Source organism: Triticum aestivum, chromosome 5A (assembly GCF_018294505.1).
Source record: "Triticum aestivum cultivar Chinese Spring chromosome 5A, IWGSC CS RefSeq v2.1, whole genome shotgun sequence".
In the NCBI taxonomy this organism is placed as follows: domain Eukaryota; kingdom Viridiplantae; phylum Streptophyta; class Magnoliopsida; order Poales; family Poaceae; genus Triticum; species Triticum aestivum.
The window spans coordinates 473,036,670-473,108,758 of NC_057806.1; the positions used below are offsets into that span (position 1 = coordinate 473,036,670).

Here is a 72,089-nt window from a genome sequence, read left to right on the forward strand (position 1 = left end):
ATCCACACTTATCTTCAACACTATTGCAACATCCAACGTGCTTATTCTTATTCAGACTTATCCAATACGTGTCGATCGACACCAACTAAGCATCAACATCGGCATCAATCGATCCTTCGCACCTGTCGATCGATCAGGCGATGCGGTGGCATAACATGATCCCGTCGGAGATGGCGAGCTGGCGCACCTGGACGTGGCAGTCGCCGGTGAGCTCCGCATTGAACCCCCTGGCAAACCCCGCGAGCTCCTCAGATGTCCAACAAGATGATATTTTGCCTGGACATCACGACCTCGAACATCTTTCATGCAAATATAATTTAATTTCTTTTTATTTTTGTAGCATTTTTTTAATTTACTGTAGCTCGAAGCAGAAACAAAATTGAGGGGGCATGGGAGCAAATGTGCTCGGGTGCAAAGATTATTTTCGCCTAGGTTCTTTACTTCTTTCTAATATATACGGAGGGAGGCCGGAAAGTATGGCCCAACTGCCCAAATATTTTTTGTTGGAGACTGCAAATCAACAAGGACGACCTGTCTATGTATGTACCATCAAGAACCGAAAGGACATATTGTGCGTGATTTATCATACTTGGCTTGCGGGCAGCTACAACACTGGGAAAAGATTCCATCTAGTTGCCCACGCTATACCCCCTTCCTTCCAAATGTAGGAGGACATGCGGCATTGGTGCAACTTATCAAAAATTACATGGTGGGTCCATCAGCTTGGTGAGGATGTACAATTCCATCTAGTAAACTGGCGAAAGCGACCCACTGAACTTGGTACTAATGATAACATAGTGATGATCAGGTTTGTCCAAAAGAGGCCATGGGAGGGGAAATATGCCTACGTGATGGCTGGTTCAAGCCACAATGCGATTTCCTGAAACCCGTTTAAGTGTACTTCTGTGACAAAGCTGATTCTGTAACTTTGCTGATGAAGTGAATCCACAAGTGATTCGAAGCCAACTAGAACTGAAACTGTTAGGCGATGGATCTCGATCTGATTTCTCACACTCATAGGGTAGCTTACAGAGTTCCACTTTGTCTTGTGGGAAGGAAAGAAGAAAGCAAAAGCAAAAAAGAAAAGCCGTGCCATGCCGATGCCTGATCCTCCTGGATGCTCTCCCAGTCGCGCTGCCTTTCTTAAGTATAGTTCACCCACTCTGGGCCCATGAACAGGCGATTCAGATGCTTGATCCGAGGTGGCTTGGCGATGACGCGCTCCTGCCCCTGATAGGTTGTAGGTCGAGTTTCTGCTGCCATGTTGTCCTGCCTATCTGACCTGGCCACCTCCTGACTGTCGATGGATGCTTCTGTACTTGGGATGCTGACATCCCCTGCTTCTTGAGAGCACGCTTGTCCCCAAGCTGCTACTGACGGGTGGCGCCCTTTGAGAGCAAGAGCATCCTCCCATGACGCGTCTAGCAGCTCAGAATCTGACCAGCGCACCAAGTATTGTTCGCGGCGACCCGAAGGAGTTTGCCGCCAACGCTTGTCCAGGAGCTCTACAGGTAACAGCTCAGAAGAACGAGGGATCGGCAGAGTAGTTGATGCAAGAGTACCTGGTGAGAGCGCTTGCCGCAGTTGAGAGACGTGGAAGACTAGATGTATTCGCGATTGCGGAGGCAGCTCCAATTCATATGCCACAGGATTGATCCGGCGTAACACCTTGAACGGACCAAAATACCTGAATGCGAGCTTGTGGTTGGCTCGGCGATGCACTGAAGATTGCACATACGGCTGCAACTTAACAAACACTGCGTCCCCCACGGTGAACTCCCGTTCAGACCGTTTTGTGTGTGCCTACACCTTCATGATGTGACGTGCACGGTGCAGATGCTGTCTGAGTACTTGCTGCATTGTCTTCCTCTCCTCCAGCCAGTCTTCCAGTGCTGGTATTTTGCACACCGATGCTGCCTCAATTCCCTAGTGCCGTGGTTCATGTCCATACAGTACTTGGAACGGTGACATGTCTAGGGCCGAGTGGTAGCTGGAATTGTACCAAAATTCAGCAAGTGAAAGGAATTGGCTCCAGTGATTGGGACACGCATGAATGAAGCACCTTAGATAGATCTCGAGACACTGATTGACCCGTTCTGATTGCCCATCCGTTTGCGGGTGGTATGGGGTGCTCATCTTGAGTTCCGTTCCAATGCAGGCAAACAGCTCATGCCAGAATTTGCTCGTGAATACTGGGTCTCTGTCTGAGATGATGCCTTTTGGTAGCCCGTGGAGCTTGTAGACGTTATCCAAGTATGCTCTAGCCACTCTGGCTGCAGTGAATGGATGTTGAAGGGGCAGAAAGTGTGCGTAGCGTGTAAATTTATCCACCACCACCAAAATGCAATTTGCCTTGCCTGATTGCGGTAGACCGTCAATGAAATCCATCGTCACCACTTGCCAGGACCCTTCCGGTAGTGGGATTGATTTGAGTAAGCCTGGATATTTAACCTGTTCCAGTTTAGCTTGTTGACAGACTGCACATCCCTGCACATACTGACGAACCTGCTGCTTCATTTTTGGCCAGGCAAACAACCTGCGGAGACGCCTATAAGTCACTGGGAAACCTGAATGCCCTCCCACCGTGCTATCATGAAAAGCACGCAGCACAGATTGTTGGACTGCAGGCGAACCCCCCAGCCACAGCCGTTGTCTGAAGTATAGCAGGCCATCAGAGACAGAAAAACACCCTTTCGGGTCTGGTTGCTGCAAGAACTGCTCCAACAACTTTCGAGCATGCGGGTTATCCGTGTAGCTGGCCCTTATATCATCAATCCAAGTGGGTTGGCAGACGGAAATCGCCATGGCCTGATTTTGCTCATGGCGACGGCGAGACAATGCGTCTGCAGCATTGTTGGTGGATCCCTGCCTGTAACAAATTTTGTAGCGTAACCCCAAGAGCTTGGTAAATGCTTTCTGTTGCCATACCGTTGACAACCGCTGATCATCCAAATGCACCAGACTGCGCTGATCTGTCTGTATCAAAAATTCATCATGATGTAGGTAGGGACGCCATTGCTCTACTGCCATGAGTATAGCTAAACATTCCTTCTCATAGGTGGACAACCCCCTGTGTTTGGGAGCCAAAGGTTTGCTCATGTAAGCGATCGGATGTCCTCCCTACTGTAACACTGCTCCTACTCCATAATCACACGCGTCTGTGTCAATGATGAATTGTTTTGTAAAGTCTGGTAAGTGCAGAATAGGTGCAGAAATCAGACTTTGTTGCAGCAGCTCGAATGCCTTGGCAGTTTCAGCAGTCCAAACAAATGGACGGTTCTTCTTGAGTAGATTAAAAAGAGGTCTTGCAATAATGCTGAAATGCTTGACAAATTTTCGATAGTAGCCGGCCAAGCCGAGGAAGCTGCGCACTTCTTTGCTGTTGTTAGGGACAGGCCACTTTCTGATAGTTTCGATCTTTTCTGGATCTATTGAAACCCCTTGCTCATTGATAACATGTCCAAGATAAGCAATTTGTCGCTGTCCGAAAGCACACTTAGATTGCTTGACTTGCCAGTGATCCCTCCGGAGTAATTGCAATACGTGACGAAGATGATCTACGTGTTGTTTCAGAGTTCTACTGAAAACCAAGATGTCATCAAAGAACAATATAACACATACCCGTAGCAGTGGTCGCGAAGTGCAGGTCACAGTGCCGATGAAAGTAGGAGGTGCAACAGCTAAACCAAACGACATGACCAAATACTCCCAATGGCCTAAGTGCGTTGTAAAGGTTGTCTTATACTCCTCTCCCTCTGCCAATCTTATCTGGTGGTACCCTGCACGTAAGTCCAATTTGGAGAACCATCAAGCACCTACCAGCTCATCTAGTAACTCGTCAATGATTGGCACTGGATACTTGCTGACAATTGTCATTGCGTTCAAACATCTGTAATCTACACACAGGCGCCATGTCCCGTCCTTCTTTTTCACAAGCAAGGATGGAGAAGAAAATGGACTGGTGCTCTCCCTGATAATGCCTGCATCGAGCAGTTCCTTCACTTGATGCTCAATTTCATTTTTGAGCTCTGGTTTGTGCCTGTAGGGACGCTGGTTGACAGGTTGCGCCCCTTCCATGAGTGGGATCCGGTGATCGCAAGCACGCCTCGGTGGAAGTCCTTTTGGCTCTTCAAAAACATCCGTGTATTGCTCCAAAACCCTGAGGATTTCTACTGGTATGGCTTCCTCTTGCACACCTGCTTCGTTCACATCATTCAGGTGGACCACATATGCAACTGAGCCCTGTTTACAAGCAGCTAAAAGCTCCTGAGACGAAATCGCTGAACATTGATGCTGGTTTTTAGTTACTGCCTGCAGATCCACAGCCCCTTGGTCAGTGGTCACTGTCATATGTTGCGCCTCCCAATCGATATGCATCGGGCTGTGTTTCTTGAGCCAATCCATTCCTAGGATAGCATCATAAGCCCCAAGTGAGAGGAGCTTAAAATCTATGACAAAATCATGTCCATGAGATGTCCACAGGCACCGAGGTATGAAACTGTCATAGTGTAACACTGCACCATCCGCAACCTTAACTTTGCAAGCTTTGGACAGTTTACGCACCCCGGATAACTTAGCAGCCATGCGATGGTCGACGAAAGATGCTGAACTGCCTGAATCGACTAGCAACGACATCTCTTTACCTTGTATCCATGCGTGTAGCTGCATCACACCTGGCCCATCTGACCCTTCAATAGCCTGCTTGGAAATGGTGCATAAATTGTCTCCCTCAAGCTCCGTGTGATCTTGATTGTGCTCGCCCAACACCTCCTCTGTTGCAAATAACTCCAGCAGCTCTTCCACTACATGCATCTGGACGGTCGAGGGGCATGTGTGATCTTTGCCTCACCGTTCGCCACACTTAAAACAGAGACCTCTAGCTCTTCTGAAAGTACGCAGCGCTGCCATCTTACTGTTATCTGTCCCTGCTCTTGCTGCTTCTGTTCCTCGGTGATCTTCCGCACTAGTTGCAGGTGCTGATGGTCGTGCAGTGCTCACAGACAGGCTCGGAGCACTTGTCGTCATGAAACGTGGTGCTGGGAAGCGACTGGGCACCGTATGCCTGGCAACCTCGCCCTCCGCCACTTCCTCCTGAAGCAGCGCCAGAGAACATGCCGTGCCGAGGTCGGGGGGGGCGTTGGATGAGCACCACCGCCCGTATGTCCGCCCGCAGACCCTCGATGAATCGTGTAAGGAAAAAATACGGATGCGTCAGTTCAGAGTATGATATCATGTGATTCATTAAAGTTTCAAAACGTTCAATGAAATCCGCAACAGAATCCGTCTGCCGTATAGCATAAAACTGATGGATAAGCAATTGGTGCTTATCATGACCGAATCAACTGCATAACAGAGCCGTGAATGACTCCCAGTCAAGACCAGCGATCTTGTGTTGTACTGATTGCAACCAAATGGCAGTCGAACCAGAGAAATTCAAAATCGCCATGGGTACCCAATAGGACTCCTGAACCGCAAACATCTGAAAATATTGCCCCGCCAGCGTTTTCCAAAGCTGAGGATTCTCGCCCGCGAAATTGGGAAACGAGATCGGCGGGGGTGCTTGCCCCATCGCCGTCAGTACTTGTGAGGACAACGGGGAAGAATTCGAGGATGGGATCATGGCCATACCTGTGACCGGGGAAACCGCCAGTGACTCTAAAGTCACCATCGGAGATCCACCGGGGTGTAGTGACGCGTCGTGGCCTGGTTGCCCTTGAATCTCGCGCACAACGACTGGAGAAGTCGGCGGCGACGGCGAACTGGTGGGTGGTGCCGATGACGCTGATGCGGCCTGGAGCGCGGCAACCGAGATCTCCAATTGCACGAACCGCGCCTCCAACTCTGGCTTCCACGAGACGAGGGCTTCGATCCGTGCGGTCTGCGTCGCCACGGCCTTGAGGATGGCCTTGTTGTCCTCCTCTTGCCGGTTGGCGCGGGCGGCGGCCTCGTCGCTCATCTTGTCGAGGTACGCTTTCAGGGCCGGATCCATGTTGGCGATGAGGTTGTCGCGCGCTTGCTTCTGACGACGGGTTTCCAGGGCAGCGACCTAGTGGCGGTGGCAGTGGCGGACTGGTGGCGGAAGGGTGGTGGGTGGCTAGCTGATACCACGATGTTAGGCGATGGATCTCGATCTGATTTCTCACACTCACAGGGTAGCTTAGAGAGTTCCACTTTGTCTTGTGGGAAGGGAAAGAAGAAAGCAAAAGCAAAAAAGAAAAGCCGTGCCGTGCCGTGCCGTGCCGATGCCTGATCCTCCTGGATGCTCTCCCAGTCGCGCTGCCTCTCTTAAGTATAGTTCACCCACTCTGGGCCCACGAACAGGCGATTCGGATGCTTGATCCGAGGTGGCTTGGCGATGACGCGCTCCTGCCCCTGGTTGGTTGTAGGTCGAGTTTCTGCTGCCATGCTGTCCTGCCTGTCTGACCTGGCCACCTCCTGACTGTCGATGGATGCTTCTGTATTTGGGACGCTGACAAAAACAAACAGTCCTTAGTAGTTACTCCACGGGATGACGGAATGTTGATCAACATTGACCAACCACCACGACCCACCCACGGAGTAATTTATTCGGTCAATAATAGTCAGTTTGGGTTTTATACATGAAAAAAACTGAGCAGGTAGTGGAACGAACAAATTAACACTGCAGGCAGACAAAAACGCATCGTACCAAGCGAATAAATTGCAAAAAATCACCACAATTGAGGACCCTAACTCAAAAAACCATCATCTTGCGTTTTTGTTTTTTCAAAACCACCATCATTATACTGACAGTTTTTAGAAAATGCCGATTGATCGATTAGAGAAGTTTGATGCAAATTTAACAAATGGGTCCCATTGTCAGGTGCCACATGGCTGGGTTTAGACGATGCCCGTCACGCATGTACTCACGACGCTAAGGTTTGACTAGCTCGCGTTGCAGCAAAAGCAAATCATCAGTCCAACTCCAAATCACAGCCATCATGCCGGAGCGCACCCGCCGCTGCCCCGCGCCCGCTAGCGAGCCTGCCTTGCAGCGCCGCCGCACACCCGCCCGCAAGTATGCCTTGCAGCGCCACTGCCTCCAGCCACCGAGAGCCTTGCTTGCCTCCACGGGGAGCACCGGGGCCGCAAAGGCGGCCAACTTATGAAAGGGGACGAGGGGGCCACGGGAACCGCCGTGGCTGCCGGGCCTCGGCCAGTAGGGAGAGGCGACGGGAGTTTGGCCGCTCGTGCGCACCATCGTGCGGGACGGCGGCCATTGAGCGTCGACGGGGACGCCATGGTGGAAGGCGGCGGGCAGCACCTCTCCACAAGATGAGCACTGGTACGACTCCTAATCCGAGCTCGAACCAGGACCTCTCCGCCATCGACTCTGGTGAGGAGCTACTCCACAACGTCGCCGGTCTACATCTTCCATCACAGTAGCGGCCATGGATGAGCGAAGGTGCCGGTAGCGAGCTCTCCGGCGAGCTCATGAGCTGCTCGACGGAATGCTAGAGAGGGATCGAGAGAGACGGGAGATGCTGACAAGTGGGCCTATATCAACTTAACGAGCTATGCAAACATTGTTGACTTTTCTTGACACGCCATCACTTACACGCGGGTTGCAGGCGTCTGGTTTTCACTGAAGCCGCTCTAATAGGTCAATCAGTGTTTTCTAAAAATTGTCAACACAATTGCAGCAGGTTTTTGAAAAAAAGAAAACGAAAAGTTGTGATTTTCTAAATTAGAATCCTCAATTGTGGTGGTTTTTTACAATTCACTTCGTCCAAACCTATTATCCACAGTTCTGCTCAACACTATTGCAATATCCAGGGTGCTTATTTCTTATTCAGACCAATTCAGTATATGCTGATCAACACCAACCCAATTCAGTGTGTGCCGATCGACACCAACCGAGCAACAGCGACATCGACATCAATTGATCCGCCGCACCTGCCGTTCGATCAGGCGACGCGTCGGCATAACATGATCATGTCGGAAATGATGAGCTGGCACACCTGGATGCGACGGTCGCCGGTGAGCGCCGCATTAAACGAGTTATTTACCCCAAACCACCACACTTGAGGTTAGAGTAACATCACGCACTCGAGCATCTTTCATAAAAAAATTGTCTTTTGAATTTTTCTAGCTTTTTTTTGAATTTACTATAGCTTAGGAGCAGATTTTTTTTTTCTTTTGAGGGAGCTCAGAAGTAGATGCGCTCGGGTGCATAGATGGATTTTTGCATAGGTTCTTTACTTCTTTCTAATACTAGTTGATCCGTTGAGCCAAATGACGCAGAGGCACGCTAAAGCCATTTACGCGATGAAAAGAATTTCCATGTGTTTAATCCCCTAATGACAGGAAACATGATGGAATGTTGTGTATAGTGATCTAGATATACACGGCTTATTTTAGTAGTATAGAGTCTAATCTAAAACGAAAATGCATGCCTTGGTATGAAAATTAAGATAGAATTGTCTTTCAAAACCTGAGTGTTTTGAAAAGGTTTGTCTTTCTCAGTAAAAAAAAGGTTTTAGCAACCACTTAGGCATAAGCATGTATTATCTTTACTCCTTTATTAATTAGCCAAAAAATATGTGCATGTCTAACAGTATCTACAAAGTATTTAAGGTTTTACTGTCCTGGACTGCTCGGTGTCCGGCCCACGAAAGGTTTTCCTGGGCCTGCTCTGCTCGCTGTAGAATATGAAGCGGCAGGGTATGTATCCTGTTAATCCCACCTTCACACGATACATTGCGGACTGGGCGGAGACACGGCGGTGACCTGCAAGCCAAGATGATGGGAGGTGGGCGGTTACAGAGAGAGACGACACAACGACTTGCAAGCATGTGATTTATAGTCCAGTAAATATCACATGGCACTGGTAGGAACCCAATGGCCAGATATTGAATAAGGTGTGACGTTAAAGTTAGTCCAATCATCTCCCTGTCAGAACATACACAAAATTTCACCTCTAAAGTTCACCTCTACATAATTTTTTACTAAACAATGTTTTGCCAGAATGTCATACACCATTTCAGCACAGCGATCCTTTTTTATATACGGAGCAATGAGAACAGGAGCTAATCTTAGTGAACTAAAAGTTATTCTCCATCTTAATAAAAAGAGTCAGACAGCATACGAGCATATTGCCACCGTAAGCAATTTCCCCTTGTGGTGATAGCAAGAGGAATCTGGAAAAAATGTTCAATGATGGCTATGATCTGCATATGATTCATGATTGGAAGTTAGTGTACACAAATGGTTGATCAGACAAAACACCAGATGTTCAATCACGCTAACAGTTAGTAGTTGGCATTACTTTCTCTTCCGAAGCGCGCACATTCGAGTTCAGTATGGATGCACTGAGCGCTTAAGACAGCGGCAAGCATGAGCCAAAACAGAACACAACTCTGCCAAATCCTGACTGTTAACACAATCTAAACTAATGACCATGACAACACATACGAAAGAAAAGAATGCAGCAGCTAGATAGAAAAGGAAGTGAGCAAACCTCCACTGGCAGAACAAACAAGCAGCAACCTGCAGAGATCATACAGCCTGCGAGATAAAAGGGAAGGAAATCGTCAGGGCAGAAGCATTAATCCAAAAGAACTTCATCTCCACTGACCATGCAGATGTAAACTGGAACAGCAAGGCTGTTCCAACATTCTAGAGAATTCAGAAAAAGCCCTAAGATTATGGCCTTAAACAAACAACGACCTATAAATTCTCACCACCCTTCCAACTCGCCGGTGAGAATTTATAGGTCGTACGACCTAGTATTAACAAAGATCATGCAGTAGCTAGCAAGAAAGGGAGGGAACAAACCTCGACCGACATAACAAAGAAGCAGCAGCCTCGAAGATCATACAACCTGTGAAACAAAAAAGGAATCTGGTCAGAAGGAAAAACAAGCATAGCCTATTCTTACATGACTGTATATAAAGATTCCCAGCCAAAAATTGCAGCCTATACTAATACACGACTGAATATCAAGATCATCAGGATAAATAGTTTCCTTACAGAATCATGTACGCTTGTGCATTTAATTAAACATCTAAATAAAGATAAAGGATATACCATCTTTCCATCTGATAATCTCCGGTAGTCAACCACTCATAATATCTTGAAAAGGAGATTGTGCCTATAATTGGGAGGATCTTGTGAAATGTTTAATCTAGTTATCCTTGCCTTCCCTGCAGATTACCGCTGGTGCAGTACTAATTGTTCAAAAATTCTGCAATATAGAGTTAATATGGAGTATATTGAGAGTACGATCAAACAAAAAAAATTCAGAAGAAATGGCAAGAGTTTCCAACATTGCAAATAAACAATAGACCGGACAAAAAAGTCAAAAGCTTGTAGACACAAACACAAACTCTCTCCGTCCGGAATTACTTGTCATCGAAATGGATGAAAATTGATGTATCTAGAACTAAAACACATCTAGATACATCCATTTCGATGACAAGTAATTCCGGACGGAGGGAGTAGTTGATACCCAGACCTTTGACCAGAAATGACTTGAATATTTATTTTTCTTAGATTGCAAGGAGCAGATTATTAGATTACCTAGTACTGCTTACAAAAAGCATACGTAACCTTCTCTTCAACTTGTGAGTAGGTTGAATCCGATGTTCCAGCGCATGGTCCCCTGCTGTGCACACACAATTGGGCGATCCAAGTGCAAGTACTCGCACGCCAATGGAAGGCAGACTGCGTGCACGATGACACACAACCCGCTCTATTTCCTTCCTGCTGTTTTTCCTTCACAAGGAAAGATAACTATGGAATCAACATTAAACTTCAGAGAATAAGATAAAGCTGAATTACATATCCATACGGAAAACACCCAGAACTGAGAAATGACATAGGAATTGAGAGCTGAATTAGAGAGAGCACATAGCCATGTGAGAGATGACATAGGAATTGGGAAAATATAATCGGACCAAAATCTAGCAAATTCTTCCGAACATATCCTAAAGTAATTTAGAAAATGTGTCTTCATATTTTCACTACGAAAACGCTAATAAATCAAAAGAAACTGAAGGTAAACGAAAAGTGGCTTGATCAGGAGCTGCACTACTGACCATTAAATAAGCAGCAGTGCAACACTCTCCATCAGCCAACCACCTACTGGGCATCCACAATTTTGATTTAAAATGAGATCCTTTGTTAATAGGTGAGAACCTGTCATTGCAATTGACATGTTCAGGCACAATTTAATTTAATTATTATTGTCGGTGTCTTCCCTGGACCCTGCGTACTATAGACCCAAAGTGGTCGGACCCTTCCCTGGACCCTGCGCAAGCGGGAGCTACATGCACCAGGTTGCCCTTTTTTATTGTCGGTGTCTTCAAAGCATTATCAATGAATAAGATGGAAGGTATTAAGTTACCAAACTGACATGGCAACACAAATAGTTCTACTGGCAATCAGATAAATCACGCGTGTAAGCAATATAAAAAGGATCATACATAATAAATCATGCATGTAAGAAATATGAAGTGCAGGTTTCTGTGCACCTAGCACTTCTCATTTTCACATAGAAAGGTACAATCAGATGTCAAAACAACAGTATATGTTCAAGGCAGATAGATGGACGTGGTACAAAGAAGCATCAGTGGTACAAAGAAGGATCAGAGTATTGCTGGGTTGGCACAGTATCCCAGTGTTAATGTACATATGTGGAAGTTTAGGAATGAGTTCACTTCTTTAACAAAATAGGAAAAGTGTGGCCTGTAGCATGAAGAATAAATTCAAGAAAGTAAACTGATGGGCAGGGAACCATTATTTAAATTCCCATGGTGAATTTCCCTACAAAAGTCCTGCAGTAGGAAAAGCACATGACATAGAAAAAAAAATAGGAAGTGGGTCCTTGTGTTTATCTTCTGCAAAACATGGCTATTTTCAACATAACCATGTAACTATTTTATGCTGCACAATCAAAATCATTAAGAAATTAGTCTCTTAATCTTCTCTTTGTATGTGCCACACTGCAAACAGAAGGCCCAGGAAAATGTCAAATTGCACAGAATAAATGAGTCATGGCGGGTAGAGCAAACCAGCTTACTTTCCACACAAACCTGAATCGCAACTATCCTAACTTCATCGGCTGTAGCATGGCTATTTTGGGGACGGGACTGTTGCTTTGACTGTAACCCAGTCACCAACCTGCAAGCACAAATAGAAGATGGGATCAAATGATTTGCCCTACAAATTTAGGACAAAGAATAGCTCTAACGCAAAACAACAACAACTATAAAGTAGCTAAAGAAGGGGAAAGTAAGAGACCTCATACCTTAAAATCATGGAACTTCTCCATGCTGATGGATCCGCCTGCCAAGGTGCAGATTGATTAGGAATATCAATTATGAGCAGACCATCGCTCTCGATATCGATTATTTCCTATTATGTGTAGAGTTTCTAAAAATGAGAGTACTTGTTGCTAGCAAGTAAAAGGATCTATGATGAGTACTTGTATCCACTATACAGAGAACATTTCTCTTTGTCAAATGACTTCAATGAATCATAATAAAAGAGCATGTCTTCAAGAACAAACATAAACTCAATGTTGAATCGAGGAACAGTACCAATGGAAAAAGACAGGAAGAAAGGAAACTACAATGACAGGCAACTTCTTTGCCCTGACAATATAGGAAACCAAAGCCTGCAAATTGGAAGAGGACATCACATTTAAATTACCTCTGATACACTGTTCAAGAAATCGGCTTATCGGTCGATTTATCGCTCATTGTGTGGTGACCGCTAAGATTAGGCCTTATCTTTGATATTTATCATTCGGACTGATTTATCGCTCTGAAAGGCGATAAATCGTTAGATTCCTGATTAATCGGGCTGGGCCCCTAACGTCAGAAATACCAAAAGGCTAAATTTTGGCTCCCCTAAGGCGCCTTCGGTGGCCTTCCCGCATAGCCACAACACATAATTGGGATTTCCCCCACTCAGTTAGGGTTTCAGCCTCCCCACCGGGCCGCAATGCAAGATTCACCACGCCGCTGCACCCTGCTCACCTCCGGCGGCCCTAGCTAGCACCACCCGAGCTAGGCGCCCTCTAGATCCCCCTCTCCTCTTCCACGGGACCTCAACCAGCAGCGCGGCAGAACCATCTCCAACTCCTGCATCGCCATCGCGACTCCTCTGCAACTCCCATCGCCGACGGCTGGATCTGCTCCCCGTCGCCATGCCTTGCTACAGCAGCACCGGAGCTGCGCCCCTCTTCCTCTCGCAGCACCGGGGCCATCTCCATCACCGGCGGCTGGTGTTGCTCGCCGCTGCCACCCTTCCCCCAGCAGCAGTAGAGCGGCTCCATCCTCTGCTTCCTACTCCGATGAACAGCAGTAGCTAGACACGCCATACCTTCTCCAGCAGCAAGACGAACGGCCCCATCCTCTCCTGGTATTGTTTCTTTGTCACGCGGCTCTCCTCTTTTAAGCTTTCAAACTACAGCTACTGTCATTTCTTCTGTCGATAAAAATGAGTGCCAGCTGCTGTTATTTCTTCAGTCAATAACTGTGGTTGTAAGCAAGTCTTATTGTCAATAACTGTAGTTGCAAGCAAATTGTCATTTCTTCAGTTAAAACTACCTACTAGTAGTGATAAAAATCAGTCGTTTTTTTAGTTTAACTGCAGCTACTGACTACTAGTTGTTGTTGCCCTTCAGTCATTCAGTCACTAGTGATAAAATTCAGTCAGTTTTGGGTGTAACAAAATCAACTACAGAATCACAATAGTGCAGAATCATGCGATAAATCACGAGTGGACATGGTGCCAAGCGAGGTCGGTATCCCGCCCGCCCATTCCCAAGTGATTCGTGCATATATTATACGGTGAGCATGTATATTCATTTCTCTGCACCATATCCAACCTGTATAGCTTTCGTATTTTGTCTGACAGGTCAGGTCTGCTGCATGCAAAGAAACCAGACGCATTGAATCACTCATTTGTTGCAACAGCTACCTGCACCACGCTCCCCTCCGTCTCTTTAATCCATTTGGCCCTGTTGCTTCGGTTGTCCAACCATTCTGCTCAGCGCTCGTTCTCGCTCTCTCTTGCAACCATCCTCCCGTTGCAGGTCAGAACCATGTGTTCATCCATGTCCCAGGGAAGCTCTCCACCACATTCATCTCATGTCATCTCCAACCAGGTCGCCTCGCTCCCTCTCATCCGTTGCCCTGAGTGCAAAGCCGGGCATGTGGTCTGGTTCATTTCAGGCAGTAGTAAACCCGGGGAGGCATTTCTACAGCTGTGATTGCCATGGTGTAGTAAGTTCATCATCTACTGTTCCATACATCGTTTGCACTCTGTCCGACTAACGCAAATGAGGATGCAGACTTTGGAAGCGGAAGAACAAGCATATACAGTACTTGAGTGCTAGATGGAGCCACCTAACATAGCAAACATCCAGCTTGCTTGGAAATGCTCATGCTGCCCAACCCTTCTTCATCAGTTCTCCTTGTTCATTTCTCACAGCGTGCCGCAGGCCACCACAATGTGTTCATCAAAGTCCCAGCCTATCTCCACACCTCCTGAAGAACCTTTTCATCTTGGGCGTTGCGAACATGCTGCTGATGGCCATGATCTGCATGCACAAATTCTGAAGCGACCCCTCGTGCGATGGATTTGATCTTGTTCCCATATGTACCCGGCGAGATGGATTTGTTGTAGTTCCTCTATGTACCCAACGGGCGATGGATTCGCTCTAGTCCCCTTATGTATTCTTCTTCCCTTCTTCTCCATGTATTGCATGTATCTGCCAGTCCCAGCTGCGTCATACGTACGCAGCAGGCTGCCCTATCAATAATACATGTCCATCGTTTGTGAGCATGAAGCATTAACTTCGGCTAATCGCGTGAGACAGTGCAAAATTAATTACTAAACTACGTAACGACCAGAGGCAGGGAGGGCATTGATCCCACCTGCAATAATGCTCGGCCAGCCGACATGCGATGGGAATCAATACACCCAGCTGCCATGCAAAACATTAAAGCACCCAGCAAGCCATTAATGTGTCATCAACGCAACGGCCTTTTCCATCGCCGGGGACGCGCACGTGGCTCGTGTATTCATACGAATGTAAATGACGCCCTGGGCCACACGGCATGGCGTATAACGCGATGTATTCATAAAGCTGGTAATTAACCTGTCAAGTATTTGTGAATGGCCTATAATAAGTAGGCATCGCGACGCGCGGGTGGATGGACTGGATTACGGCAGCGCGTGGCTGCATGTCCCAAAAATTCACGTCCAGAATCATGTACAGAATAAGTTGCCCATCTATGCTATTGCCCTTTTCTTTTATGTACAGAATAAGAATCATCAATCATATACAGAATAAGTTGCCCTTTTATTAGTCTGATTCTCATACATGTTGTTGCCCTTTTTTCAGATGGCTGCTTCCGATGCTTCTGGGGTTACAAGTTCCAGACTTAAGAGAAACTCGGATGACATGGCATGGGAGTTTGCTATGCTGATTGATCCAGATGATCTGCAAAGAGTCAAGTGCAAGCTTTGTGGAAAAGTGATGTCGGGAGGGGTGACTAGGATGAAGCAACACATTGCTCAGATCAAAGGGTCAGTGACAAGTTGCATGCAAGCCACACTAGAACAGCAAGCTCGGTGTAAGGATGCATATGAGGCGCCAAAGAAGAAGAAGCAAAAGCTACAGGAAGAAAATGAAGTAAGAGCCTTGGTGATGCGGAGCATCTTACGGACATCACCATGTCAAGAGTCCATTTGGCAAGTGACACGTGCGACCTCTACTTCACATACATAAAGGTGAATCATCTCCTTTACACGTGTTCACTTGACCCCTTAGAGAATGGTATACTACTTGACATTCCTCTCGTGTGCATGCATAGGTATTGCCGGAGCTTCACTGACGACGACGAGGAGCGCAAGCGCCAAGGAACACCTACACCATCCGCGAGGGAAGCTTGGAAGCGAAGACGGAAGAAGACGGAGCTGCAATAAAGCTACAGCCACCGGATGTCCGATGATCCACGGACGTCCGACGCGACCACGCCCAGGCCAGCCAGAAGAACCGCAACCAATGCACACTACAGCGGCCGAACGACCGACGAGACACCGGATGTCCGACACACTACAGCCACCAGACGACCGGACGCTACCGGAAATCTGGCGACGCCTGTCCAGAGAAGAAACATCGAAAGTCCGACGCCCTCCGGACGACCGGACGACTCCAACACTGCCTGTGCGCAGCCGGGCCTTTGGCCTTGTACCCCTCTCCCACTTACCCTTTCGTGGCTTAGACTATAAATAGACCACCTCCACCTCCTTTCTAAGGTTAGCAAATATGATAGCTCATCTTAGTTGAGCTTTGCTCCTACCTACTCTTCTCTTGAGAGAGAGAGACCACTCCCATGGAGTTACAAGACCTCCATGTGAGCATGTGAGAAGATCCCGAGGGATTCAAGACCCCACTTGTGGGAAGGATCTACCTAGATCATACCAAGACCCCATCTCCTTTGGATTTGGGATGAACTCTACCTTGTATCTTTCCCTTTGTTGTTCATGTACCTTGTGGAACTATGTGTTTGTTAGTCTAGTGGATGTGTGATTAGACTTGTTCTTGAGTGTTTCCCCTCCTCCATTCTTCCTCGTGTTCATCGTGTTCTTCGCGGGAATCCGCTCCAATCATGAAAGATCGGCTGAAACCGGGTCTAGCCCATATCATATGGTATCATAAGCCATGTTGATGACGAATTTGGAGTCCTCCCCCTCCGTTTCTAGCCTAATTTTGTGTGTTTTCGTCCCAATTCGAAAATCCCACCCCAAATTTTTTTGACGTTGTTCTGGTGCCGCTCTTCTCGAGACGACTTCTTATCGTGACATTGTTGCTCATCCTGAGTGGCAACATGCGATGGCATAGATTGCGACCCTTGAGCGCACCGACTCGTGGTAACACAATTCCCTTCCTCATCGTACTCATCCCATCACTTGTAAGTGGGTTTGCAAGGTTAGGACCTTGATGGTTCTCTTGAACATTACAAAGCTCGTAGTGTGGTCCGTGGCTTTAGGCAGGAAAATGGTGATGACACATTTGCTCCTATGCCCCAGATGACCACTCTTCGTACACTTCTCGTTGTGGCTTCTATTCACCACTAGTTTGTCTCTCAACTGCTCTCAAAAATGCCTTTCTTAAGGGTGAGTTGCATGACACGCTCTACATGTAGCCTCCACCTAGGTATCCCCTTCTTGATGGCATGACTGCGATCGGTTTTGGCGAGTGCTCATGGTCTGCAATTTATATCCACGTTTTCGCTCATTGTCAGAATTTTCTCCTATAAGTTGATGACATGATCATCACTTGTGACGACTCTGAGTACATTGCCTTTGTGGAGGCTCGTATTACCCAGTAGTTTCTTATGCCTGATCTTGGTCCACTTTGCTACTTCCATGAGATTGAGGTTTCTTCCACCTCTGAGGCTCTTTATTTCCCAAGAGAGGTATATCCAAGATCTTCTTGCTTATGCTGCTCTTGCTGATGAGTGCACTATTGACTCCTATGGACCTCAATGTTCACCTTTGTACTTCTAACGGTTTGGCCTTGCACTATTGACTCCTATGGACCTCAGTGTCCACCTCTGTACTTCTAACGGTTTGGCCTTGTCTCATCTAACGCACTAATGTCATCTTGTTGAGGGTCTTGTCTATTAGTAGATGTCACTTGTCCAGACATTTCATAACCCATCAAATTCTAAGTCAGTTTTTCTACGCTCCCGCTTCGACCCATAGTCACCTCCTTTGTGTTCTACGATATCTTCGCCTAGACATTTATCACTTGTTTCGTTGCATTTGCTACGTTCTTCTTGAACCACGTGAGCGCACCAAACTGAGTACTCAGCCTGTTGAATGTGTCTTATCGGTTACAGTGATGAGCACAAGGGCTATCGATAGTCGGATATGCATTTCTTGATATGTGACTTTTGATGAGCCTCGTCCTTCTATCCTCGTCCATCCTCTCCTTTGCCTCCCCATTGAAGATATTTCTTTACTCAATTTCCCCGATACACCTACCACTCATGTATTGCCCTCGTCCACCATCCCATTGTTTCTTCCCATACTACTGTTGTGGACCCATGCTATCATCACTTGTGGCTTCACCACCTTGTTCATTGCCTGAGGCTACCTCACCTCGCTCGTCCTATGAGGATTCCCCAATGATTCCTCCTCGTCCTCTTTTACTACAATGATCGTGTGTATGTTGTGGATGCTGCTGGTGTGCCATTTTCATCTAATTAGCTCAACCTGCTTATGGCTTCACACTCACCCCCTTCCGCCCATTGACCAATATGGTTATTCTGGCGCCCCTCTTCTCAAGAAGACTTCTTATCATGGCGATATTGTTCATTTTGAACGGCAACATGTGATGGCAAAAGAGATTACCACTCTTGAGCGCACCATCACATGGGATGTAATTTCCCTTCCATCTTGTGCTCGTCCCATCACTTGTAAGTGGGTCTACAAGGTTAAGACTGATGGTTCTCTTGAGCATTACAAAGCTCGTATTGTGTCCTATGGCTTGGCCCACATGACCACTCTTCCCACACTAGTCTATCGTTGTGGCTTCTGTTCGTCGCTAGTCTATCTCTCAACTTTATGTCAAGAATGTCTTTCTCCTCCTAATGCCCTCTTCCTCCACACCTCCCATGCACTCTCCGCTAGCATCCTTTGCCTGGTTGCGGGTTGCTCTATGCCATGCCTCGGTACCACGTTTGTGTTCCCTTGATGGGTTCCCTGATGGGCGCCGCAATAGCCAAATGCTCGAGCGCCGCCATGGAAGAGAGGTGAAAAATGTTCACAAATTGGAATAAAAATCACATATTTGAAAAATAAGTTCAGGAACTCGAAAAAAGTTCACGCACAAATTCGGGAAGAGGTTCGTGAATGTGGAAAAAGTATACAAAATTTTAAAATATTCACAAATTTGGAAAAAGTTTAATAATTTAAAAAATGTTCACAAATTTGAAAAAGAACTCAAAACACGAATTTGGGAAGAAGAATTTGGAGAATGTTCATGGACTCGAAACACAAATATGGGAAGAAGTTTGAGAAACTGAAAAATGGACTTGAAAAAAGTTCATTAGCTTGAAATATCATGAATACGAAGGTCACAAACTCAAAAAAAAAGTTCACAAGTTTGAAGAAGGAAAAATGAAAATTAAGAGGAAAAACAAAAATAAAAGATAAAAAGAAAACCAAAAAGGACCAAATAGAAAACCAGGCAAAAAACAGATGTAAAAAAAGCACAAAAACCAGACAAGAAAGACAGAAGAAAAATACGAGTGTGCGGTGCGAAAAAGTAAACTGGCAAAGGCCCAAGGTCAAATGGGATGTGCGCTTTGTCTACCAAAACAATAGAAAGTGGCGCCTTAAGCGTTGAATAGGGTTTGGAGTGGGAAAGAAGTGAAAACGTTGTCACGGGGGCTCGAAGCCAAGCGTGTTAGGATTAGGGTCATCACACAAGTACTTTACTTGTTGGCCCTCAGAATTGTGACTCCCAAGGCCTTGAGGAGCTTCACTGGCTTCACCTTCCCTCTGCTGCCATCGCCGCCAATCTCTCCACTTCACCTCATCTACCGGCTCTCGGAGGCGTCATCGTTTTGTTCACTTGTGTGGCTCTCGTCACCCATCCTTAGTTCGACGTGGTCTTCTTGGATCTATCTTTGGCAGTGTGTCTTTAGATTGGCGGTGTCTCTTTAGACCATCAGGTTTGTCAACTTGGTAAATAGGTTTGGTTAGTTTATCCTCATAGCGATATTGTGTCTCGACGTCCTTTCAATCTCGTTCGCTCTGATATTTGAGATACAACTCCCTTTGCTTCGAAAGGAGGCCATCTCCACTATACCTTTATAGACGATTTCTCTCAATGCGCATGGACATATTTTCTGCCTTATAGTGAGGACTTATCAATCTATAAGAAGTTTCCCGCTGGGGTTCATACCCAATTTTCTCCACTCCTATCTGTAGCTTCCATGCAAATTCAGCTCGTGAGTATATCTCTAATTTGCTACGCGGATTCCTTGCTAAGCAAGGCCCACTCGCGCAGTCTCTTGTCCAGGTACTCATGCTCATGTTCCTGCATTTTCAGTCTACCAAAAAACTTGTGGTCGAACACTTCTATATGTCGATCATCACTAGCGACGACTCTTAATTTCATTGCCTTTGTGAAGGCTTGTCATAGTGAGTTTCTTATGACCGATCTTGGTCCGCTTCACTACTTCCTAGAGATTGAGGTTTCTTTCTACATCTAATGGTTTCTTTATTTCCTGGGAGAAGTATATCCATCTATCTCATAAACCTTCAGCCATCCACTGCTCCGCAAGGTGGTGTTCCATTCAAGCGTCTCTTTGATCGTTTCTTGATTATTCGGTGCTTCAATTGTTTGGTTGTGTTTCCTATGTCCTTCTTGCCCCTTGTTAAGGCACCAAACTGACTGCCAGTCTGTTGAGTATGTCCTCATAGGATACAGTGATGAGCATACGGGATATCGTTGTTGGGATCATATTTGTTGTTGGATCTACACGTGCCCATTTTCATCAACTTCTTTATGGAGGATATCTCTTTCCTTACTTTCCCGACACTCTTATCACTCCTGTTGAGCCGTTATCCATTCATCGTACTCCTCCTGCTTCTTTGACTGTTGCAGATCCAACATAATCTCATATGATTTCCTCACATCGCTTATCACAAACCTTCATCACTGCTAGCTTCCTTGTCACCATGACTTAAGATTGTCTCGATGATTCCTGCTCGTACTCTGCTATATTTTCCTCACTTTTATACAGGTCATCCGCGTGTTGTGGGTGTGTCTACTAATGTGACATCTTCCCTGTCTCAGCCTACTTATGGCTTGCGTCCTCGTCTGCTTCCTACTTGTGGTCTTCCAAGCGTTGAAGCTGCTATTCTTGAGACGACTTCTTATCCTAACGTTGTTCATCGTGAATAGCAGCATGTGATGGCGTCGAAGCTTGATTGATGCTCTTGACCACATCGGCGTGTGGGATCTCATTTCTCTTCATCGTGCTTGTCTCATCACTTCTAAGTGGATCTAAAAGGTTAAGACTAATGGTTCTCTTGAGTGTTACAAAGCTCATCTAGTGGTGACAACATGGTCATGACAATGATGAGACATTTGCTCCTATAATGGCCAACATGACCACTCTTCGCAGACTTTTCATCGTGGCTTCTGTTCGCCGCCGATATGTCTCAACTGGCGACGACTCACAAGTACATTGCCTTTGTGAAGGCTCGTCATAATGAGTTTCTTATCTCTGATCTTGGTCCTCGTCACTACTTGCAATTGAGGTTTCTTCTACACTAATGGCTTCTTTATTTCCTAAGAGAAGCATATTCAGGATCTTATTGCTCGTGCTGCTCTTACTGATGAGCACACTCATCCACCTTGTGTCCACCTCTGCTCCCTGTAAGTCCGGATGGGCATCCTTTGCCCGGTGGCGGATTGCCATGTGTGGTGTCTCGATCCCACATCCCGTGTTCCCTTTATGGGCGACACCATAACCGCACGCTCGAGCACCACCAATGGCGAGCAAGAGCTCCGACAATCGGCGCATACCTGGATTTTATGCATGGGACACGCCCGAGAACACGGCGCTACCTATCGCCAAGGCCAAGGGCACACTGTAGGAGAACGTGGGATGCTTAATCAAGTGCGTGACACAAAATCCACAAACAGGACAAGGACACCAACCCGAATCAGCGGGGAACGAAGAGTGCACAGGCACGTGGGATGCTGGATCAAGTCCATCCGCTGCCACTACAGCCAGTCTCTCCGCCTCTATTGCCTTGTTTACAAGTTATTTTCAAATGTTGCTTCATCTCCTTGACTCACTTGTGTGGCCCTCGTCTCTCACCCTTAGTTCGACGTGGTCCTCTTGGATCCGTCTCCGATGATGTCTTTAGACTGTCAGGGTTGTCGGCTTGGTAAACAGGTCCAATTACCTTATACTCATAGCGAGACTATGTCTCAGCGTCGTTTCGACCTTGTTCTCTCTGATGTCTGGGTCCATCTCCTTTGCCTCAAAACTAGTTCATCGCCAGTATATTACCTTTATAGATGATTTCTCTCCACACACCTGGATATATTTTATTTCTTCTCATGGTGAGGTCTTATCTATATATAAGCGTTTTGCTGCCACGGTTCACATTCAGTTCTCTACGCTTATTGTGTTATGCGATGACTCTACTAAAGAGTATATCTCCAAGCTCTTGCGTGGAGTCCTTGTTGAGCAGGGTGTTGTTGCTCAAATCTCTTCTCTTGGTGCTCAACTGCTCATGCTCAAAATGGCGTCGCAAACATCGTCACCTTGAGAAGGCTCATGTGTTGATGGTCGTCACCTCTCTTCCGCCGCACTTTCGGGCCGAGTCTGTCAGCACTTCCATCTATCTCATCAACCTTTAGCCATCCGCCGCTCGATAGGGTGGTGTTCCTTTCAAGCGTCTGTCTAACTGTTTCTTGATTATTTGGCGCTTCAATTGTTTGGCTATGTTATGTCCTTCTTGCCCCTCGTGAAGGCACCAAACTGACTGCCAATCTATTGAGTGTGTCTTCATAGGATACAACGATGAGCATACAAGATATCGTTAGGGAACATGTTGGTTGTTGGATGCCTATTTCTAGGGATGTGACTTTTGTTGAGTCTCACCCCTTCTACCCGTGCTCATTTTCATCAACTTCTTTATTGGAGGATATCTCTCTCCTCACTTTCCCGACACTCCTATCATTCCTATTGAGCCGTTATTCATTCATCGTAGTCCTCCTGCTCCTTCGAGTATTGTAGATCTAACATCATCTCCTATGATTTCCTCACCTCGATTATCACAGACCTTCATCACTGCTAGCTTCCTTGTCACCATGACTTAAGATTGTCCCGATGATTCCTGCTCGTACTCTGCTATCTTTTCCTCACTTTTATACATGTCATCCCCGTGTTGTGGGTGTGTCTACTAATGTGACTTCTTCCCTGTCTCAGCCTACTTATGGCTTGCGGCCTCATCCGCTTCCTACTTGTGGTCTTCCAACCGTTGGCGCTGCTATTCTTGAGACGACTTCTTATCCTGACGTTGTTCATCATGAATAGCTGCATGTGATGGCGTCGAAGCTTGATTGATGCTCTTGACCACATTGGCACGTGGGATCTCATTTCTCTTCCTCGTGCACATCTCATCACTTCTAAGTGGATCTAAAAGGTTAAGACTGATGGTTCTCTTGAGTGTTACAAAGCTCATCTAGTGGTGAGAACATGGTCATGACTATGATGAGACATTGGCTCCTATAATGGCCAACATGGCCACTCTTCGCAGACTTCTCGTCGTGGCTTCTGTTTGCCACCGGTATGTCTCAACTTGATGTAAGAATGCCTACATGTAGCCACTACATGAGTATTCTCTTCCGGATGGCACTGTTTGTCCTCTTGATCGCTCTTTATATGGTCTTGAGTAAACCCCTCCTGCCTGGTTTGAGCACTTCATCTTAGTGCTAACTGCGGCTGGTTTTTTCGGTGAGTTCTCATGATCCTGCACTTCCTGTCCACCATTCAACTCATGGTCGAACACTTCTTTTATATGTGAATCATCACTGGCGACGAATCACAAGTACATTGCCTTTGTGAAGGCTCGTCATAATGAGTTTCATATCTCTGATCTTAGTCCTCATCACTACTTGCGATTAAGGTTTCTTCTACCTCTAATGGCTTCTTTATTTCCTAAGAGAAGCATATCCAGGATCTTATTGCTCGTGCTGCTCTTACTGATGAGCACACTCATCCACCTTGTGTCCACCTCCGCTCCCTGTAAGTCCGGATGGGCTCCTTTGCCTGGTGGCGGATTGCTATGTGTGTTGTCTCGATCCCACATCCCGTGTTCCCTTTATGGGCGACACCATAACCGCACGCTCGAGCACCACCAATGGCGAGCAAGAGCCCGGACAATCAGCGCACACCTGGATTTTATGCACGAGACACACCCGAGAACACGGCGCTACCTATCGTCAAGGCCACGGGCACACTGTAGGAGAACGTGGGATGCTTAATCAAATGCGTGACACAAAATCCGCAAACAGGACAAGGACACCAACCCGAATCAGCGGGGAACGAAGAGTGCACAGGCACGTGGGATGCTGGATCAAGTCCATCTGCTGCCACTACCGCCAGTCTCTCTGCCTTTATTGCCTTGTTTACAAGTTATTTTCAGATGTGGCATCATCTCCTTGACTCACTTGTGTGGCCCTCGTCTCTCATCCTTAGTTCGACGTGGTCCTCTTGGATCCGTCTCCGATGATGTCTTTGGATTGTCAGGGTTGTCGGCTTGGTAAACAGGTCCAATTACCTTATGCTCATAGCGAGACTATGTCTCAGCGTCGTTTCGACCTTGTTCTCTCTGATGTCTGGGTCCATCTCCTTTGCCTCAAAAGTAGGTCATCACAATTATATTAACTTTTTAGAGATTGAGGTTTCTTTCTACATCTAATGGTTTCTTTATTTCCTGGGAGAAGTATATCCATCTATCTCATTAACCTTCAACCATCCACTGCTCTACAAGGTGGTGTTCCATTCAAGCGTCTCTTTGATTGTTTCTTGATTATTCGGTGCTTCAATTGTTTGGTTGTGTTTGCTATGTCCTTCTTGCCGCTTGTTAAGGCACCAAACTGACTGCCTGTCTGTTGAGTGTGTCCTCATAGGATACAGTGATGAGCATACGGGATATCGTTGTTGGGATCATATTGGTTGTTGGATGCCTATTTCTTGGGATGTGACTTTTGATGAGTCACATCCCTTCTACACGTGCTCATTTTCATCAACTTCTTTATTGGAGGATATCTCTTTCCTCACTTTGCCGACACTCCTATCACTCTTGTTGAGCCGTTATCCATTCATCGTACTCCTCCTGCTTCTTTGACTATTGCAGATCCAGCATAATCTCCTATGATTTCCTCACATCGCTTATCATACACCTTCATCACTGGTAGCTTCCTTGTCACCATGACTTGAGATTTGTCTCGATAATTCCTGCTCGTACTCTGCTATCTTTTCCTCACTTTTATACACGTCGTCCGCATGTTGTGGGTGTGTCTACTAATGTGCCATCTTCCCTATCTCAGCCTACTTATGGCTTGCGTCCTCGTACGCTTCCTACTTGTGGTCTTCCAAGCGTTGGCATTGCTATTCTTGAGACGACTTCATATCCTAACGTTGTTCATCTTGAATAGCAGCATGTGGTGGCGTCGAAGCTTGATTGATGCTCTTGACCACATCGGCGCGTGGGATCTCATTTCTCTTCCTCGTGCTCGTCTCATCACTTCTAAGTGGATCTAAAAGGTTAAGACTGATGGTTCTCTTGAGTGTTACAAAGCTCATCTAGTGGTGACAACATGGTCATGACTATGCTGAGACATTTGCTCCTATAATTGCCAACATGACCACTCTTCGCAGACTTTTCGTCGTGGCTTCTGTTCACCGCCGGTATGTCTCAACTGGCGACGACTCACAAGTACATTGCCTTTGTGAAGGCTCGTCATAATGAGTTTGTTATCTCTGATCTTAGTCCTTGTCATTACTTGCGATTGAGGTTTCTTCTACCTCTAATGGCTTCTTTATTTCCTCAGAGAAGCATATCCAGGACTTATTGCTCGTGTTGCTCTTACTGATGAGCACACTCATCCACCTTGTGTCCACCTCCACTCCCTATAAGTCCGGATGGGCATCCTTTGCCTGGTGGCGGATTGCTATGTGTGTTGTCTCGATCCCACATCCCGTGTTCCCTTTATGGGCGACACCATAACCGCACGCTCGAGCACCACCAATGGCGAGCAAGAGCTAGGACAATCGGCGCATACCTGGATTTTATGCACGAGACACGCCCGAGAACACGGCGCTACCTATCGCCAAGGCCAAGGGCACACTGTAGGAGAACGTGGAATGCTTAATCAAGTGCGTGACACAAAATCCGCAAACAGGACAAGGACACCAACCCAAATCAGCGGGGAACGAAGAGTGCACAGGCACGTGGGATGCTGGATCAAGTCCATCCGCTGCCACTACAGCCAGTCTCTCCGCCTCTATTGCCTTGTTTACAAGTTATTTTCAGAAGTGGCATCATCTCCTTGAGTCACTTGTGTGGCCCTCGTCTCTCATCCTTAGTTCGACGTGGTCCTCTTGGTTCCGTCTCCGGTGATGTCTTTAGACTGTCAGGGTTGTCGGCTTGGTAAACAGGTCCAATTACCTTATACTCATAGCGAGACTATGTCTCATCGTCGTTTCGACCTTGTTCTCTCTAATGTCTGGGTCCATCTCCTTTGCCTCAAAAGTAGGTCATCGCTAGTATATTATCTTTAAAGATGATTTCTCTCTAGACACCTGGATATATTTTATTTCTTCTCGTAGTGAGGTCTTAATATATAAGCGTTTTGCTGCCACAGTTCACATTTAGTTCTCTACCCTTATTGTGTTATGCGATGACTCTATTAAAGAGTATATCTCCAAGCTCTTGCATGGAGTCCTTGCTGAGCAGGGAGTTGTTGCTCAGATCTCTTTTCTTGGTGCTCATGCTCAAAATGACGTGATGGCTAAGAATGGCTAAGAATGGCAAAGGAGATGGACCTTGTTCTCTCTGATGTCTGGGTCCATCTCCTTTGCCTCTCTGATTATGTTGGATTTGCAATAATTGGATAAGTATGAGAATTATGTAGTCTCTCAGCTTGATGCTAAGAATGGCTTTCTTAACAATGAGCTATGTGAGAAGGTTTATATGCAACCACCACTTGGGTATTCTGTTCCTGGCGACATGGTATGTCTTCTTCGTCGCTCTCTATGGCGTTAAGCAAGCCCTAGCGCCTGGTTTTGAGTGTTTTACCACTGTGATGGCTACCGTTGGTTTTGTGAAGGCACATCTTTGTGAGCAGTTTCTTATGTCTAATCTTGGCCCACTTCGCTACTTTCTTGGGATTGAGGTCTTTTTGCTCAAGAAAAGTAATCCAAGATCTTGCTCGTGCCGCTCTTAATGATGAGCGCACTGCTACGACTCCTGTTGATGGTGACACTTTGTCTGATCTAACACCGTTTATCTTATCAGGAGTCTTGTCTATCTAGCTGCCACTCGCCCGAAAGAAGAAACAAACTACAATGCCCCGTGTCCAAGTGCACCTCTACCCTCCACTATATGCTCCGCGGCTGCCGTCGTGGCAAACTCACTAGCGTTGATGCCTCTCCCACGATGTCGCCAGAGCCTTCATGCCTCTCACACGATGTTGCTAGAGCCTTCAATCTCATGGAGGGGACAATGCCGCCATGGCAGCTAGCATTCCCTCACTCAAATCATGAAGTGTTTGTGAGTGAGATTAACAAAAATACGGGAAAGGAGACAATGACTAGCGTATTAGGGGAATGAGGCCTAAACAGTATTGTTGAGAAGAGTTAGGCCCACTACCAAAATGGTTGGTGTATTCTTCTCCAAAGTGGGACACGCTTTTGATGCAAACAGGACCAAGTGAGATATATTCATACTCTATCAAGCCCAAATGATAATCCCCTTTTTTGGCAAACTTTAACACCGGCCTTCAAATACTAATTTGACCCATTGTCTCCTTTCTATTCAGGTCCATCGTCTCCTTTGGCCTCCAACATTAACGATATTTCTTTCCTCAATACACCTATCACTCATGTATTTGCCCTCATCCACCCATCCCACCGTGTCTTCCCGTACTATTGTTGTATACCCAATGCCATCATCACATGTCGCTTCACCACCTTGTTTGTTACCTCGGGCTACCTCGCCCCACTCGTCCCCTAAGGCTTCCCCGATGATTCCCCCTCATCCTCTTCACTACACTGGTAGTCCACGTTTTGTGGATTCTTTTGATGTCGGTTGACATGTAACAGTAATTATATCATTTTAGAAATCCTATGTAGGTTTGACTAGATGCCTGGCCCGGACGCGGATCCTCTACCGTGCCTCTTAGCACGGCAGGGGTGTCGTGCCTCCTGCGTACGCCTGCAGACGTACTCACATGGGCCAACATAATTACCAAAAGCTAATCTGCCCAGCCCATCCATGAGATGAGATGTATCACACGTAACTATATCCCGCTCGAAAAAAACTGATCAACTATAAACCCCTAAAAAACTAATTAACTATAAAAAGGTAATTAACTAGTACAATTAATACATGACCAACACTGTAAAATGAACCAACTCCGACCGATCCCAAGCCCGCTTCTGATCAGCAGCCGCCGCTTCAATGCGGAGGCAGGTTCCCAAGGAACCAACTCCGACTGCTGCACCGCATTGAAGCGGGTGACCGACCCTTCGCATGGCCTGGTCACGGTTATTTAAGCCGTGCTCCAACGACTGGTCAGGCGGCCGCCGAGAAGCCCTGCCGCGACGCCACCACCTTCCGGCGCCCCAAACCCGACTCCGACAACTCCGATAGCGGGTCAGGCAACGATGACGACGAACGGAGGGATCTAGGGCGGCGGTGCTCGACGGCGACATTGGTGAAGCGGTCGCCGACCAAAGGGATCCAGGGTGGCCATCCTCAGCGACGGCTTGGTGCATGCTTTGATTCAGTGTAGCAATCTTTAACGGTAGTTAAGTACACCTTCCGTAAAGAAATATAAGAAAATTTAGTGATTTAAACACTCTTATATTTCTTTACGGAGGGACTAGGACCTATGCATGTGCACTAGCGATGGAAGCAGACGTCATCCGAATGTCCACAAAGCAAAAACTGCACCAATGTTCATTACTTTAATAATTATGTTAGTTTAATTATATTTTTGTTCGTGGACCGTCACAAACTTTTGAAATTGTTTGGATTGCTTATCACATGTGTCACGTGGTGGACCATCACGAACTTACGGACATCATCCGCTTACATCCTTGCACGGACGTACCACTGCAGTTGCGCACGATCGATTGGCATATAACTATAGTTGTGTGTAGTCGACGAATGTGCTAGTTACATGTACTATGGAATAAAGACAAAAAAAGTACCAATCAAATTGATTTAAATCCGGTCAGCGTAAAATATGACCAATACTATTTAGCAAAAAAAAATTCTTATATAAGTTCATTTTCATTTGACAGTGTTGGTCATGTATTAATTATACTAGTTAATGCTTTTTCTATAGCTAATTAATTTTTTAGGGGTTCATAGTTGATCAGTTCTTTTTTGAGCGGGGTATAGTTAATCAGTTTTTTAGACAAATATAGTTAATCAGTTCCTGCAAAAAAGAAAGTTAATCAGTTGAGACATATGATACATCTAATGAATGGGCTGGGCAGATTAGCTTTTGGGAATTCTCATATTCTGGCCCATGTGAGTGCGTCTGCACGCGTACGCAGAAGGCACGGCACCTGTGCCGTGCTAAGAGGCACGGTAGAGGAGCCGCGTCCGCCTGGCCCATGTCTATACTCTATAACATCATACGTAAACACGAGGGTGTACCTTAAACTTATCACCATCCTCCAGAAAGCAATATCTATCCCAACCAGTGCATCACATGATGGAAAATACAAAAATCTTCCGAACTTTGACAAAAACTTAATAAATAGCTAGTTTGCGATTTCAAAAGGAATATATTAATGATAAGGTGTCAAACAAATATGCATGCATGTTGTATCGTGCTTATAGAGTGAACTCACATGAGCTACAGAACGATCCTCATCTCCGAGGAATTGAGTAGTTGGTGAATGAAAACTTAAATCCATCAGCGGATCTATCTGTAGGAAATGAGGGGAAAAGGGAGTTAGACTTCCTGTTTTACTAATGACCTTCAGAGAATTGTAACTAGACACTGTGCAACCACCATGATGGTGCTTGACAATGCATTTACCATGCAACACATAGAAGATTTGAATATCTATTGGGTATATGGCCTAACCACATGAGCAAGTTATACTTGAACTACCTGCGGATCTGAAAATGTCACAAAGCAAAAGCAGCACTTGCGGTTTGTGCGACTCTACAGCATGGTCTGCAATAAAACCTACATACATCTGCCAACCTTTGAACTGAGCGATGGAGGAAAGGGCAAAAAAATCAATAAATAATCACAAGGATTCATTACCACAACATTTGTCATAGTTTGTTCGAAATTGTAGCATACAACAGCTTATAAATGGATTGGCACACACAAAAACTGGAAATTTGCACTTTGACAAGGTAGCAAAGGGAAACGTTACAAACATATGCAAGTCTATAGAAGCTAGCCTCCCTCCTTAAAAAAACATGATTCTCTTTGGAATAAACTAGCACATATGCCTATGCTTTGCAACGAGGACATAAATATTCTAGTAGTTCAACACCCATCGTCTATGATTTGAAATTCTGGTTGAGAAAAGAGATGTTAAGTTCTTGTAAAAATCCTGATGCTATATACAACAATGGAATTTTGACACTATCTACCATTGTTGTTAAACTGAATTAATATAACTACAATCAGGATACCTTGTGTCAGCTTATCGAAGTGCTAAGACATATCACAGCGAGCATACCTTGTACATTTAACAAAGAGCCCCCCCCCCTGCGGTGACCGTTCAAAAAAAACATATGGCAAGCAAGGTAAGTACCACAAGAACACTAACTGTTAAGCTCATGCTGAGTAGGGTCATTCACATTAAACGCAACTCAGGAGAATTTCTCATTTATCCTTGTTACCAGCACACAATTATAATGAGCGCCAGACCCACAAATACATCATCTATCAAAATCATCCAGCCACACACCTATCAGCAATACAACTGCAGAACCCATAGAGGGATCTTGTTATGGCGCTGCTAGAAGGAGGGCGCAAGAAGGCCGGCCGGGGGCCTTTTGCCCACGGCCGGGCAAGATGGAAGGATTTCCTTCTTAATTCTTGCTTGATTAGATTGATACATCTCCTCTCTTTATATAGAGAGGTTTACTTGACTTCCAAGCAAGGCTTACTTGACCCCTAAGCAAGCGACTCTTATCTCTAACTAACCCTAAGACTAACGGGCCCATTAGGCCCATTACGTATAACACTACACCCCACCTGGACATGCAGCTTGTCCTCAAGCTGCAGCCTAACCAACTTATAACCATGACTCGACGCAACCCAAACCTAACACCTAAAAACAAGCCTTTTACATCTCGGCTTGTTTTATTACTCTCAGCCTGAAATGGACTGGGACGCTTTATTTTGGACTCCTTAACAAAAAAGTGAACACCCTCCACACATCGAACGTGCACGTGTACAGCCACCTGGATCCCATGGACACCATCTGGACGAAAGCAGTGCATGTGTATGGCCACCTGGAAGTGGTTGCAAGAGCGACCAGTGGAGGCGCCCTCGCGGCGGCCGGCGGCGGAATGCAGCGGTGTTACGCGGTCCGCTCCTGTCGAGGAGGGGTGCGCTCCCCCAACCGCCGATGTCGCAGACTTTGAGGTCACTGCCCGCGAGGAAAACAGCATGCCCGTTTATGGGGGAAACCGCATGCCCAAGATCCCCGACGCAGCGGCCGAGATCGAGGTCTGTCGCACAGCGAAGGGCAACTTGGAGGAGCGGCAGCTGCAAACCATGCAGTGTTGAGGAGGGCTGCGCAAGGAGGCCGCGCGCAGCAGCCGGCAGCCTCACCGTCGCCTCGGACATGTCGCTGGACGGTTGCTTCGTAAGGGACTTCTGTTGACGAATGGCGGCCGCCGCTTCTGGCATGGCAACACCTGGAGGCTGAGGGGGCACCCACTGGTGCTGAGGCGGCGGCGGCCTTTCCACAACGCCGCTGTTGTATGCCAGCGGCCTCGGCTCCTCGGCGTGGAAATCAGGGGCCTTTGGTACGAGGGAGCATAGTTGTCCTGAGCCTGAGAGTATGACCCATCCTCGCTCAAGTAGGCGTTGGATCCATAACCATGCTTTTGCTGTGCATGTTGCAGCATCTCCAATGCCTGCTTGCTCCCAGAAGGTCTATTATCCCCTCGCTGTACTATTTGCTCAACATAAGATCTTGAATATGATCCAGATGTAAGTTCAGTAGGTGCTGGCGGCTGCAACGGGCCGAAGGGTGTGGCGGAGGCCGCCAAGAGCGGCGGCTGCCTCGACAGCCAGGGCTGCTGCTGCAGCTGGCCGGCGACCACGGCGGAGTCCGGCAAAAGTGGCGGCTGCCATGGCAGCAAGGGCGGCCCGGTGGTGGCGGGTGGCGGCGGAAACTGCAGCTGGGGCTGCAGCGACCCGGCAAACGCGGCGGAGGCCGCCAGGGCCGGCAGCTGCCACGGCAGCCATGACGGCGGCCGGCGGCGGCCCGTAGGATCCGATCAAGTAGAGCTGGATGTCCTGGACCGCCAGGGTTAGGGCTCGCAGCACCCCGGTCATCTCCTCCGGTGTGAGGACAGGGGGCGACGTGGCGATCGGCGGCGGAAGTGTTGAGGAGGGCGGCGGCGAAGACATGATCGAACGAAGCTAGCTGATACCAAATTGTTATGGCGCTGCTAGAAGGAGGGCGCAAGAAGGCCGGCCGGGGGCCTTTTGCCCACGGCCGGGCAAGATGGAAGGATTTCCTTCTTAATTCTTGCTTGATTAGATTGATACATCTCCTCTCTTTATATAGAGAGGTTTACTTGACTTCCAAGCAAGGCTTACTTGACCCCTAAGCAAGCGACTCTTATCTCTAATTAACCCTAAGACTAACGGGCCCATTAGGCCCATTACGTACTCTAACAGATCTGCTAATACAGAACTACTCCCTCTGTTCCTAAATATAAGTCTTTTTAGAGATTTCAATAAGGACTACGTACGGATGTATATAGACATATTTTAGAGTGTAGATTCAGTACTGGCCATGTTCTGAATTAGTTAAAACCTGCCACACTCACCAACATTTTGTTAGTAGTATGCTTAAAATCCATGATCGGACTAGGAAGGCAACACAGCTGCTTACATGTTAGCAATAAGGTCGAGCTCTTCTTCGATGCATGACAATAACACTGATTTGTCTCCAGTTGAAAACAACCTAGCCGAAAAGCATAGTATAAGGCCATGTAAATATACTTGGTTGATTTATGTTCATTTCAATCCATTAGAACAACACAGAAACATAGTGTATACTGATTAGATATAATCGACAACATGTTAGGGTGGCAATCTAGCACACCAACCCACAAGGTGAACAGAATGAAATTATATACTCCCAGCAAAGCACAAGAAAGGCAGGTGTGCATCTTTGCTCCCTAAATAATACTACTCAATTAAAGAGCCTGATCATGTGTTGTTTGTCAAACATGTCCTGTTTGAGTTCATAGTAAACTTGATATGTCCCTCTCTATACTACATGCCTATCTAATTCTGATAATTAGATGGATATAATACCATAGTCATCACTCATCATTATAGGTTTCACTTTTTTCTTTGCAAACTCTGAAGATTGTCCGTACATGGCAAGGTATTAACGATGGAAGCTAAAAATCATGTCTTATTTAAAACAACAGAGCCGCATTTAGCTTGGCATGTGATCCAGCGTACCTCAGGTGGAGCACCGGTGGTCGGTGTTCCGGCGAAGTTGGTAGAACAGCGAGATTGGATGCTTCCGTAGAGCACTCGATGCCTATTATGTGGCAAAGGAGGGATTTCATGTGGAGTCCGTGTCCGGCACAAGTTGATGGCATGCTCGAGCATGACACAACACTGGCAAAGGAGGGTGGAAGAGTCCATGTCCGACACCCGTTGATGGTGTAATCGTCCTGCTTTGCACATGAACGGATAACACCTACAATGGACAATAATATAAACCTGAGACTATAACATGCATCATCTAAATAACAAAGAATTGGAAATATTACCAGGGAGAAAAGCCACTCTGGTAAACAAGCAATAGTACTTGGACTAAATATGGTATTCAGACATAGCCGGCCATTAACATGACGTTATTATTTTGGATATTATCAGTTATGTGCTTAGAGAACTTTTGTGTGCTTCTATTGATAGCCAGAAGCCATGGCTAATGTATCCGATCTATCTATGACAAGAACATGTATCACAAGTTATCAGCTAATTAATTAGCTGACAGACAATCTAGCAAGGATTGAAGAGTTAGCAGCTTATAAGAATTTTTCTCTGAAGTTTTGATGGTCCATTGATATCTAAAATACTGTAATTACTAATTGCGCAGAATACTAATAGTACTACTTGGTGAAGGAATCAGAATCAATAGAGATCGGAAGCCGGTCTGCGGGACTACTTGTGTCCCTCAATGAATTGCATTGCATAAGGACCAAACTTCTTTTAGGGAGATCAGCTGCAATAGCATCGGGGGTGCATACCTACACCAACGACAGAAGGGCCAAGAACAGAGACTACTGCTACCAAGGGCAAAATCATACATGTGCACAGAGGTAAGAGGACGGTGCAAAGCCCTCGGACGAGAGCGGCGCGAAATCCTGAAGGTGTAGCCGGAGGAAGGACGCGACGGGGACGGGCCGAGCAGCGCAACCTCCGAGGTGTGGCGCCGGGAAGGAGCCGCCGCCGATTCCGCCGGTGGAGGTGGCAGTAGCACCAGAGCTAGGGTTCCGCCGGCAATTTGGGATTTTTTGGGGGTCCGTGGAAGAGACGGGGAAGTGGGGATTGGGGAATCGAAGAGGCGGCGGGGGCTCTCCTGGTATTTTGGGACGCGCGAGGAGGTCCGTGGGGAAGAAGGACTCCGACCGACGCTTTCCTTCTCGTGTGGGATTGGGCTTCATTGGGCCATATGTCAAGGCCCAGGCGGGCGACGAGGGCTTTGGAATCCGCTTCGTCGGAGGACGCACATATGCCCCAACTATGCCTCAAAAAAAAAAAACATAAGCCCCAGCTTAAGAAAATGGTACCATTCGACGAAATCACAAATTAAGAAGAACTCTTTGCAAAAGAGATTCTCGCCTCCTCAGGTCTCGATGAGTGACGCACCATATGCACATTACTACAAGTGACGCACTACATGTACGTTACTTGTGGGAGTTTTTCCTTTTTTTCGTAGATCAGTTTATTTAAAACATTATATCTCTTAAACTATGCTCCAAATCTTAAAGCGTTTTCACCGTTGAATTTCTCACTTCCAAATCTTCAAAACTAGGTTCCATATTAATAGATTTTAACGAACTTTTTTCACAAAAAACCCTAACTAGGAGCACTTTTTTTTTCTATCCGAAAGAGGCATAGCCGTGCCTCTCGCGAAAAGACAAAAAAAACATGTTTTTTTTCATTTCTGATAGACACGTGCGGAAGCAATTTCGTGTATCTTACGAAAGCAAATCCGTGCCTCTTATAGAAGGAAAAAAAATCACGTTTTTCTGTTTTCAAGAGGCACACTCGTGTCTCTCGTGAAAGGAAAAAAGCATGCCTCTCGCAGAAGCAAATACGTGCCTATCACGGAAGTAAAAAAAGTATTTTTATGTTCAAAATATAGAAATTTTTGTGTCCAAAAGCTAAAAAGACCAGTGGAAAACCAAAGAGATGGAAAACATATATATACATACATACATACATGCATACATATATATATATATATGTATATATATATATATATATAAAGCCCAAAACGCATGCGGAAAAAACGGAGGGAATGCCCCAAAGGGTGACCCTGGCGTGGCTCCCGAAGGAGCACTCCTTCGTTAGTTGCTCCTACCATCCGACCTGTTGCAAGGCATGGGACCTCCTATTCCGCGCTTTAAACGTCGCAGAAGTGAACTGGCGCTCACACGCAGCATCTAGTGAGACGTCTCATGAACGCTCAGTGCATATGTATGCGAAAACCCACCAAAAAAGAAGTTGTCGCGGGGAATCCAACTCACACCACAACAATTGTGAAATAGGTTGGCTACCAATGTACCTCAGTGCTAGTGACTACTTGTAGTGTGCATGCTTGGATTTGTAGCGGCGCTATTTGAATCAAACTAGCATATTTAAAAAGGTTTATTAACATTTTAAAAAGTTTCACTAATTTGAGAAAAAAAAGTACAAGAATTTAAAAAATTATAGTCAATTTGAAAAAAAAATCGATTTCAAAAAACTATAGTGAGTTTGAAAAGGGTTCATCAGTATTGAGAAGAAAAGTTCATCAATTTTAAAAAGGTTAACAACTTTGAAAAAAAAAGTTCATCCATTTTGAAAAAAAAATCGTCCAATTGAAAAATGTTAATCGATATAGAAAACAGTTCATGGTTTTGAAAAAAGTTCATCAATTTTCAAAATATGTTCAGTAAAATTGAAAAAAGTTTACCCAATTTGAAAATAACTTTTTAAAAAAAGTTCATCGATTTTGGAAAAAAACTCATTCAATTTTGAAATAAAACTCATAAATTTTGAAAAAAAATGTTCATCACTTTTGCAAAAAGTTCATTTATTTTGGAAAATAAGTTCACATAACTAAAAAAATCATGGAATTTTAAAAAGTTCATTGATTTTGAAAAAGTCTCATCAAATTTTAAAAAAGTTAACAAATTTGAATCGAAGTTCATCGGTTTTGAAAAGAGAGAGTTGACAAATTTAAAAACAAGGCCCCCTTATTTAAGAAAACAAAAAAGGAAAGAAAATAATAAAGAATAACTAAATAAAAACATATGTCAATTTTGGGACGCGCGAGGAGGTCCGTGGGGAAGGACTCCGACCGACGCTTTTCCCTCTCGTGTGGGATTGGGCTTCATTGGGCCATATGTCGAGGCCCAGGCGGGCGACGACGGGGCTGTGGAATCCCTTCGTCGGAGGACGTACATACGCCCCTACTCAAAAGATCGTACCCCTCAAAGGAAAAAATCCGACGAAATCGCAAATTAAGGAACACTCATTGCAAAGGTCACTCCCAGTCTCCCACCTTCTCAGGTTACGATAAATGATGCACTACATGTGTACTATTTGAGTTTTTCTTTTTTTAGATTCATTTATTCAAAACATTCTTTCTTAAATTATGCGTGCAAATCTTGAATCGTTTCACCGATGGATTTCTCACGTCCAAATCTTCAAAACTAGATCTTGTGTTGATAGATTTTCACGAATATTTTTTCACAAAAATACAAACCAGGAGTACACTTTTTTCTTTTTCGCAAGACGAACAGTTGGAATCCGCTTCGTCGGAGGACGCACATACGCCCCAACTATGCCTAAAAAAGCATAAGCCCCAGCTTAAAAAATGGTACCATTCGACGAAATCACAAATTAAGAAGGACTCTTTGCAAAAGAGATTCTCGCCTCCTCAGGTTTCAACGAGTGACGCACTATATGCGCGTTACTACAAGTGACGCACTACATGTATGTTACTTGTGGGAGTTTTTCCTTTTTTTCCTTAGATCAATTTATTCAAAACATTATATCTCTTAAACTATGCTCCAAATCTTAAAGCGTTTTCACCGTTAAATTTCTCAGTCCAAATATTCAAAACTAGGTTTCATGTTAATAGGTTTTAACGAAATTTTTTCACAAAAAAACTAACTAGGAGCACTCTTTTTTCTTTCCGAAAGAGGCACAGCCGTGCCTCTCGCGAAAAGACAAAAAAAAACATGTTTTTTTTCATTTCTGAGAGACGCGATTGTGTCTCTCGCGGAAGCAAATTCGTTCATCTTACGAAAGCAAATCCATGCCTCTTATATAAGGAAAAAAATCATGTTTTTCTGTTTTCAAGAGGCATAACCGTGCCTCTCATGGAAGAAAAAAAGTGTGTTTTTTCGTTTATGAGAGGCACGAGACACGGTCATGCCTCTCGTAAAAGCAAAAAAAGTATTTTTATGTCCAAAAGCTAAAAAGACCAGTGAAAAACCGAAAAGATGAAAAACAAAAAAATGCCAAAAACGCATGCGAAAAAAAACCGAAGGGAGCGCCCCAAAGGGTGACCCCGGCATGGCTCCCGAAGGAGCACTCCTTCGTTAGTTGCTCCTACCATCCGACCTGTTGCAAGGTATGGGACCTCATATTTCGCGCTTTAAACGTCACGAAAGCGAACTGGCGCTCACACGCAGCATCTAGTGGGACGTCTCATGAACGCTAGTGCATATGTATGCGAAAACCCACCAAAAAGGAAGTTGTTGCGGGGAATCCAACTCAAACCACAACAATTGTGAAATTGGTTGGCTACCAATGTATCACCTCGGTGCTAGTGACTACTTGTAGTGCGCATGCTTGGATTTGTAACGGCGCTATTTGAATCAAACTAGCATATTCAAAAAGATTTATTAAAATTTTAAAAAAGTTCACTAATTTGAGAAAAAAGGTACAAGAATTTTAAAATTATAGTCAATTTGAAAATATCATCGATTTTGAAAAACTATAGTGAGTTTGAAAAGGGTTCATCAGTTTTGAAAAAAAAGTTCATCAATTTTAAAAAGGTTAACAACTTTGAAATAAATGTTCATCTATTTTTAGAAAATGTTCATCTAATTGAAAAATGTTAATCAATATAGAAAAAAGGTCATTGTTTTGAAAAAAGTTCATCAATTTTGAAAATAAGTTCAGTAAAATTTTAAAAAGTTTATCCAATTTTAAAATAACTTTTTAAAAAAAAGTTCATTGATTTTGAAAAAAAAACTCATTCAGTTTTGAAAAAAAATCATCAATTTTGAAAAAAAAAAAGTTCATCGCTTTTGCAAAAAGTTCACCAATTTTGGAAAGCATTCATTTATTTTGGAAAATAAGTTCACATAACTAAAAAGTCATGGAATTTGAAAAGGTTCATTGATTTAAAAAAAGGTCTCATCAAATTTGAAAAAAAGTTAACAAATTTGAGTAGAAGTTCATCGGTTTTGAAAAGAGAGAGTTGACAAATTTGAAAACAAGACCCGCTTATTTAAGAAAACAAAAAAGGAAAAAACAAAGAATAAAGAATAACTAAATAAAAACATACAGAAAAATGACCAGCGAACCCAAAAAAAAACCCCGCGAACTGAAGAAAGAAATAAAAGGGAAAGGAAAAAAGATAATGTGCACGACCGGGTGAGTATCCTAGTGGTTGTTGTTGTATCCTTAGAATGTTGAGGTTGTGAGTTTGAACCAGCACGGCCACACTGTGTAACAGAGAAAATAGAGAAGTTATAGCCTAGAACGGGGCGACGGGTGTGCTCTGGTTTACAGTATGTTCAGGCGTCGCTGAAGCGTGTCGCTGCCGCGCGAGCATATGGGCCAGCCCAGTGTGCGGGGGGCCAATGCCTCATTTTTGTCTGTTAAACTTTTACTTGGATAATTTTAATCAACTTTGAAAAAAAAAATGTTTATGGAAACAATGTTAACAAAGCATTTGAAAAAATGTTAAATGTGTATAAGAAAAATGTTGACCATGTATTAAAAAAAGTTAAACTTGTATTTGATAAATATTAATCATGGATTTGAAAAAAATGTAAAATGTTCATAGAAGAAATGTAGACCATGTATCCAAAAATATTAATCCGGTATTTGAAACATGTAAATCTTTGTAGAAAAAATGTTGATTGTGTATTCAATAAATATTAAACTTGTATTCTTTTTCAGATAATGTTAAACTTGTAATTGGAAAATTTTAAAAGTATATTAGGAAAATGTACTATATATACGAAAAATGTATATAAAAATGGAAACCCGAGAGAAAACATAAAAAAAACTAACAACAGACAAGAAAAAATAAACAAAACCGAAGAAAAACATGAAAAGAAGGGAAATAAAGAAAAGCTAGTGAAAACGAGAAAGGAAACAAAGAAAACCAAAAAAACAAAGAAAAGAAAAAAAAATGGAGAAAGAAACATGAAAAACAATGTAAAAAAACTGAAGAAAAAAACAATGAAAAATCGGCTCTTTTTCTTTAACAAAGAAAAACGGAGGTAGATTTCCATTTGTCAGAGGCTCAAATGAATAAGACATCTCAATTAGTATCTTATTTTTATATTGTGGTGCAGTATATATAGATATCTTGAAGATGACAACAATAAAAATATTCTGTTTGTGTTGTTGAGGATCAGCTTGATTTTTTGACAGGCGCAATGTTGGACTTAATCTGCGGAATCATTTGTATTGACCTGCTACTGCATTACTTAATCAACTAGTTTCAGACAGGTGAATTTCTTTTTTACCATCCTACCACATTTATGCGAGAGTAAGAAGGACAATTGGTGTGTTTTATGTACGTGCCAAGCTGGGATTGTTATCTATCAATTGTGTTGTCCAACATACTGCCCATTTCTTCAACCTTGCTTTGTGAGAGGTATCATTTACTTGTTGATATGCAAGAAAAGATTTTTTTTCCTGTAGTTGTTGTCTCCGGCATAATATTCTACTTCCTCCGTTCTAAATTACTTGTCTTTGATTTGTCTAGATACGGATGTATCTAGACTCATTTTAGTGCTAGATACATTCGTATCTAGACAAATCTAAGACAAGTAATTCGGAACGAAGGGAGTAAAAGTGATACCATATTGTTCTGTTAATTAATATTTTCATTTGATTATGAGGATTGAGGGATGATTTTCATGATCCAGGACTCCAATTTGATGTTTGTGTTTATCCATCCTCTTATTTCTAACTAGGTAAGCTAGATGCTAGCCCTAAATTTACATTAGATCATTTTTTTTTCTTATGTCGACATATATAGCTAATCTCAGTCGCCTTATTTTTTTTGTTGCCATCAACAACAACAATAGCAACAACAAAGCCTTTAGTCCCAAACAAGTTAGGGTAGGCTATGTTTTTTTGCTGTCATGGTAGGCCAAATTTTAATTTTAGGATGCATTGTGCTATGGTTTTCATCATCATCTCAGCTAATGGGGTGGTTTGCAATAGTGGGATGTTCAGTTTCCACCATGTATATTGGATGCATTTACCGCCATTTCATTACTAGCTCTTTCTTTATGTATTAACTCCATTGGATCATGCGAATCAACTTGTAGTTCAATGGTTAGAGGGACTGTGACATCCCCGATCCATCAGGGTTCAAATCCTGGTGCTCGCATTTAATCCTGGATTTATTTCAGGATTTTCGGTGTGTGTGTGCACGTGTATATGAGCGCTTGCGTCTGTATTGTGTTAAAAAAAACTCCATTGGATCCCTTCAAATCTTTATAAATCAGGCAATCAAAGATGAAAAAAATAAATTTCATTATTTACTGAGGGAAGAGAGTATGCCCAAAATTTACTGCCACGATAGACCAAATTGTATTGTATTATGGATTTTCATCTTCCTGTTCAATATCCACTATATAACTAAAGTATATTCATGTACAACCATAGATTATACAACTGTTAGTTACTACTCCCTCCGTTCGAAATTACTTGTCTCGGATATGGATGTATCTAGAACTAAAATATATCTAGATACATTCATTTCCGCGACAAGTAATTCCGAACGGAGGGAGTAGATCCTTATATGTTCACTCTACTGGATTCCTCAAGATCTATGTAAATCAAGTAATCCAGTATGAAATGGTAAAATTCAAGATTCACCAAGGGAAAAGAGTGCGGTGCACGATAGCGAGGCATGTGCAGAAACAACAAAAAACCAAGGTAGCACACACTTGCACTTTGGAATTGAATTTCCAGGGGTTCGACATGTACTAATTTATAGGGGTAAGTATGGTGCATTTAATTATGCAACACAACCCCAAGTTTTACAATATTAATGTAAGGGTCTGTTTGGTTTCAATAAGTCACCTGACTTATAAATCAGCTAACTTAAAACCAATGACTTATAAGTCACGTCTGTTTTGTTGTCACTTGATTTATAAGTCACCTGAGCACATCTTTTCATCTTGTTTTTTTTTATATAAAGGTGGTGAGACCCATGCAAAAGGGGGGTCAAGCAACTTATGACTTATAAGTTGGGGTGACTTGAGAACTAGGCTGTAGCCTAGTGGCAAAGGAGCGCAGTGGCGTCTCCAGCAACCAGGGTTCGAGCCACGTCGGGGACGAATTTCTGGTTTCTCACAAGGGATGCTTCTCCTATATCAATAAACCATGGGTGCTAGTGCCCATGAGTTTCATCTTTTATAAGTTGGGGTGACTTATAAGTTAAGTCTGTTTGGCAAAATAAGTCATTTTTTTCACTTTTCGACTTATAAATTGGTGACTTATTTGAAACCAAATAAGGCCTAAGTTAGCAAGCTTCATGTTTAGCAACATAGATCCATGTTGTATTGTTTAGTTTAGGTAACAATGATTGTGCTTCTGATTAGCAAGTCTACCGGTTCCTTTCTTATTTGGCCGGTGTGCAGCATATATGCCTATGTTCTGACTAGACAATTATTTCTCGAACTTTTCTTTCCGCTGAGAATAAAGCTTATGCTGCCATCATATTTTCCCGATGTTGTTGCAAGCTCACCACATGTATGAACTGTGCCCGTCACACACGTATTTCCTCCGTTTCAAAATATATGACCTAATTTTATATTAAAATTAATACAAAGTTAAGTTATCTATTTTAAAACAGAGGGAATACTCACGATGCTAAGGTTTGACCGGCTCAAGTTTCATAAAAAACAAATCATTAGTCCAAATCACGGCCGCCACGCCGTAGTGCACTCTTGCGCCGCCCCGCGCCCTCCAACGAGCCTACCTTATAGTGCCGCCGCGCACTCGCTAGTGAACCTGCCTTGTACCCGTCACCGCCTTGCGCCCGCCAGCGAGTCTGCTTTGCAGTGCCCCTGCCTCCAGCCGCCGAGTCTTTCCTGCCTCCATCTGGGAGTACTATGACTGCAGAGGAAGCCAGCTTGTGAAGGGGGATGAGGGGGGCACGGGAACCGTTGTGGCTATCAAGCCTCGGCCGGCAGGGAGAGGCGATAGTAGTTTGGCCGTGTGTGCGGACCGCCGTGCGAGACAACGACCATTGAGCGTCGACGGAGGTGATAGGGTGGAAGGCGGCGAGGAGCACCTCGCGACGGGATGGGCACCGATGCTACTTCTCGTCTGAGCTGGAACCAGGACCTCGCCGCTGCCGACTCAGGTGTAGAGCTCCTCCACAACGTCGCCGGTCTACATCATCCATCAAAGTAGTGGCCATGGGTGAGCGAAGGTGCCGGCAACGAGCTCTTTGGTGAGCTCGTCGGTTGTTCAACAAAATGCGAGGGAAGGGATGAAGAGAGACGGGAGATGCTGACAAGTGGGCCTATATCAACTTAACGGTCTATGCAAACATTGTTGACTTTTCTTGCCACGTTATCACTTACACGCGGGCTTAAGGCATCAGGGTTTCACTAAACCACTCTAATTGGTCAATCAGTGTTTTCTGAAAACTGTCAGCACAATTGCGACGGGTTTTTGAAGAAAAAGAAAATCAAAGATGGTGGTTTTTTAAATTAGAATCCCCAATTATGGTGGTTTTTTAAATTAGAATCCCCAATTATGGTGGTTTTTTTACAGTTTATTCCACCCTAACCCATTATCCACAGCTCATGCTCAGCACTATTGCAACATCTGAGGTGCTTATTCTTATTCAGACCAATCCAGTACGTGCCGATCGACACCAACCGAGCACCAACATCAACATCGACCACACACACGTGCCGATCGATCACGCGACGCGGCGGCACAGCATGATCCCGTCGGAGATGGCGAGCTGGCACACCTGGACACGGCGGTCGGCGGTGAGCGCCGCGTTGAACCCCCTGGCGATCCCCGCGAGCTCCCGGTCGCGCTCCGACAGCGCCTCGTCGTCCGGCGCGGCCACGGAGCCGCCCCATAGCGTGTTGTCGTAGGCGATGAGCCCCCCGACCCTGACCAGCCGCAGCAGCCGCTCGTGGTAGTGGTGGAAGTTGGCCTTGTCCGCGTCCACGAAGGCGAAGTCGAACTTGCCCAGGTTGCCATCCTGCAATGGCAATGTCATTAGGCTGCAACAGTGCGAAGCGAGCACGGACAGAGGCAGGGGGGATGCGCCGCGCACGCACCTCGGCGACGAGCTGATCCAGCACCGGCAGCGCGAGCCCGACGCGGAAGTCGATCTTGTGCGCCATCCCGGCCTTCTCCACCACCGGCGCCCCTATCTCGTCGTAGCTCTCGCGCGTAACGTCGATGGCCACGACCTGCCATCAACCACATGTAACACAGGTCAAAGAAAATGGACTGGCCGTGCGCGCACACACCAGGAAGCCAGCGAACGGTGGAAATCTGACCTTGCCGTCGTCGGGGAGGGCGAGGGCGGTGGCCAGCAGCGAGTACCCGGTGAACACGCCGACCTCGACGGCGTTCCTGGCGCCGAGCATCTCGATCAGCAGGCCGAACAGCTGCACCTGGTCCGGCGACGCCGCCATGCGAGCCCTGCACGTAGCGGGTCCCACGCCCGTACGGGCAAAAAGTCAAACACCATTCGAGCAAGGGCGGCACAAAAAACGCACCGCCGGAATCCCAGGAATCGGACCGGACCCGTACATGGGGTGGGCCGCGGTGGCGACGCGCAGCTCCCGGAGGCAGTCGGGCTCGCGCGGGAACACCGTGGACTCCAGTATGTACTGCGGCAGCAGAGAAGGCGTCGGATAAATTGGTGGTCATGTGACGGCTTTGAGGAAATGGATCGAGGAAGTCTCGGGCGCGTGGTGATTTGATCTGGTTGGGATCAAGAGGGAGGGTTTGATTTACCTGGTAGAGCTGCTCGCTCTTGAGGAGGGTCTTGCTGTGGAGGTTGCTCCCGGCGGCGGGGGCGGGGGCGGCCATTCTCGGACGGTTGGTTTTGCCGGCCGGCCGGCAGCGTTCCTGAAAATAGGCTTCTTGCTTCTCGCAGAAAGTCTTTCGACTTCCCAAGGCCAGGAGGCAAGCGATGCTGTCACGGGTCCTCCGTAAACAGGCAGGTGATAAAGCCGCCGCCCGCTGGCACAACATCAAAGTCGGCCCGCCAAATCTTCCAATCTTCATTGCTGGCAGATGTTTTCTTTTCGGATTTGCTATTTTTCAGTTGACTATTTTTCAATTCGCCTTTATTCAATTTTGTGTCCGTTCGATCTCGCGCTAAGATTCGCGCCCGGTCCTGTCTTGCTTTGTGTTGGTTTTCGGATTGGTTTTCTTACCGGGCGTGGTTTTCTGCTTTTAACCTGTTTTCCTTGGCCCCGCCCTCCCCGGCCGGTTTACTGTTGGTTTTTGTCGTTTTTGAATGTGAGCGGGGTGTCGTCCCCCTTTCTCATTTCAATAAGGCGGAGGGAGAGAGCTCCAGCGACGGAGGAGGCGGAGTCTGTCGTGGTTCTAAGTCTGATAGTAGAATGGGGGTAGGAATGTAATGGCAAGATCCTAGCTATGGAGGAATTGTGCACGCGAGTTTTACGAGTTCAGGCCCTTCTCGGAGGAAGTAACAACCCTACGTCTCGGAGCCCAGAGGCGGTCGACTGGATGATATGCGTGTGAGTTACAGGGGGTGCGAACCCTTGTGCCTGTGGAGAGGGGGGTGGCTTATATAGAGTGCGCTAGGACCCCAGCCAGCCCACGTCACAGAGGGTTTAAGGTACATTGAAGAGAGAACGTTACTGGTAACGCCCGCACTAAAGTGTTATAAATGACAATTAAGCCTATAAGTAAATGCCCGACCGCTGTTCATGCAGAGTGGCTTTAGCTCTTCTGTCCGTCGAGTGACTTTTGCGACGGTCGAGTGACATTGATTCTTCCGAGTGGAACGTCTCTGGTCGAGTGAATGATGGTACCCTTTGAATGATCCTGGCTTTACGGTGATGTCCTAGGGGAGGATGTCTAAGTCAGGTCTATGATCCTACCCTAGGTACATAGCTTCATCATTAGGCCCCGAATGGTTCAGGGTTCGAGTGGAGAAGGAGTTGATAATCTCTCCGATTCAGCTTTTGTGCTTTGAGAATGTCTCGCACAGAGGTCGAATGAACATTCATGATGGCTTCAACTGCTTGTTCAGTCGCCTTGATCCATTCTTGGTTTTGTCGAGTGAACTTTCGTTGTTCTGCCGTCTGCGGATTTCACGGGATTCGGATTTTGGGAAGCGTGCCGGGCGGGGGAGGCCGCAGTAATCGGGACGGATTAGGCAGGCCGCCTCGATCTTCGCACCACCTTTTTTGCCACGTATCGCGCGCGCGACTGTTTGCGGGATTTGATAAGATCGTCCGGGCCTACAAGTCAGTCACTCGGAAGTGACCTTATATAAGGCGCCGGACCGGGGCTTTTGAACAGTGCGCCCCATTCTTCTTCCTCATCCTCAGATTTCTCCGCTGCGCCTGCTTCTGCTCTCGGCGTCGTCGCCCCGCTCGAACTTGATTCGCTGCCATGGGGAAGGAGAAGACGGTGGCGTTAGAGCGTGCGAAGAAGGCGACGACGAAGGCGAAAGGGAAGAAGACCAGCCGGGGCGGATCTTCGTCGAGGTTCGGCCTGCCGCCTGGCTAGATCCAGGGCGACTGGATCCGCTCGACAATCAGTCAAGATGACATCGACAACCTGGTTGAGGGGGGACTGATCCCCCACAAATCGGCGCGGCTCCTGGGGAACGAAACTGAGCCGCAGCCGCAGGAGGGTGAGTGCGTTCTCCTTGCCACCCATGTCGACCGCGGTTTTTTTGCCTCCCCACCCTTTCTTTCGCGGTTTCTTGAACTTCTTTGGGGCTCAACTCCACCATTTTTCTCCAAACACTATCGTGTACCTTGCCGCTTTCGTGTCCATGTGCGAGAACTTCTTGGGTTGTCGACCATACTGGGGTCTCTTTAAGCACATATTCACATGTCGTTCTCAGACGCTCAAGAAGGCCAACCCGAGTGACGAGAGGACGCACGTGATACAGATGTGCGGGGGTCTTGGAATTCAAATGAGGAACAAAAGCACTTTCCCAACTATGATCCTTCCCGACTTGGTCCGGGGTTGGCAGTCGACCTGGTTCTATTGCAAGGACCAGCCGACCACGGGCCAGTCGACTGGGCTTCCCCCCTTTTCCATGGCTCAAGTGGAGAAGCCCTCCACCTTGAGAGTGATCCCTGAGGAGAAGGCACAGGTGAAGGTGTTGGTCGAGCGGGTTGTCCAACTTGTCCGCGACGGGGTGACCGGTCTGGACCTGTTGGAGGTCTTCCTTAGTCGACGCATCCAACCACTCCAAGCTCGTGACCATCCGATGTGGATGTACTCGGGACTCGAGGATTCCACTCGAATCCACCTGGAGGATGTCAATGAGGACACAGTGGAGCAGTGGCTGAGAGGTATTACCGGCAACAAGGATAACCCCCGAGGGTTCAGGAGGGTGGTTCCATTCGACCATTCGCGCCAGCCGGAACAGGTACGATTCTGCATTGTCGAGTGTCTTCTTGTTTTACTATGTAGCATCTTGTTGACGGTCGACTGTCTTTCTTTTATTCCTTGTCTTTCAGGATCTTGTTGATATGTACTCAATGCCCAATGGAGTGCAGGAGCAAAATGTCGAGGGAGAGGCGAGCGGGGACGAGAGTGGCGAGTGGCACTCGGATGCAGAGGAGGACGAGGAGAGCGACGACCCGAGTGACGAAGAAGAGGTCGACTCGCCTCCTCACAGAGAAAGGAGGTCCAAGCACGCTCACGACCCGACAAGCACCCCTGACCTGGTGGCCGCACCAACTGGGCAGTCTTCAAAGCGCCCTCGGACGTCTTCTCTGGTGCCGACCGAGAAGGTATCGAAACAGCTCAAGACTGTGCCGCCTCCAGCGCCGAAACCATTGAAGGTCGCATCCTCCAAACCCCCGAAGGCTTTGCCCAGAATCAAAGTGACCATTCCCACCATCTCTGGGTAACCATCTGACCTGATCCTTTGGTCGACTCGAGCAACAGAACATAACCGACTGAATGCTGACATTTGCAGTGCTGCTACCTCTGGAACTTCCTCCCGCCAATACCGAGACGAGGAAATGGAAGACGCGGTTACCTCCAACCCAGGTACAATTCTCGTGATCTTGTTCTTGATTATTTGGTCAATTAAATTCTGGCGATTCACTTGAGGTCGACTGATTTATTTGCAGCCCCACCCAACGTTATCGAGCTTCCAGATGATGATGAAGATGTGGCCCCGAGGCCCAGAAAGAACAAAAAAGTAGCGGCTGGCAAGACATCTCAGCCGGAACTGACGACAGAACCAACTGTCCAACAACCTGAAGATGTAGGTGGGGCCTCTGTAACTTTTGCTGTCCCATTGTTGAGTGAGCGCCCCGCACCGTCGATTGTACCAGTGTTTCATTCAGCCGTCCAACCTTATGCCTCGGAGCTCCAAGCTGCCGCATCTGGGCCGTCTGCTCCCTTCTTCACCAACTATCATGTTCCGGAAAGCCAGTCGGACGCCGCTGCGGAGGCCATCCGTCAGGCTAGCGTGATGATGGAGAGGATGAAGACGGTTCACGACAACAACCAGGCTGCTTACGATGCCAGCGCGGCTCTTCGGGCCAATGTCTAGGTAAGTTGGCTTTCGATTGACCTTGTTCTATTAGGATATGCTACCTGAAATATTTTCTTTCATACAATCTCTTATTGTCTGCGTCGAATCTGTACACCCACTGGGTGTTTTGTTGTCTTTAGTATTTGCGCTCTTCCACTCGGCCTGGTCGAGTGGGATCTGAACCGGTGGGGGCACGCTAAGTGCACCCACTGGGTGTAGTCCCCGAGACAGCAGTCGACTGCGGGCAGTCGGTTGGGGTCTGAGTACTTCTTTTCACTTTCCTTTCTTCCACTCGACACGGGCAGACTGGCCGAGTGGGATCTGAACCAGTGGGGGCACGTCAAGTGCACCCACTGGGTGTAGTCCCCGAGACCACGGTCGACTGTTGGCAGTCGGCCAGGGTCTGAGTAGTTCTTCTCTCTTTCTTCTTTTTTTTACTCGACCCGAGCGGACCGGTCGAGTGGGGTTTGAATCAGTGGGGGCATGCCAAGTGCACCCGCTGGGTGTAGTCCCCGATACCGCGGTCGACTGCGGGCAGTCGGCTGGGGTCTGAGTAAACTTTTAAGTTTTATTCACTCGGAAGTAAATAATCTTTGATCTTGTCGATTGATATGTCTTTTACCCTCTGCAGAAATCTTGTACTCTCATTTCCAAGTTCGCCGAATTTGAGGAGAAGTAGAGGCAACTCAACCTTGACTTGGAGCTGGTCCAACAAAAATTGAAGAAAGCTCAAGATGAAGCTGCTAGTATGGAAGGTAACTGCCTGTCGACTGCTCACGTCGATCGTCCTTTAATATTTCTTCGATCTCTTCTTTGATCCGATTGCTTATCTTGCAGAGAAAATGAGGTTGGCTCTCGAGAAGAAGGACTTGGACCTTGTAGCTGCGCAGAAGGAGGCTCAAGATAAGACTGCCCTTGCTGGCCAGAAGCTGGCTTCGGTCGGAGCGCTGGAAGAAGAAGTAAGCAAGTTGAAGTCCTCTCTCACTGAGTCCAACCGAGAGGTAACTCGTCTGAAGAAGGATAAGATGGCTCTGAATGAGAAGTTGGAACCCACGGCTCGTAAGAGAAATGACGTGGAAGCTTATCTGAGAACTATCGCCAAGAAGCTCTTTCTTATGCTGGAAGATACTCCTTTTAATCCGACTGCTTTACTGCTTGCAAGTTAGTCCAGTCCAGTCGACTCACTAACTCCTTATTGCAGAATTCTGCCAAAACTTTGATGAGGAGACTGGACGAATCGAGACGGGTTTGGATCCTATTGTTTCTCCAGTCGTCGACGAGGCTGCCATGAATGTGCTTCGACTGGAATCCCGTGTCGCTAGTGTTACAAGTTACCTTGCTTGTCTGAAGGTGGCAGTTTCACGGATCGACTCATCACTCTGGCCAAGGGCGACGCTTCAAAATGACCTCGAGTCTCTGATGGCTCGCCTCAACGAGGTCCCTGGTCGAGTGTAAGAATGGAAGAAGTCCTCTGCTCGGTGTGGTGCTGACGTGGCATTGTCCTTGGTAAGAGTCCACTGCAAGGAAGCCCGCGAAGATAAGCTGGCGGCGATCAAGGTCGCCAACACCAAAAGACATGATTTCCAGTCCTTTATGGAGACTTTCATCGCCGCTGCCACTCGGATTGCAGATGGAATTGACTTGGACGAATTCGTCGAACCTGCCAGCCCTCCTCTTGCCGAATGAGCCAACTTTGAGATTTAAACCTGCCTTAAATTTGCCTCGGAATGCCGAGTGGTTGCTGTAACCGTTAAACTCCTTCGGGCTTGATGCTCGAATACTTTTGATCCGTCGTCTGGAATTTCTAGGATCTGTCTGAACTTGGTTTACTTCTGAATATGCTTGTATTTGCCTTCGAGTGGGATTTGCTCTTTACTCTGAATAATCTTTCGACCTGCATCTCGTTGTCCTTGCGGACAGGGGTGGAGTGCACATTATATTTGTGGCGCAGCTCCGAAGGAGAAGGTTGCAGTCGACCTGCACCTCGTCGTCCTTGCGGATGGAGATGGAGCGCACATTGTATTTGTGGCGCAGCCCCGAAGGATAAGGTTGCAGTTGACCTATACCGCGTCGTCCTTGCGGATAGGGATGGAGCGTACGTTGTACTTGTGGTGCATCTCCCAAGGAGAAGGTTGTAGTCGACCTACACCTCGTCGTCCTTGCAGATGGGGATGGAGCGCATGTTGTATTTGTGGCGCGGCTCCAAAGGAGAAGGTTGCAGTCGACCTGCACCTCGTCGTCCTAGAGGATGGGGATGGAGCATACGTTGTATTTGTGGCGCAGCTCTAAAGGAGAAGGTTCTAGTCGACCTGCACCTCATCGTCCTTGCGGATAAGGATGGACTTTAAACCTTAGGTGAATACTGGACTGCAGCTAAGCCCCCGAGTGAGAGGGTCGCCCACCACTCGGTAGGATTTTTTAAACTTAGGCGAGTACTGGACTGCAGCTAAGCCTCCAAGTGGGAGGGTTGCTCACCACTCGGTAGGATTTTACAAACTTAGGCGAGTACTGGACTGCAGCTAAGCCCTCGAGTCGGAGGGTCGCCCACCACTCGGTAGGATTTTATAAACTTAGGCGAGTACTGGACTACAACTAAGCCTCCGAGTGGGAGGGTTGCTCACCACTCGGTAGGATTTTACAAACTTAGGCGAGTACTGGACTGCAGCTAAGCCTCCGAGTGGGAGGGTTGCTCATCACTTGGTAGGATTTTACAAACTTAGGTGAGTACTGGACTGCAGCTAAGCCCCCGAGTGGGAAGCTTGCTCACCACTCGGTAGGATTTTACAAACTTAGGCGAGTACTGGACTACAACTAAGCCCCCGAGTGGGAGGCTTGCTTACCACTCGGTAGGATTTTTTTAAACTTAGGCGAGTACTGGAGTGCAGCTAAGCCCCCGAGTGGGAGGCTTGCTCACCACTCGGTAGGATTTTTTAAACTTAGGCAAGTACTGGACTGCAGCTAAGCCCCCGAGTGGGAGGCTTGCTCACCACTCGGTAGGATTTTTTAAACTTAGGCGAGTACTGGACTGCAGCTAAGCCCCCGAGTGGGAGGGTTGCTCACCACTCGGTAGGATTTTTTCAACTTAGGCGAGTACTGGACTGCAGCTAAGCCTCCGAGTGGGAGGCTTGCTCACCACTCGGTAGGATTTTTTAAACTTAGGCGAGTACTGGACTGCAGCTAAGCCCCCGAGTGGGAGGCTTGCTCACCACTCGGTAGGAATTTTTAAAATTAGGCGAGTACTGGACTGCAGCTAAGCCCCCGAGTGGGAGGCTTGCTCACCACTCGGTAGGATTTTTTAAACTTAGGTGAGTACTAGACTGCAGCTAAACCCCCGAGTGGGAGGCTTGCTCACCACTCGGTAGGATTTTCTTTTAAACTTAGGCGAAACGGATTCGTAGCTAAGCCCCCGAGTGGGAGGCTTGCTCACCACTCGGTAGGATTTTCTTTTAAACTTAGGCGAAATGGATTCGCAGCTAAGTCACCCACTGGGGGATTTCAGACGCAAATAAAAGAAACAACAATCGTCTAAGAGGACCGTAAAGCTCTTGTCTTTGATAAGAAAATTACAAAGGTACTTCTTATTACATTTTATTCGAATGGGTACTTAAGTGTAAAAGGGGCGGAGCAACTCCGCATTCCAAGCCCGTGGCTCGTCTTTCTTATGCTCGACATTATAAAGGTAGTATGCCCCGCTGTGGAGCACTCTAGTGACAATGAAGGGGCCTTCCCAAGCAGGAGCGAGCTTGTGTGGTTTTTGCTGATCCACTCGAAGAACCAAGTCTCCCTCTTGAAAGGCTCGACCTTTCACATTTCTGGCGTGGAATCGATGCAAGTCTTGCGATAAATGTTCGACCGGATCAAGGTCATCTCTCTTTCCTCCTCTAGGAGGTCGACTGCGTCCTGCCGAGCTTGCTCTGCTTCGTCTTCAGAGAAGAGTTCGACTCGTGGTGCATTATGAAGCAAGTCACTCGGTAGAATAGCTTCAGCTCCATAGACCAAGAAGAATGGAGTTCGACCAGTCGACCGATTCGGAGTTGTCCTCAATCCCTGAAGAACTGATGGAAGTTCATCAACCCAGGCGCCTGCTGCATGCTTGAGGTCTCGTATCAGTCGGAGTTTCAATCCTTTGAGAATCAGGCCATTTACTCTCTCTGCTTGTCCATTCGACTGGGGATGGGCGACTGAAGCATAGTCGACTCGCGTGCCTTGGGAGGCGCAGAAGGCTCTGAACTCATCTGAATCAAAGTTCGATCCATTGTCAGTGATGATGTTGTGTGGAACTCCGTATCTGAATGTCAATTCTCTGATGAAGCTGACGGCAGTACTAGCTTCCAGATTCTTGATAGGCTTGGTAAACTTGTCGACTGCTACAAGCACGTGAGTGAAGCCACTCTTACCAGTCCTCAGCGGTCCAACCATATCTAATCCCCAAACAGCAAAGGGCCAGACAAGTGGAATGGTCTTTAGGGCTGATGCAGGTTTGTGGGACATATTGGAGTAAAACTGGCAGCCTTCACATCTGTCGACTATATCTTTCGCCATTTCATTTGCTCGTGGCCAATAAAATCCAGCTCGGCATGCTTTAGCCACGATGGTCCTAGAGGACGCATGGTGGCCACAGGTCCCTGAGTGGATGTCGTTGAGGATCGCTAGACCTTCTTCCGGGGTTATGCATTTTTGGCTGACTCCGGTTATACTTTCCCTAAACAGTTGTCCTCTTATCACAGTAAAGGCTTTGCATCGACGGACGATCTGTGGAGCCTCTTCTTCATCCTCTGGGAGTTCCTTCCTAAGGATATACGCAATGTACGGCACTGTCCAGTCGGGAGTAATAACCAAAATATCCATGATTAGGTCGACCATGGCTGGAATCTCGACTTCAGTCGAATCGGTGGCACTCTTTGGCTGTGGGGGCTCTTCAATGAAGGGATCTTCTTGAACTGAAGGTGCATGAATATGCTCCAGGAACACATTACTAGGAATGGCTTCTCTATTGGAGCCTATCTTTGCTAAATCATTGGTTGCTTGATTTTTCAGTCGGGGTATATGATGGAGCTCTAACCCCTCAAACTTCTTTTCCAACTTCCTTACCGCGTTACAGTAGCCAGTCATGGCTGGGCTTCTAACATCCCACTCCTTCATCACTTGATTGACTACCAAATCCGAGTCGCCATAGACCATGAGGCGACGGACGCCGAGTGAGATGGCCATACGTAACCCATACAAGAGTGCTTCATATTCTGCTTCGTTATTGGAGGAATCAAAGTGAATCTGGAGGACATATCTGAGCTTATCTCCTCGGGGGATACCCGTACCACCCCAGCACCGGAACCATTCAGCATCTTGGAACCATCAAAGAACATGGTCTAGTGCTCCGAGTGAACTTGAGTCGACCGTTGCTATTCGATCCACTCGGCAAGGAAATCCGCTATTGCTTGGGACTTGATAGCTTTCTTTGCCTCGAACTTGATATCTAAGGGAAGAAGTTCAATCGCCCACTTTGCCACTCGACCAGTTGCATCTCTGTTGTTCAGAATCTCTGATAATGGAGCATCGCTGATGACTGTAATGGAGTGGTCAGAGAAGTAATGTGCAACCTTCTTCGTGGTCATATAAATCCCATAAACAAGCTTCTGATAATGTGGATATCTTTGCTTTGATGGAGTCAAAACTTCGGAAACATAGTATACTGGGCGCTGAACTTTGTAAGCTTTTCCTTCTTCTTCCCGCTCGACCGTAAGTACTGTACTGACGACTTGTCCAGTGGCTGCAATGTAAAGCAGTAAAGGCTCTTTGCTGATTGGAGCAGCAAGCACCGGCTGGGTGGAAAGCAGGGCTTTAAGCTCTGCAAATGATGCATCAACTTCAGGAGTCCACTCGAACTTATCTGACTTCTTCATCAGTTGGTAAAGAGGCAGTGCCTTTTCACCGAGGCGAGAAATGAATCGACTTAGGGCGGCCAAACAACCAGTAAGCTTCTGGACATCATGCACACACACAGGGCGTTTCATCCGGAGTATGGCACCCACTTTCTCTGGGTTAGCATCGATCCCTCGTTCGGAAACGAGAAAACCGACTAATTTTCCGCCTGGAACTCCAAACGTGCACTTTGATGGATTAAGCTTGGTATCATACCTTCTAAGGTTAGCAAAGGTTTCAGCAAGGTCAGCCAGTAGGTCAGAACCTTTACGTGACTTGACCACAATGTCATCCATGTATGCTTCTACATTCCGACTGATCTGAGTGAGTAAACACTTCTGAATCATCCGCATGAATGTGGCTCCAGCGTGCTTCAAGCCGAATGGCATAGTTGTTGGAAATATGCCCTAGAGGCAATAATAAATTAGTTATTATTATATTTCCTTGTTCATGATAATCGATTATTATCCATGCTAGAATTGTATTGATAGGAAACTCAGATATATGTGTGGATACATAGACAACACCATGTCCCTAGTAAGCCTCTAGTTGACTAGCTCGTTGATCAATAGATGGTTACGGTTTCCTGACCATGGACATTGGATGTCGTTGATAACGGGATCACATCATTAGGAGAATGATGTGATGGACAAGACCCAATCCTAAGCATAGCACAAGATCATGTAGTTCGTATTCTAAAAGCTTTTCTAATGTCAAGTATCATTTCCTTAGACCATGAGATTGTGTAACTCCCGGATACCGTAGGAATGCTTTGGGTGTACTAAACGTCACAACGTAACTGGGTGGCTATAAAGGTGCACTGCGGGTATCTCCGAAAGTGTCTGTTGGGTTGGCACGAATCAAGACTAGGATTTATCACTCCGTGTAAACGGAGAGGTATCTCTGGGCCCACTCAGTCGGACATCATCATAATGTGCACAATGTGACCAATGAGTTGATCACGGGATGATGTGTTACGGAACGAGTAAAGAGACTTGCCGGTAACGAGATTGAACAAGGTATCGGGCTACCAACGATCGAATCTCGGGCAAGTATCGTACCGATAGACAAAGGGAATTGAATACGGGATTGATTGAATCCTCGACATCGTGGTTCATCCGATGAGATCATCATGGAGCACGTGGGAGCCAACATGGGTATCCAGATCCCGCTGTTGGTTATTGACCAGAGATTTGTCTCGGTCATGTCTACATGTCTCCCGAACCCGTAAGGTCTACACACTTAAGGTTCGGTGACGCTAGAGTTGTAGAGATATTAGTATGCGGTTAACCGAAAGTTGTTCGGAGTCCCAGATCAGATCCCAGATGTCACAAGGAGTTCCAAAATGGTCCGGAGGTAAAGATTTATATATAGGAAGTCCAGTTTCGGCCACCGGGAGAGTTTCGGGAGTCATCGGTATTGTACCGGGACCACCGGAAGGGTCCCGGGGGTCCACCGGGTGGGGCCACCTATCCCGGAGTGCCCCATGGGCTGAAGGGGCGTGGGAACCAGCCCCTGGTGGGCTGGTGCGCCCCCCTTGGGCCTCCCATGCGCCTAGGGTTGGAAACACTAAGGGGTGGGGGCGCCTCCACTTGGCTTGGAGGCGAGCCACCCCTAGGGCTGCCGCCCCCTCCCTAGATGGGATCTACAAGGGGCCCGCGCCCCCCTAGGCCCCTATATATAGTGGAGGGGAGGGAGGGCAGCCACACCTGAAGCCCTGGCACCTCTCTCCCTCCCGTGACACCTCTTCCTCCCCGCTTGTGCTTGGGGAAGCCCTGCCGGGATCCCGCTACTTCCACCACCACGCCGTTGTGCTGCTGGATCTCCATCAACTTCTCCTCGCCCTTGCTGGATCAAGAAGGAGGAGACGTCTCCGCTCCGTATGTGTGTTGAATGCGGAGGTGCCGTCCGTTCGGCGCTAGGATCATCGGTGATTTGGATCATGACTAGTACGACTCCATCAACCCCGTTCTCTTGAACGCTTCCGCTTAGCGATCTTCAAGGGTATGAAGATGCACTCCCTCTCTCTCGTTGCTAGATGACTCCATAGATTGATCTTGGTGATGCGTAGAAAATTTTAAATTTCTGCTACGTTCCCCAACAGTGGCATCATGAGCTAGGTCTATGCGTAGTTTCTATGCACGAGTAGAACACAAGTTGTTGTGGGCGTTGATTTTTTCAATTTACTTGCCGTTACTAGTCTTATCTTGATTCGGCGGCATCGTGGGATGAAGCGGCCCGGACCGACCTTACACGTACGCTTACGTGAGACTGGTTCCACCGACTGACATGCACTAGTTGCATAAGGTGGCTAGCGGGTGTCTGTCTCTCCCACTTTAGTCGGATCGGATTCGATGAAAAGGGTCCTTATGAAGGGTAAATAGAAATTGGCATATCACGTTGTGGTTTTGGCGTAGATAAGAAACGTTCTTGCTAGAAACCTATAGCAGCCACGTAAAAACTTGCAACAACAATTAGAGGACGTCTAACTTGTTTTTGCAGCATATGCCGTGTGATGTGATATGGCCAAAAGGATGTGATGAATGATATATGTGATGTATGAGATTGATCATGTTCTTGTAATAGGAATCACGACTTGCATGTCGATGAGTATGACAACCGGCAGGAGCCATAGGAGTTGTCTTAATTTATTTATGACCTGCGTGTCAACTTATACGTCATGTAATTACTTTACTTTATCGCTAACCGTTAGCCATAGTAGTAGAAGTAATAGTTGACGAGACAACTTCATGAAGACACGATGATGGAGATCATGATGATGGAGATCATGGTGTCATGCCGGTGACGACGATGATCATGGCGCCCCGAAGATGGAGATCAAAAGGAGCAAAATGATATTGGCCATATCATGTCACTATTTGATTGCATGTGATGTTTATCATGTTTTACATCTTATTTGCTTAGAATGACGGTAGCATAAATAATATGATCCCTCACCATAATTTCAAGAAAGTGTTCCCCCTAACTGTGCACCGTTGCTAAGGTCCGTTGTTCCGAAGCACCACGTGATGATCGGGTGTGATAGGTTCTAACATTCGCATACAACGGGTGTAAGCCAGATTTACACACGCAATACACTTAGGTTGACTTGACGAGCCTAGCATGTACAGACATGGCCTTGGAACACGGAAGACTAAAAGGTCGAACATGAGTCGTATAGAAGATACGATCAACATGAAGATGTTCACCGATGATGACTAGTCCGTCTCACGTGATGATCGGACACGGCCTAGTTGACTCGGATCATGTATCACTTAGATGACTAGAGGGATGTCTATCTAAGTGGGAGTTCATTAAATAATTTGATTAGATGAACTTAATTATCATGAACATAGTCAAAAGGTCTTTGCAAATCATGTCGTAGCTTACACTATAGTTCTACTGTTTTAGATATGTTCCTAGAGAAAATTTAGTTGAGAGTTGACAGTAGCAATTATGCGGACTAGGTCCGTGAACTGAGGATTGTCCTCATTGCTGCACAGAAGGGCTATGTCCTTAATGCACCGCTCAGTGCGTTGAACCTCGAGCGTCGTCTGTAGATGTTGGGAAACATCTGACATACATGTTTTGATGACTACGTGATAGTTCAGTGCGTAATGCTAACGGTTTAGAATTGTGGCACCAAAGACGTTTTTGAAATGTCGCAGAACATATGAGATGTTCCAAAGACTGAAATTGGAATTTCAGACTAGTGCCCACGTCAAGAGGTATGAGACCTCTGACAAGTTTCTTAAGCCTGCAAACTAAGGGAGAAAAATTCAATCTTGAGCATGTGCTCAGATTGTCTGAGTACTGCAATCGCTTGAATCGAGTGGGAGTTAATCTTCCAGATGAGATAGTGATAGTTCTCCATAGTCACTGCCACCAAGCTATTAGAGCTTAGTGATGAACTATAACATATCAGGGATAGACATGATGATCCTTGAGCAACTCGCGATGTTTGACACCGCGAAAGTAGAAATCAAGTAGGAGCATCAATTGTTGATGGTTAAACCACTAGTTTCAAAAAGGGCAAGGGAAAGAAGGGATACTTCATGAGACAGCAAACCAGTTACTGCTCTAGTGAAGAAACCCAAGGTTGAACCAAACCCGAGACTAAGTGCTTCTATAATAAGGGGAACGGTCACTGAAGCAGAACTACCCTAGATACTTGGTAGATGAGAAGGCTGGCAAGGTCGACAGAAGTATTTTGGATATACGTTATATTAATGTGTACTTTACTAGTACTCCTAGTAGCACCAGGGTATTAAAATACCGGTTCAGTTGCTAAGTGTTAGTAACTCGAAATAAAAGGCTACGGAATAAACGGAGACTAGCTGAAGGTGAGATGACGATATGTGTTGGAAGTGTTTCCAATGTTGATGTGATCAATCATCGCATGCTCCCTCTACCATCGAGATTGGTGTTAAACCTAAATAATTGTTATTTGGTGTTTGTGTTGAGCATAGACATGATTGGATTATGTTTATCGCAATACGGTTATTCATTTAAGGAGAATAATGGTTACTCTGTTTATTTGAATAATACCTTCAATGGTCTTGCACCTAAAATGAATGGTTCATTGAATCTCGATCGTAGTGATACACATGTTCATGCCAAAAGATATAAGATAGTAATGATAGTACCACATACTTGTGGCACTGCCATTTGAGTCATATTGGTATAAAACGCATGAAGAAGCTCCATGTTGATGGATCTTTGGACTCACTCGTTTTGAAAAGATTGAGACATGCGAACCATGTCTATTGGTAGATATGCATGAAGAAACTCCATGCAGATGGATCGTTTGGACTCACTTGATTTTGAAATCACTTGAGACATGCAAATCATACCACAAGGGCAAGATGACTGAAAGGCCTCGTTTTCAGTAAGATGGAACAAGAAAGCAACTTGTTGGAAGTAATACATTTTGATGTGTGCAGTCCAATAAGTGCTGAGGCACGCAGTGGATATCGTTATGTTCTTACTTCACAGATGATTTGAGTAGATGCTGAGTATATTTACTTGATGAAACACAAGTCTGAATTATTGAAAGGTTTAAGTAATTTCAGAGTGAAGTTGAAGATCGTCGTGACAAGATGATAGAATGTCTATGATATGATCATAGAGATGAATATCTGAGTTACGAGTTTGGCACACAATTAAGACATTGTGGAAATTGTTTCACAACTAATACCGCCTGGACCACCATAGTGTGATGGTGTGTCCGAACATCATAACTGCACCCTATTGGATATGGTGCATACCATGATGTCTCTTATCGAATTACCACTATCGTTTATGGGTTAGGCATTAGAGACAACCGCATTCACTTTAAATAGGGCACCACACAATTCCGTTGAGACGACACCGTATGAACTATGGTTTAGAGAAACCTAAGCTGTCGTTTCTTAAAAGTTTGGGGCTGCGATGCTTATGTGAAAAAGTTTCAGGCTGATAAGCTCGAACCCAAAGCGGATAAATGCATCTTCATAGAATACCCAAAAATAGTTGGGTATACCTCCTATTTCAGATCCGGAAGCAAAAGTGATTGTTTCTAGAAACGGGTCCTTTCTCGAGGAAAAGTTTCTCTCGAAAGAATTGAGTGGGAGGATGGTGGAGACTTGATGAGGTTATTGAACCGTCACTTCAACTAGTGTGTAGCAGGGCACAGGAAGTTGTTCCTGTGGCACCTACACCAATTGAAATGGAAGCTTATGATAGTGATCATAAAACTTCGGATCAAGTCACTACCAAACCTCATAGGTCGACAAGGATGTGTACTACTTCAGAATGGTACATAATCCTGTCTTGGAAGTCATGTTGCTAGACAACAATGAACCTACGAGCTATGGAGAAGCGACGGTGGGCCCGAATTCCGACGAATGGCTCGAGGCCATAAAATCCGAGAGAGGATCCATGTATAAAACAAAGTATATACTCTGAAAGAACTACTTGATGGTCGTAAGGCTGTTGGGTGCAGATGGATTTTAAAAGGAAGACAGACATTGATGGTAAGTGTCACCATTAAGAAAGCTCGACTTGTCGTTAAGATGTTTCCCGACAAGTTCATGGAGTTGACTATGATGAGACTTTCTCACTCGTAGCAATGCTAAGAGTCTGTTGGAATTATGTTAGCAGTTACTGCATTATTTATGAAATCTTGCAGAAAGGATGTCAAAACATTGTTTCCTCGATGTTTTTCTTGAGGAAAGGTTGTATGTGATACAACCAGAAGGTTTTGTCAATCCTGAAAGATGCTGACAAGTATGCAAAGCTCCAGCAATCCTTCTAAGGACTGGAGTAAGCATCTCGGAATTGGAATGTACGCTTTGATGAGATGATCAAAGATTTTGGGTTTATACAAAGTTTATGAGAAACTTGTATTTCCAAAGAAGTGAGTGGGAGAACTATATAATTTTTGATGAGTATATGTTGTTAACATATTGTTGATCAAAAATGATGTAGCATTTCTGGAAAGCATGCAGGGTTATTTGAAAATTGTTTTTCAATGGAAAACCTGGATTAAACTACTTGAATATTGAGCATCAAGATCTATAAGGATAGATCAAAAATGCTTAATAGTACTTTTAAATGAATACATACCGTGACAAGATTTTGAAGGAGTTCAAAATAGATCAGCAAAGAAGGAGTTCTTGGCTGTGTTACAAGGTGTGAGTATTGAGTAAGACTCAAGACCTGACCACGACAGAAGAGAGAGAAAGGACGAAGGTCGTCCCCTATGCTTTAGACGTAGGCTCTATAGTATGCTATGCTGTGTACCGCACCTGAAGTGTGCCAAGCCATGAGTCAGTCAAGGGGTACAAGTGTGATCTAGGAATGGATCACAGGACAACGGTCAAGGTTATCCTTAGTAACTAGTGGACTAAGGAATTTTCTCAATTATGGAGGTGATAAAAGAGTTCGTCGTAAAGGGTTACGCCAATGCAATCTTTGACACTAATCTGGATGATTCTGAGTTGTAAACCGGATTCGTATAGTAGAACAGTTATTTGGAATAGCTCCAAATAGAGCGTGGTAGCTGCATCTACAAGATGACATAGAGATTTGTAAAGCACACACGGATCTGAAAGGTTCAGACCCGTTGACTATAACATCTCTCACAAGCATAACATGATCAAACCCAGAACTCATTGAATGTTAATCACATGGTAATGTGAACTAGATTATTGACTCTAGTAAACTCTTGGGTGTTAGTCACATGGGGATGTGACCTTGAGTGTTAATCACATAGCGATGTGAACTAGATTATTGACTCTAGTGCAAGTGGGAGACTGTTGGAAATATGCCCTAGAGGCAATAATAAATTACTTATTATTATATTTCCTTGTTCATGATAATCGTTTATTATCCATGCTAGAATTGTATTGATAGGAAACTCAGATACATGTGTGGATACATAGACAACACCATGTCCCTAGTAAGCCTCTAGTTGACTAGCTCGTTGATCAATAGATGGTTACGGTTTCCTGACCATGGACATTGGATGTCGTTGATAACGAGATCACATCATTAGAAGAATGATGTGATGGACAAGACCCAATCCTAAGCATAGCACAAGATCGTGTAGTTCGTATGCTAAAAGCTTTTCTAATGTCAAGTATCATTTCCTTAGACCATGAGATTGTGCAACTCCCGGATACCGTAGGAATGCTTTGGGTGTACCAAACGTCACAACGTAACTGGGTGGCTATAAAGGTGCACTGCGGGTATCTCCGAAAGTGTCTGTTGGGTTGGCACGAATCGAGACTGGGATTTGTCACTTCGAGTAAACAGAGAGGTATCTCTGAGCCCACTCGGTAGGACATCATCATAATGTGCACAATGTGACCAAGGAGTTGATCACGGGATGATGTGTTACGGAACAAGTAAAGAGACTTGCCGGTAACGAGATTGAACAAGGTATCGGGATACGGACGATCAAATCTCGGGCAAGTATCGTACCGATAAACAAAGGGAATTGAATACGGGATTGATTGAATCCTCGACATCATGGTTCATCCGATGAGATCATCGTGGAGCATGTGGGAGCCAACATGCGTATCCAGATCCCGCTGTTGGTTATTGACTGGAGATTTGTCTCGGTCATGTCTACATGTCTCCCGAACCCGTAGCCCGTAGGGTCTACACACTTAAGGTTCAGTGATGCTAGAGTTGTAGAGATATTAGTATGCGGTTAACCGGAAGTTGTTCGGAGTCCCGGATCAGATCCTGGACGTCACGAGGAGTTCCGGAATGGTCCGGAGGTAAAGATTTATATATAGGAAGTTCAGTTTCGGCCACCGGGAGAGTTTTGGGAGTCATCGGTATTGTACCGGGACCACCGGAAGGGTTCCGGGGGTCCACCGGGTGGGGCCACCTATCCCGGAGGGCCCCATGGGCTGAAGGGGCGTGGGAACAAGCCCCTAGTGGTCTGGTGCGCCCCCCTTGGGCCTCCCATGCGCCTAGGGTTGGAAACCCTAAGGGGTGGGGGCACCTCCACTTGGCTCGGAGGCCAAGCCACCCCTAGGGCTGCCGCCCCCTCCCTAGATGGGATCTACAAGGGGCCGGCGCCCCCCTAGGCCCCTATATATAGTGGAGGGGAGGGAGGGCAGCCGCACCTGAAGCCCTGGCACCTCTCTCCCTCCCGTGACACCTCTTCCTCCCCGCTTGTGCTTGGCGAAACCCTGCCGGGATCCCGCTACTTCCACCACCACGCCGTCGTGCTGCTGGATCTCCATCAACTTCTCATACCCCCTTGCTGGATCAAGAAGGAGGAGATGTCTCCGCTCCGTACGTGTGTTGAACGCAGAGGTGCCGTCCGTTCGGCCCTAGGATCATCGGTGATGTGGATCACGACGAGTACGACTCCATCAACCCCGTTCTCTTGAACGCTTCCGCTTAGCGATCTTCAAGGGTATGAAGATGCACTCCCTCTCTCTCATTGCTAGATGACTCCATAGATTGATCTTGGTGATGCATAGAAAATTTTAAATTTCTGCTACGTTCCCCAACAATAGTGACATAACAGAAGCACCCAAATGGGGTGATGAAAGCTATTTTTATCTCATCGGGTCCATATAGACGGATCTGATGATACCCAGAATAAGCGTCCAAGAAGGACAAACACTCACACCCCGCAGTCGAGTCGACTATTTGGTCGATGCGAGGGAGAGGAAAGTGATCTTTCGGGCAGGCCCGATTGATATGTTTGAAGTGAATGCACATGCGAAGTGAGTCGTCCTTCTTTGGGACCATGACAACATTAGCTAACCACTCGGAGTGATAAATCTCTCAGATAAACTCAGTTGCTAGAAGCCGAGCCACTTCTTCACCTATTGCCTTTCTCTTCTGTACGACGGACCGTCGAAGATGTTCTTTTACTGGTTTCTCTTTTGGGTCGACTCGCAAACGATGCTCAGCCAGTCCCCTGGGAACACCTGGCATGTCAGAAGGTTTCCATGCAAAGATATCCCAGTTCTCACAGAGGAACTGGATGAGCGCTTCTTCCTATTTGGAGTCGATTGTTGCTGAAATGTGAGTCGGAGCAGCATTGGTATCCGTGGGGTGAATATGAATCGGCTTCGTTTCACCAAACGACTGGGATGCTGAATCTGTGGCAGGCTTCTTAACTCGCAACAAATCACTCGGATCTGCATTTTTTATACTCCTGCAATTCCACCACTGCCATCTGTGCATCGGTGATCTTTGAGCCCTTCTGGAAGCACACTTCTGCCTTCTTCCGATTGCCAGTGATAGTGATCACCCCTTTAGGACCATGCATCTTCAATTTGAGGTAGACGTAACATGGTCGAGCCATAAAACGTGCATAAGCTGGCCTGCCCAGAATAGCATGATAAGCACTCTGGAAATCCACGACTTCAAATGTCAACTTTTCTTTGCGGTAATTCTTGGAATCACCGAAAACTACATCAAGGGTGATCTGGCCGAGTGACGCAGCCTTCTTGCCAGGAATAACTCCATGGAAACTCATATTGCTTTCACTGAGTCTGGACATCAGAATGCCCATTCCTTCCAACGTCTCTGCATACAGTATATTCAGACCACTGCCACCGTCCATCAGAACCTTAGTCAATCGAGTGCCTTCGACTACTGGGTCGACTACCAGCGCTTGCCTCCCAGGGGTGGCTATGTGCGCTGGGTGATCGGACTGGTCGAATGTAATGGCAGTCTGAGACCATTTCAAATAACTGGGTGTCACCGGAGCGACCATATTCACCTCTCTGTTGACGACTTTCAGTCGACTCTTACTCTCAACATCAGCGAAAATCATCAGAGTGAAATTGACGTGGGGGTAACCATCATCGTCCTCTTCCTCATCCTCAACTTTGTCCGTTTCCTTCTCCTTTTCCTTGGGCTGTTTCTCTCGGAATTGCTGGATTAGGAGTCGACACTGTCGAGTGGTATGCTTCGGGTAAATGAAATTACCCTCTTCATCTTTCTTAGTGTGAATGTGGCATGGTATCTAGCAAATCATTTCCATCTTGATCTTTTACTTTCTTGGGGTTCCACGGTCCTTTGGGTTTCCCTTTGAACTTTCCTTGAGTCACGGCTAAGGCTTCTCTAGGAGCAGCTGGCTCGGCTTTGCACTTCTGCTTCCGACTGGAGTTCCCTCCTCCGATTTCGTGGGCGACTGTTTTGTGCTTGCCACTCCAGAGTTGGTCTTCCTCTTCACCATTGGCGTATTTGGTGGCAATCTCCATCATCCGAGTTAGAGTCATATATCCTGTCCGACCGAATTTCAGATTCAATTCCCGATACTTAACGCCTTCTTTGAAGGCACAAATTGCTTGGTGGTCTGACACATTCTCCATCGTATGGTGTAATGTGATCCACCTCTGGATATAATCTCTCAGAGTCTCATTCGGTTTCTGAACGCAATGCTTTAATTCCGTCAGCCCTGCTGGCCGTTTGCAAGTACCTTCAAATGTTCTGACAAATACCCGGGCAAGATCTTCCCAAGTATAAATACTACTAGGGGCTAACTGATTCAACCATGCTCTGGCCGAGCCCTCTAACATCAGAGGGAGATGCTTCATGGCAACTTCATCGTTGCCACCACCAATCTATACAGCCACTCGGTAATCCTCAAGCCAAGTGTCAGGCTTGGACTCACCAGTGAACTTACTGACTCCAGTCGCCAACCTGAAGTTGGGAGGAATCACCGCAGCCCTGATGGCTTTGCTGAAGCACTCTGGACCTGAGACATGCACTCTGCTATTGGTTGGAAAATCTCTGTCATGGCCTTCTCTGTGAGCTCTGTTTCTGTCCACCAGACCCTGAACGAGAATAGATCTCGCATCAAAGCCTGGTTCTCTAGGGTCGACTAGAATCCTTCGCCCACCACTGTGAGGACGTATGTCATCATGCTGCCGAGGCACGTATGACCCACTCCTTGGGGGAGGCGTGGGCACTCGACAACGATCATCGTGATCGAGTCGGTGATCATACTGCTCACGGTTTCTGTACTGATCTCGCCGGTCCCCACGTCCCTCACGCCTCGGGGGCGATCTCGGGCTGTGAGCCGACTGGACTGTGTCTGTAACCACGGATCTGCTATGGATCCTATTCCGCGACTGAGATACTACTGTATTCTGCTCCCCCGCCGCTCGGAGCAAAGCCCGGATCTGCACCAAACCTTGACCAGCTTCTGACTGGGAAGGTTGAATTGACTCCGCTATTCGGGCCGCAGCTGCGAGATTCTGGATCGGAGTTCGGTATACCTGAGTCGGAGGCGGAAAAAGCTGACGTCGACTGGACTCAGGGATACGCTGCCGAGCATGCTCGTCGAGTGCGCGCTGGAGGTTCTCCAGACGAGTACGCTCAGCAAAGTTGGCAAGGCGCGCCTCCTCCAAGGTATGGGCCTCAGGGGTTTCTCCAACGATAGGAGTGTGAAGCGCATCCATGTTCCGGCGGCGAAGTTCTTCCCTCCGCTGCGAAGAGAGGGGTTCGGGGCGGTACCCTTCGTGAACATGCGACGGATCGCCGCCCTCATCGCCTCCGTCTTCACGGGTGAAGCCAGGAGGACTTTGTTGGAAATATGCCCTAGAGGCAATAATAAATTAGTTATTATTATATTTCCTTGTTCATGATAATCGTTTATTATCCATGCTATAATTGTATTGATAGGAAACTCAGATACATGTGTGGATACATAGACAACACCATGTCCCTAGTAAGCCTCTAGTTGACTAGCTCGTTGATCAATAGATGGTTACGGTTTCCTGACCATGGACATTGGATGTCGTTGATAACGGGATCACATCATTAGGAGAATGATGTGATGGACAAGACCCAATCCTAAGCCTAGCACAAAGATCGTGTAGTTCGTATGCTAAAGCTTTTCTAATGTCAATTATCATTTCCTTAGACCATGAGATTGTGCAACTCCCGGATACCGTAGGAATGCTTTGGGTGTGCCAAACGTCACAACGTAACTGGGTGGCTATAAAGGTACACTACAGGTATCTCCGAAAGTGTCTGTTGGGTTGGCACGAATCGAGATTGGGATTTGTCACTCCGTGTAAACGGAGAGGTATCTCTGGGCCCACTCGGTAGGACATCATCATAATGTGCACAATGTGACCAAGGAGTTGATCACGGGATGATGTGTTACGGAACGAGTAAAGAGACTTGCCGGTAACGAGATTGAACAAGGTATCGGGATACCGACGATCGAATCTCGAGCAAGTATCATACCGATGGACAAAGGGAATTGTATACGGGATTGATTGAATCCTTGACATCGTGGTTCATCCGATGAGATCATCGTGGAACATGTGGGAGCCAACATGGGTATCCAGATCCTGCTGTTGGTTATTGACCGGAGAGTTTTCTCAGCCATGTCTGCATGACTCCCGAACCCGTAGGGTCTACACACTTAAGGTTCGATGACGCTAGGGTTATAGGGAAAGTATGTACGCGGTTACCGAATGTTGTTCAGAGTCCCGAATGAGATCCTGGACGTCACGAGGAGTTCCGGAATGGTCCGGAGGTAAAGATCGATATATAGGAAGTATGGTTTTGGCCACCAGAAGTGTTCTGGGCATCACCGGTAGTGTACCGGGTCCACCGGAGGGGTCCGGGGGTCCACCGGGAGGGGCCACCAGCCCCGGAGGCCTACATGGGCCAATAGTGGGAAGGGACCAGCCCCTATGTGGGCTGGGGCGCCTCCCACCAAGGCCCAAGGCGTCCTCAAGAGGAGAGGGGGCAAACCCTAGGCGCAGATGGGCCCTAAGGCCCACCCTAGGTGCGCCCCCTCTCTCTCCCCCTTGGCCGCCTCCCAGATGGGATCTGGGGGCTGCCGCCACCCCTAGGGAGGGAACCCTAGGTGGGGGCGCAGCCCCTCCCCTTCCCCTATATATACTTGAGCAAAGGGGCAGCCCAACACACGATTCAATCTTCCTGTTGGCGCAGCCCTACCCCTCTTCCTCCTCGTCTCTCGTAGTGCTTGGCGAAGCCCTGCTGGAGTCCCGCACTCCTCCACCACCGCAACGCCATCGTGCTGCTGCTGGATGGAGTCTTCCCCAACCTCTCCTACTCCCCTTGCTAGATCAAGGCGTAGGAGACGTCACCGGGCTGTACGTGTGTTGAACACGGAGGTGCCGTCCGTTCGGTACTAGGATCATCGGTGATTTGAATCACGACGAGTACGACTCCATCAACCTCGTTCACTTGGACGCTTCCGCTTAGCGATCTACAAGGGTATGTAGATGCACTCTTCTTCCCCATGTTGTTAGATTACTCCATAGATTGATCTTGGTGATGCGTAGAAAATCTTTTGAATTTCTGCTACGATCCCCAACAGACTACGTGGTCCATTGACCATCAAAACTTTCGCCGCGGGGTCGCTGCTGTCGCACTCGGATGCAGTCTCTACGGAGCCAGTCGAACATGCCATAGAGAGTTTCGTCGGGCTCGATCGCCGCGACTTGGGGGGTTGCCGACTGGCGAGCCACCGCATGCCTCACCCACCATTGAAGCCTCGATCGATCAGAACGTTTGCTCCGGCGGGTTGCAGGGAGGGTGGTCAGCACAAGAGCCGACCGATACTAAGTCGACGGCTGCCGTAGGAGGACGCACGCACAAAAGTGCGTTGCCCCGCAGACGGGGAGCGCCTCGATGTCGAGTGGCGCTTCTTGGAGCCAAGCGGAGTCGTCGGTGACGAATACGAGCGTGCCGAGACGGATCTCGTGGCCCTCGGCAAAACCTCCGCCTGAAACCATGTTGACGGGGATTGGAAAAATCGCAACTTCTCCAACAAGTCGCTAAGACACCTGCCCCACGGTGGGCGCCAACTGTCGTGGTTCTAAGTCTGACAGTAGAATGGGGGTAGGAATGTAAAGGCAAGATCCTAGCTATGGAGGAGTTGTGCACGCGAGTTTTACGAGTTCAGGCCCTTCTCAGAGGAAGTAACAACCCTACGTCTCGGAGCCTGGAGGTGGTCGACTAGATGATATGGGTGTGAGTTACAGGGGGTGCGAACCCTTGTGCCTGTGGAGGGGGTGGCTTATATAGAGTGCGCCAGGACCCCAGCCAGCCCACGTCACAGAGGGTTTAAGGTACATTGAAGAGAGAACGTTACTGGTAACGCCCGCACTAAAGTGTTATAAATGACAATTAAGCCTATAAGTAAATGCCCGACCGTTGTTCATGCAGAGTGGCTTTAGCTCTTCTGTCTGTTGAGTGACTTCTGCGACGGTCGAGTGACATTGATTCTTCCGAGTGGATGATGGTACCCTTTGAATGATCCTGGCTTTAGGGTGATATCCTAGGGGAGGATGTCTAAGTCAAGTCTATGATCCTACCCTAGGTACATAGCTTCATCAGAGGCGACTGCTTCTGTTCATGGCTATTTCGAGCTGATCCACCGCAGGATTTTGATTTCTTCTCCCTCTTCTCTTTGTCCGCCGGCTGCCCTGGTTAGTTGTCCTTGTCTCGCATTTTTTCCATGGTTTCGTGGCCGTGTAGTCTCAGATCTAGGGGATTTTGTGGATCCGCGAAGTTTGTTTGTCGTGGTGTTTGTAGTTCGTCATGGTTGTGCTGTAGGAGGTTACAGCGTGCCATGCATAGTCCGCCATGTCTCCTTTTCCTGATGTGGACGGAGGCCAAATCCCTCCCGGTTAGGATCATGTAGGACATATTTTGGAGGCAGTGTTGTGGCTGTTTGATGTGGAGGTAGGCGTAGAACGCTAGATTTCTCTTGTTGTTGATGTGGAGGTAGGTGTGGTAGGGTTTAGTTTTGAGGGGTGGATCCAGTAGATGTCGAACGCTGAAGGATCGAGTTCAGTGATTCGCGCTCAGTATTAGTGTAACTAATTCTTTTTTCAGAGTTGATCTACAGCTACTATATAGAGCCTCACTGTAGCATGTTTTTGCTTCTAAGTGTTTCAGTGTTTCTCGTTTTATAGCCTAAACCTCATCACTGTGTAACCTTTTCCCTCTAATTACCATGGGAATAGCTTGTCTTTTTATCATTTTCCCCTACAATCTCTTCATGCAGCTTCCCTGTTGTGCTTCACATAGTATTTTCACCGATAATTACTGCGTAGTTTGGGTGGTAGATATATTGTAAATTACATAGTAATTTGACCGATAATTTCTATGAAATTATAGTGTAATCCTATCCCATGATTTACTGTGTAGTCCGACCAATGTTTACACTGTAGTTCGATGCCCCTTTTTACAGTTTAATTTTGCCCATATTTTACACTGTAATCTGTTGCGCTTTTGCACAGTATTTTTTACCCATAATAACCGTAATTTGTATGCTAGTTACACTGTAACCTGATGTGTTTTTACACTATAATTTCTCCTGTATTTTATTGTGTAATTTGTATGCTAGTCACCCTCTGCTTTATGCATGAGTGGCCTCGTAGATCACCCTGTTTGTTGTGCGGCCCTCCAGTCTTGATGTTTTATTAAAATCTGAATGATCCCATGACTTCTGTTTGTCTATTTTCTGAACCTTACCAAGCATTCGATGGATAAGATTGTGCAGTCTTGATTTTGTGAAACCTATGGTGCTTTTGACCACTCATGTGTGGTGGCAGATGTTTGATCTGCGAGTAAGATTCAGTAAACTGGTCACATGTTTGGCAACAAATGCTCTTGCTTCTGTGAACTACTACTTCAGAAGTTCTTTGGGAATTTGTCTGTCAATTTTGGTTCTGCTAACAACTCTGGGATTTTGTCTTCCTATTTTGCTCAATATCATCATCACCGCTGTATCTAGTGATGTGAGGCTTGTAAAATATCTTTTAAATCACGTTTTGTGCTGAAGGTTGTTTTGTCGTCCGCATCCAAATCGGAAGCCTGCTGCCTTTGCACCGTAATCTGTTGTGCTTTTCCACAGTATTTTTGACCCATAATAACTGTGTAATTTATATGCTAGTTACACTGTAATCTGATGCGTTTTTACATTGTAATTTCTCCCATATTTTATTGTGTAATTTGTATGCTAGTCACCCTGTGCTTTATGCATTTGTGCATTGTAATTTTACCCATTTTTCTTACAATATATTTTCTCCCTCAGCTCGCTATTTGCATTTCTATATTTTGAGGCCCATTTTCTTCTCTCTATTGTTTTTCCGGTAGTATCTCAATGGGTAGATTGCGAAAAGTCTGTCGCAAGGATGTTCCCCTAGTTTCTTCAGTCGAGAGTGCTGATTCTTTGAAAGACCCTTATGTGCCTAATGATTTTGCTGATGATGGTTCTAATGCTATGTCTTTGGTAGTTATTATTTGTCTTCTTATCTTCTTTTCATTTTCATTTTCTTTTCTATTTCTCTATTTTTTATTAATTTTTGTTCTTGTTTTCTAATTTTTTTTTCCTTTTGCAAGGTTGTTCTGGTGATGATGAAGAGTTTGATAAAGCACTTTACAATTTCTATGTGAATAATGCAAGCCATTTTTTCATTTTTCTGGTGATGATGAAGAGTTTGATGGTTTTAATCCATATTTTTTTCATATGTTGGTTTGATGATTTATGTTTTTTGTTTTTTTGATCAGAAAGTCAAGTAAATGAAGAGAAAATTCTCATCTGCTGGCAGAAGGAATGTTGTAAGTATTTTTTTTCTCTTTCGTTAATTATTGAGTCAGTTGTATGGTAGCTACACTGTAACCCTACACCCTTTTTTACAGTGTAATTTTACCCTATATAAATTGTAATCTGAATCCCCTTATTATTGAGTGATAATTACTGTGAAATTTGTATGGTAGTTACACTGTAATCCTATAATCATTGTATAATTTTTTTATGATAGTTACACTGTAATCCTACACCTTTTTTACAGTGTAAATTTACCCATATCTACACTGTAATCCGATACCTTTTTTTACACAGTAATTTACCCATATCATTGTGTAATTTTGTATGGTAGTTACACTGTAATCCTACACCTTTCTTACCGTGTAAATTTACCCATATCTACACTGTAATCCGAATGCCCCTTCTATATACATAGTAATTTGACTGATAATTTTTGTGTAATTTTGTATGGTGGTTACATTGTAATCCTAGACCTCTTTTACAATGTAAATTTATCCATATCTGCACTGTAGTTCGATGCCTTTTTTACTCAGTAATTTGACTGATAATTACTGTGTAATTTGTATGGTAGTTACAGTGTAACCCTACACCATTTTGCAGTGTAATTTTACCCATGTTTATACTGTAATCCGATGCCCTTTTTTACACAGTAAGTTTACTAGTAATTACTGTGTAATTTGTGAAGGAAATATGCCCTAGAGGCAATAATAAAGTTATTATTTATTTTCTTATTTCATGATAAATGTTTATTATTCATGATAGAATTGTATTAACCGAAAACATAATACATGTGTGAATACATAGACAAACATAGTGTCACT

The 72,089-nt window shown here is 46.1% G+C and overlaps 2 protein-coding genes and 1 long non-coding RNA gene across 4 annotated transcripts; all 3 read right to left on the reverse strand.

The window, feature by feature from the left end:
* Positions 1-8,546: 8,546 nt before the first annotated feature.
* On the reverse strand, positions 8,547-10,525 carry LOC123104116 (uncharacterized). The gene is made up of 4 exons (XR_006450142.1): positions 10,048-10,525; positions 9,796-9,841; positions 9,479-9,525; positions 8,547-8,748 (listed from the first exon to the last, which is right to left on the reverse strand). It is a non-coding gene; the product is annotated as an uncharacterized lncRNA (long non-coding RNA).
* Positions 10,526-11,056: 531 nt separating this feature from the next.
* LOC123104115 (uncharacterized) lies at positions 11,057-34,663 on the reverse strand. Its single transcript, XM_044525866.1, has 5 exons — positions 34,360-34,663; positions 33,503-33,746; positions 29,670-29,747; positions 12,269-12,306; positions 11,057-12,141 (listed from the first exon to the last, which is right to left on the reverse strand). Coding segments are annotated over exons 1-5 (582 nt in total). The 5' UTR covers positions 34,362-34,663; the 3' UTR covers positions 11,057-11,921.
* An 8,547-nt stretch (positions 34,664-43,210) lies between these two features.
* On the reverse strand, positions 43,211-44,765 carry LOC123107218 (tricin synthase 1). Of its 2 annotated transcripts, none has more exons than XM_044529219.1 (5): positions 44,528-44,765; positions 44,321-44,400; positions 44,065-44,209; positions 43,840-43,974; positions 43,211-43,760 (listed from the first exon to the last, which is right to left on the reverse strand). In XM_044529219.1, the coding sequence occupies exons 1-5, from the start codon at positions 44,600-44,602 to the stop codon at positions 43,467-43,469; spliced, it is 729 nt and encodes a 242-aa protein (XP_044385154.1). In that variant the 5' UTR covers positions 44,603-44,765; the 3' UTR covers positions 43,211-43,466. The 2 variants fall into 2 exon arrangements, with proteins under 2 accessions (XP_044385154.1, XP_044385153.1); XM_044529218.1 differs by having other exon boundaries at positions 44,315-44,400.
* Between the last annotated feature and the right edge of the window lie 27,324 nt (positions 44,766-72,089).

Excerpts from the sequence above, each read along its gene's own strand:
- LOC123104115 (XM_044525866.1), bottom strand. Across the intron at positions 12,307-29,669 it reads AGGATCGTTCTGTAGCTCAT|GCGGATCCATCAGCATGGAG; the intron begins GTGAGTTCACTC and ends GCACCTTGGCAG. Across the intron at positions 12,142-12,268 it reads AGAAGTTCCATGATTTTAAG|GTTGGTGACTGGGTTACAGT; the intron begins GTATGAGGTCTC and ends TTGTGCTTGCAG.
- LOC123107218 (XM_044529218.1), bottom strand. The coding sequence starts at position 44,602 with ATGGCCGCCCCCGCCCCCGCCGCCGGGAGCAACCTCCACAGCAAGACC. Across the intron at positions 44,401-44,527 it reads AGAGCGAGCAGCTCTACCAG|TACATACTGGAGTCCACGGT; the intron begins GTAAATCAAACC and ends CTGCTGCCGCAG. Across the intron at positions 44,210-44,314 it reads GCGGCCCACCCCATGTACGG|GGCTCGCATGGCGGCGTCGC; the intron begins GTCCGGTCCGAT and ends CGCTACGTGCAG.